Raw genomic sequence first — 72,089 nt, 5'->3', positions numbered from 1 at the left:
CAGTGCTTCTTAGCTTTCCGGCACAAATCATCTTCACTCACAGGATGAAACGTCCATTAAAAATTCTCCACCCTCCTTACGAGACCAACGCCGTTCTGGGTCTTTTGGATACAGTGGGATACAGTGATTAAACTACACTATGTGTTCTCTATGTGCCTCATTCAAAGTTCACCATAGTATATCTGACATCCAGAAATTTGACATAATCCTCATACTTTCCGGGATTAACTCTGTGCCTTCTATGCAATAGAGCAAACCGTCACAAAGAGACTGGATCTTACCGCAGTGTGACAGTTTGTGTACCTCCGTGATCCGTTGGACTACGTTGGGTGGAGTGAGTGTGACACTCAGAGAGCCTTCCATTACCAGGTTGGTCAATGTTTAGAAGTCTGCCCTACAAAGTCTCCTGGCCCTCCCGGTTGGTGCTAGGAACATATGTAGCGACTTGTTCTATAAAAATTGAAATGCACTTGCATTTTGGTGCCAAAATCACTGCCTTGCGGTTTTGAGCCACAGGCTTTTGCAGCTGACCATAATTGTTCTCCTGTCTAGGTCAGGGTGCCCTGGTAGTACCTAGGCTTACGTATAACCATGACGCATACAACTAGCAATTCTCTCATGCCACATCAGTTGTTGCGTTGTATCACCAGCCCGGTGGCCTTTCTTGTTGCGTACAGTATGGTGGGCAAGCGAAAACATGCTATTGCTGACACCTCCCTTCTTATATTTCACGTCTTCCCTCTTTTACTCTACTTCATCCAAATTTGAATGCTCTCTCCGTAGATCCCAACATTAGGACTCACCACCCTGTTCGCTCTGCATCACGATCAGCCACAGCATCATTAAAAACCCTGAAGACTTCGAAGTCTGATTTCAAACCCTGAGAGCTGGTCTATTTATCTGACTTTAATGTTCACACACTGCACGCTGTCTGTCAAAAAACAAGGATACAGGACGAAGGTAGTGCATTAAAACTGACCTCTCTCTGTTCCAGGTTCCGGCTGCGCACCGCTGGTAATGTAGAGGCCACAGCAGCTGGATATGCTGAGGTGGGTATTGTATTCAGCGAGGTAGTGGACGCATCTCTACTTTGTTGGATACCCGAGTGTATATCTCCACTCAGGCGCCATTGTGCTACTGACCCTGACGACCTTCCCCCTATTCTGTTCCATGATGGCAGTGAATTCCTCAGTCAGCGCCTCTCTAGCCCGTACATGTCAATCTGAGGGAAATGGAACGTTTCAGACTACTCATGTGTTGCCCATTTTTAAAAAGGTGCACACAGTGAGCGTATCAACCACAGAGGCGTCAGTTTGACTCCTGTTGTAACAAGACTTCTGACATCACCGATTGTTCGTCGTCTTCAGGCAGCACGCGATTCTTTGACCTTTGAGCATCAAGTGGGGTTCGGACCGGGTAAGGGATGCGTCAACCACATCTTCACACCCCAAAGCCATAGGTACAGATGACCCACAATATTGGTAATCCTTGACTTCAAGGGTGCATTCGATTCTGTCATTCAGTCAGCGCTGTTAACCACAAGTGCTCAACAAGTCATGCGCCTGAAGTTTGTGAACATAATCCGGTCTCTATACTCACTAACTTCTGGGCGTTTGAGGGTGTATGATGAGCTCTCCTGAAGCTTCTCCACAAAAGGGCTGTCCGATAAGGACGTCCACTCCCTCCGTTCTTCATCAACTTAGTCAGTGATAAAGTAATAGGGTAAACACTGGGAATTCTTCAGACCTCCAGTATTCGGATCGTTGCTGGTAAGAATCTGGTCTATCTGGAGTAAGCGGACGAACACGAAAGTGAAGCGCATTCCCTGCTGAATAAACTGACCACCACCCTATCATCTTTCGGCATTCGCCGTGTACACTCAAAGTGCAAAATAATGCTTCAGAACATACAGTCTCTGAACATACCCCCTACATTCTAAGGAGAACCACTGTACGTTGTTGAGAATTTTACGTACATCGGTAGTTGTATAAGCTATAACAGAAGTGTGTCTGATGAAGTGCACGAATCTCATAGGCCATATATATATATATATCATCATATTATATCTGCTATTTTTGCGTCACTTGTGGCGTCAAAAAGGCAAATCACTGGGTCTCAAGGGTTCCGTTTGCAAGGACCATACTGTTGGATCATTGCGAAACAATCTCTACGGACATATAATGTGAGGCGTCTACAGGTTTCTGACCACCGATGGCTCAGAAGCGTTGCTGGTGTCGAACGGCGTCAACGAGTTCGTGACGAGGTAATTAGGATCGGGTACCTGGTTGTGCAGTAGGTAATTCAGTCACGGCAAATATCCAACACTAGCAACTTCAGTGGCTTGGCCGTGCGTTACGAATGCCGAAACATTGTCTACGGAGACGAGTGTTCTTCTCCTTGCCTCCTTCAGGATGCCGCAAACTACGAGGCGAACAAAGTATGATTTGGCAGAAGGATGTGAAGGAGGTGAGGAAGAGTGAATGTTGTTGGTGCTGCTCGCCTTCCAGAATGAGGTCCCCGTGATCAGCGCTTGCTGTGAAAATTCAAGAAATGGTGGCTGGTCTATGTCGTTAGCTTTCGTGTTGTCAGTTTATTTCCAGATTGTCTGACTGAATGCTTGGAGATGTAGGCACCTGAGGATGCTTGCGATATGCCAGAACCAGGTCCCTCCTTTCTGTTCTCTTCTTTCCATTTTAAGGTTCTAAAAATAACTAGATAGAATTTGAGGTGTTAAGGCACTGAAACATCAGCGCAAATACCGATGTTGTTGTTGCTGAGAGTGACTTAAGGATCACCAAGGAAAGGTTCGAATATAGTCCAGGGCTCATTGTGTATTCTGGGCATCACCTGGGTCGAGTTTTCACAATATTGAAGGATGGCTAACGGGACGACCGTGAAACCATTGACACAATGTTTTGTTATCCATTCCTGCCAAATGATGCAGAGGCTGGTGTCCAGAGTAAAGAAAGTGTGTTTCGCTCTTGTATTCTGAATGAGTGAGTTGGATGGATCAAACGGCTCACTGAAATGTTAGCCTTGCGGATTTTCTTGTAATAGTGACATCTCCAAACTGACTGGTAGCTCCGCTGCTCGTATTCCTGTTTTCCGTTGGCATTATACTGGGAACAGACGAATGGAATACGGCTCAGAGGCGGTTCTACAACTGCAACCTGGACATAACGAAGTGATACTGTCTCAAGTTGAGCGGGCCTCTACAAAAAAAGGCCGACGAGATGGCAGTGGTTATTTTTTAACTGCACGGTCACAGTGCAAAAGCAACAAACTGTTTAAGATCTAAAACTGGTAAGCAAGTTGAGTTACAGCTCGCCTAGAAGAGTATTGTGTTTCTTGCCTAATTTGGAGCGGCAGAAACCCAGAGATGGACAGAGTATGAAATGGCATAAGGCAGTGAACAGTGTTACGAAAATTTCGGCCGTTATTGATTGTGACTGCCCTCCTGGGTGGGGTCTGCTTGACCCAGATTGGACTTGGCTCGCGACACTGACAGATAACCGATGTCAATGGATTCCATGAAGTCATTTTCTGTGTAGACTGTTTGACTGAATGTTGCTGGTGTAGGCACCTCGGATGCTTGCTGTAGGTTAGCTTTAATTCCATATCTATGTCCCCATTTTTCCTTTTCCACATTATGTGGATCTGTTCAAACAGATTGATATGGTCGCACGTCAATGAAGCACCCGTTTTATCCTCTGATGTTGCTGTAATTGATGATTGGTATGATGAGAAATAAGATGTTATTTTATTGGACAATAAAACTGCGGATAAAATCAGACTTCTTAGGTGGACTTGAACGTATCGCACGCTATGAATACACAGCCGTCTTCGGACGGGTTGAAGTATATCACTCAGCCAGCAGGTAGTTTTATGCGATAGGGTGTGCTGCTCGTGTCGGGGACATGGCGTTGGGGGCAGCCCTGCTTGTAAGTCATTAAAATCCCTTAAATTCGTTGGACAGTAACGTCTGTTGGTAATCGGTCTTTGTGCTTAGATTTTGTGATATGACTTTTGTTCCTCGGTCAATTTAAAATTCTACCATCTGTCTTCACCTCTTCTGTACCATCCAGCTCCTGTGTTCCCGTAAACTTAGTGTTGTTGGAGAGCGCTGTGGTTCTTGAGGTGGGCGTCACCCAATCCTCTGTCCAGTTTGGTCAAAACCGATTCAATATACAACGTAGGTTTATCAAGTCCGGCGTTTCTTCTCCGTACTATACGGCCCTTATGGGCTGGGGTCCGTAAGACTAAAAGCTTCCGTTGTCCAAGTCGGTTTCGAAGTGATTTACCTCATCACTTTGTGTGGTACTCTGAGGAGAGACTTCAAAGTTTTCAAATGGGGATTTCTTTCTAGAATTAAAACCAGTCTGTGCTGAAGAGCCGAGAATCAGCTGTTTCGCCTTTATTGGGGGTAATCAGCTGTTTCATCTTTATTGGGGGTAATCAGCTGTTCATATCTTACAAACCCACAGGGAGCATAGAAGCCACGAATTCCAAGCCAGCGCTTTAAATACCAGACCATTTGGTCACAAGTCTTAGAGTGGCTTCGTTTACAAAATGGCATTTCCGTTGAAAATCCCCATACTTATTCCACACTGACGATTTGCCCAAACTTCACGGGACGTAGATCATGTATCATTTCTCTGAGTAATAGGCCTGTTTTCACCGCACTGGCTGTAATGGATAAAGAGTGGTTTATTTATGTAAGTGGAATTTTTGGCTTACAAAATTGGGTGAATTTATGTAAGTACCTATTGTGGAAATTTTCGCTCACAATAATTGGGTGAGTATTGATAAGAACGAAACAATTCAATGGGATATGGTGTCGTGACGATCCTAATAATGCCAAGGCCATACCGATTCAATCTCACCAAAGTCCATTCTAATAAAAGTTTCTGTCGCAATCAACAACAATATCGGGGATGCAGAATGAACACGTACACTTTTATAGGCTTCCAAAAACAAATGATTGTAAAAATTCGGCAAACGGTATGATATCTCTGGACACGTCCAGTTGTTTTTCATACATACATGCAGTGCATTAGAATCGGAGTAAATCCGGCCATGCGGATGTCAGTTTAAATTTTCAACAGAAACCTCCCAAAGAATCAACGACAACTTGGTTTGAACATCATCGGTAATCACAACGCACACATCGTGAAGGGGACGATGGTTATTCCGTGTAATTTGAATAGCGTTAAATGATTGAAAGCAAGATTTTCTAAAGATGCGCTTCATCAAAATTTCGCTCTAGTGCATCAAAAATTCAGAATCCCCATCTTAGTTTCAGCATTGTTGTAGGTGGTTCGGGGATTTAGTTTTATCCTATGAACACAATACGACAGGATTGAGTTCGATTGCATGCATAATGGACAAAGTCGGTTTTTCCTGGTTTCAGTCAGACCACTCTGTCCATTAGTTTTTTTTGCTTAGGTGAATGATGGGCTTGCATAAGGTTGCTTACTGTGTGAAAACAGAAATCGCAATATAAAACCGTTTCCACTTAATTACAAAGACCGTTTTGTTCGTGATATGATGGCCTGCCTGCTCAGGTCGTTTCGCTACACAGGGCACTCGGTCAAAATTGGGACGTTCATACAAATTGTTTCAATGAATTACTTACCATTACGTATCAGAACTCAAGGAAAACCATCTCACGCAGTGTCCCTTTGCCCCCTACAGAGAGTTGGAACGATGACTCGAATTTGTTTTTTTTTGATAAGATTGCTTGCGAACGATGATTTGGTCATGTATCCTGTCCGGACTTTTGTGCCGCACTTTATGCTGGGTGCAAGATTATGCTTAACGCCCTTTTGAGCAAACTGATATCCTGGACATTCCAGGTGGCGCAGCGATCAAACGCTGCGGCGGGGCGTAAACCAGTTGACTTTCTAGTGTTGGAGAAATTTTAAAACTGACTGAGAATTCACTTGTTTCAGGAAGGTATGGAGAACGGTCATTGAATTCACTCTGTGGTAGTTAATTTTCAGGGCTGGTGGACTTAGATTCTTGGATATGTCTAGGATTCTTCTGAGAGCAGAGCGCATGAGCTTCTTATGCGTTGTGTTGGCACTTTATACGCAAAACTGAATGACGCTATTCTGAGAGGGGTTCTGGAATTTCTCATACACTATGCACGCTTAAGGTGATTGACCAGGTTAACAGTGAGAAGTTTGCTCCTACATATCAAACTATCTACCTCGCCATATCTCTGATGTGGCACCAGTCGGGGTGGATCACACTGCCCCACGTGTTTCAAGATAGAACACCTAATTCAGCAACCAGCGAGACTCTGCAAGGCAGTTGGTCAGTAAACCGGGGATTGTCATCCTTGTTACTTATTTACCTTTTCGCATGTCAGCCCAGCTAACGAATCAAAACCGTCTACCAACTTCTATTGTTAAGTTATCACTGCAGCTCCAAAGCCCACTCTAATGCGCATATCTAGCCTATCAAGTTCTGTGCTATCTTTAGTTGATTTTTTGTTGGTTCTTCCAAATACTCTGTGTGATGAACATGATTGACACTCCACTCCTTCCTCTATTCATTATTCTCTCGTTTTAATATTCCATATGCTGTACATATACGCCAATTCGAATACATACGTGCTACTTGTTACGCTCACCTGAATTCTGGATTTCTAATTCGTCTGGTTATACTGATATACGTGCGGAACTTAATTCTCACACTCTGTTAAGATATTTCGCATTCAGTCAACTTCGTCAGCAATGAAGCATTTTGGATTCGTCGGCTTCATCACTGTTGGATGTGCTTATGTGGCTATCTTATTGGCTTCCGTTTGGCTGCAACCTCCGTCGCCTCTTTGAACAATCGTCTACTCACAAAAGGAAACACATTCTTTTTGCCAACAGAAAGCCCACGTTCACGATGAAACCTCTTTGAAACCTGGGTAAAATCTCGAATGAGGGCTGGGTTTTGAATGACTTGAATCAAATCCAAGAGTAACTATGTAGAATCCTTTTAAGCACAGTGTGATTGTCACTATCGTGTGGATTTGTAACGGTCATTCACTAGAACACGTATCACAAGCACTCAGTTGCAACCCTAGCCGACAACATATACGCTACAATTTCCCATCCATCACTAACAGTTGGTGAGTCCGACGTGAACACTTGTTAGTGATCTGGTTGTAACGTAATTAGGTTGATTATCAGAAAGTGAGAAGCAGCAACAAATGTCTGTTTTATCAGAATGATTATGATTACAAAAGATATGTGCACTTGATAAAAATAAATACAATGCAAGAAGGGAATAAGCCAAAAATTGACCTATTGTTTGAGTACAACCGTTGAGAATTCCTATGTGAAGTAACGGACGCGGGACGTGACTCCTTTGCATTATAGCTGCTACACGTGTTCCGCAATTGCCGTGGAGACTTGTGGGGCTCGACTGACTTCCAGTCCTTTGCGCGCGAGTGTGTGCGTGCTCGCTGATTGTGTGCAGTGTGAAGATGGGTATCCATTCGTGTTTGGTAGTTGCAAGAACATGAATAAAACTTTGTAATGCACTACTCATAAGGTTGCTGAATAAGGTTGTTGAATAAAACTTGACCTGAGGTGGTTGAAGTTCGTAAGTCTGGTGCATGAAGCAGGTGGCAGCCGCGTAAACAAAAATGGATGAGAAGTTGTAGTGTACGTGTCGGCTAGGGCTGCGAGTGTGACAGGAAGTGTTATGTGATTCGAGCGTTTGTGATGCGTGTAAAGTGAGTGACCGCTACAGATCCATTTCAACTTCTACGTGAACTTGCTAGCATCTAGCTTCCTCTCTGGAGTAAAACTGAATGGGTCAGTACACCTTGATCGTAACTGTGAACTGGTTAATTACCTTGGACTCTTTTCTGATTAAGGCATGACGTTTGCTCTCTGGCCACTGATGAAGCGTATAAAGGACGTCTATTGATTGAGGAGGTGGGACTATCAACTGTCATTAAAATGGCACCTCGCCTTTCGTAATTCCTGCCTTCATTTTAGTAAACATAAAGACAATGTTGCTCGCATTCTGTGAACGACTTTTCGATATCACATCGAATTCGGATAATCTACCACATTTTAGCAGTGCTACTACGTTTTGACAATTACGGAAATATTTTGACGTGAATAGTGAGTCAAGGTAATATAACACTAATCTGGAAAAACACAGATACGGCAACCATATGTAATTGAAAATAATCAAAAATTATCATGCAAGCAAGACAAAAGTGGTCCAGCCTGTCATAGAAAATAATCGTTTGGATTTAAAAGTGGCCTTCATGGGTTTTTGGCCAACAGAAGCCACAGAAACATGTCACAGTTTAGGGTTCATCACTATGGACGAAACCATCCAGCAACCGCAATAATAAAACTTCATGAGAAACAGGCGAATGCTGATTTCAGGCCCCATTCAAACACACAGGCTAGACTGGTGGGATTAACACGACTGATAGTATACTATCCTGTGGTCGATCAGATGGCTACTGAGCTGTTTGCGGAGTCTGGCAATTAGCCTGCAGACTTTTCGTCACTTATCCAAGTGACATCACCAGTGCGCTGTTTGGAGAGTAGTTACTCCCACCCTGTCTGAATTTATGCAGTCATCAGAGACTCCGATATCTATTTCCTTAGTTGGCTAACTGGAACACATCGTGCTTGGAATCTCATCGGTCCGCTTTCAATTACGTTGCCTTATGTTCTGTATTCCTTGCATACAATTAGTGCGCTGAGCAACTCCTGTCGGAAGACTTCTTGTCACTGCGCTGATTATTAGGTTCCCAACTTCTGTTGCGTCATGGTGTGCCTTCCATTAGTCTGGTTGTTTCTTGCTGCGGTTCCTATTTTTTTTAGTTCATTTATTTCTATGTGATTTGTGTTGGAGATGAATTTTCTTGGGTTTGTTCGGCTGTTTGACTTATCAGAACAGTGACAGATACTAGTACTTGATATCGTCCTAAAAAGTGAAAAATAAGTTTACGGAAATCCTTTCGTTTTCAGTTGCAATTTGACTCCGATTTCAGAAAGTTACCGAACATAGTCATTTCTCTCGAATGCATCACGCTGAGCTTTGTAAGCTGGAAGGTGAACAGTACCGGTTTAAAATATTCAGTCATTTTGAATTCTCAGAGTTTTTATCGGTTATTCCACTAAATTCTTCGTAGTATCCCGTATGTTGTTCTGATGTTTATATATCAGAATATGCTATATAAAATATTTATGAAATATGGTATATATATATGATGGATCAAAGCATAATAAGCAATCATAACTTATCTGGGTGAGCACTCCCATCAAATGAAGATTTATTCTCCTGTTCACTTCACCTAATTAATCCGTTGTGGTGTTCAGTTGGTCACAATTTTTCGATTGTTTGTATGGGATTTGCTGGATCAAAAGCTATGCTGTGTTCTGTGCGCAGCTTCCGGTTAGTGGGAACGCAATCGCCATAAGACTCGTCAAATGTGATTTGAGTTCAGGAACTGAGGACAGTCCTGCTAGTAAACGTAGAACACAAGTCTGAAAACGTATTGGTAATATTCGACAAATATGCTCACTTTCCCACCGATTTGGCTTCCACAGAAGGCTCATCTGAATCCCAGGGAAATTGCTCTTTTATAATGTTACGATATTTTGAATATCGTACCAATAGTAAAATGAAGCGGTTTGGTGCAACACATTCAGTTAGAGAAGATCATCATAAACGAGCGATTCAGTTGGGTCTCTCGTGAAAATCAACTTGGTACACAGATGAACATATTTGCTGGATTTTGTGTAATTCGGGCTCAAACAGAACATAAAGTTAACGGAAACTCCGGGAGTGCACATACCAAATGAGTCCCGAAAAAGAATAAGACGTCGTGGGTTGTCGAGGCGTTTCCGTACAACTTATGATTTATAAGTCACATTAATGCAGTATATATATATATTCCTCCTTTCCGCTGGGATTTATACAATGCTGGAATAGAGTTGATATTCCTTCTGGATTTACATGAATGCATTCACAAAATTGATGGCGTTTTTCGTAATAATACTTTATCCACGCCCCGGAGGCGTAATCCATTTACGAGTAATTCGATTGTACGCACCCATTAAAGATCATTTTACCGAGGAAAATTCATTCCGGAACAGATCTGTTTCAGTTCATCATGCGAATATTGTAACATCATTCGCTCTAGCGCCATGCTCAAGCCGTACCAGTCATTTATGGCTCACTTAGAAGTCCTATCTAAAAACATTAATCATTTGTTTATTTATTCCGATAACGCGTAAATTTTGATTCGGTTTGGCCAAAGTGATCATTTTTACTGTCGTTTTATGAGGCTTTTCCTGTAGATCTGATGTAACGAAGAGAATGAGGTGCTCTTTTTGTGAATTGATTGGGAAATACCATGCTAGAACTGTTTCCCTTCGACAGGATATTGCTTGAAGTTTTCATACTGAAAGCCAAGTGAATACAAGTGCAACAGCCGAATGAGCAAATTCATTCTGATGAACTTTTATACGAGACACAGTTTGCCTCCCAAGTGTGCGAGGATAGAATCATTTATTTTCATTACTTTTTCGGCATCTTTAGGTTTTTACTTTATATTGTTTTAATTAACACCTATAGCATACAGCCTAATGACTGCCCTGTAAACAGAGATTGCCCAGTGAATAACTGCCGTTAGGAACGTAACCTAGTATGATGTTACCACCTTATTAAGAGGTTAAGAGGATACCCCTTGTAGCAACAATTGTTCTAAGTTGGGTATGTGACCATCGCAGTGATTTTAAAATGAGACCAAGAAGCTTCATGCACTGGTCATTATTTTATACTCAAACGGACATTATGATAAGACAAGCGTTGTCTAATTTGACGTATTTTTGTGTCTTATCTGCGTAACTAACGAACATCAGGTCCTACGTGCTTGCTCACCATTTATCGTTTTGCCACACATCCAGACATATAAGACGAGAGGACAATAACGGTATTCTGAAGTACCCTAAACCCAATACTACTTCCAGTGCCTATTGGTAGCCGTAAGGCATCCGTGTGATGTCATTCGAATGCTTTGTAGCCTGACATACTGCCATACTATAAAACTGCCCGACCGAAATCATGATGATCAGCTGCTTGGTTGTAAATCACTAGAATGCAACTGTTCATTTTGGGCGTGTCCACCGATCCTAGAAAACAAATAATTTAGCCACTGTTTTTGTTTTTTCTAGGAAAACCCCTTGGTAGAGGCAAAGCATCGATGTGTTCCCATCCTCATTAGCGATTTGAATCTATGCGCACCTTAGTTAACTAAGTGTCTACAATAATAACTTGTCGTGACAGTTGTGTTATTTCTTCGAGCCATTTGAGGACCCCCCCTGTTGAAGTTATTAACATTAGGTAGAACTTAATAGAAACAAGCAAATATATTGCACAATTGTGAGAATATGATTAGGTTTATCACGTTTTGGAATTTGAATGACGTCTGCTAAAGTATCAAGTCCCTTTTCGGATAAACGCGTTGTCTTATGAAAATCAGCCCACCTACTCAGCGGACACCCCACAAGAAGCTACTACGAATTGTTTTGAGCAAACCGTCAATGTACAAGACATTCAAACCTCGCTTAGAGGAACTCTACATAAACGGTGTAAAGCAGGCGAACTGATAAAGTATGTATGCGTCGATGACCATAAAACTACTGATGTATGTTTTGCAGTCCTGCAAAATAACGCAGTAGTTGGCATCCAATGTGAGAACGTGATAATTTCTTCGATGATGAAAAAACTAGCTAGCTTGACGAAACATTGTCAAGGCTGGTGTTTTTGCCATACCATCACTTCCAGTCAGCAATTATCCACTACCCCGGTTATCTCTTATCTGCAATGGTGTCAGCTGTAAAAATTTGACAATATACTCAGTTCATACAAACAGATCTTGGTTTTGCAAGCGGACCGGGGCTTCTAGTGGTCAACGCTTTAAATCGATATTTTGGCAGCACAACCGCGAACTGGATGGCGGGGTGGGCTAGTTTTCGACGTCATAGCAATAACAGCCTGTGCGTGACAATCAGTGAGCTTATTACGCATGCATGATTCTGGAATGAAAAAGCGCTAAAATAACGGATGCTTTTTGTACACTATTCACTCTCAAGCACTTTTCGGGGAAGGACGTCTGCTTGACTGTTCGTACCCTATCGATAGACTTGTGATGCTTCATAACTGCTTACATGGACGTAACTAATGAAAAGCGTTTTCGTCACTTGCGTTTGCATGTGGTTGTCAAGTCTTCTTAATAGTTAAGTGCGATTTATTAAACTCTGAAGTTTGACAGAAATCTGAATGGATGTCGCGCCATGCGATCTTGTAGAATTATAATGAGTTTGGTGCCATCCCATTAACTCCGATTACACTACAAGGTTCGAAGGGTATATGATTTGTGAATGAATAAAGCCAACAAACCATGGGTCAGTACCAATGCGTATGTTAGAACGCTCGTCACATGTATCTGTTGATACGGGCTGAGATTCTGTATAATCCCGTTAGACGGGCACAACCATCTCTCTACTTTTGGTTATCTTGTGGCAGTTAAGCACCACCATATATTACCCATATATTGCTGTCAACAGTGGTGATTTTTTCATTTTAAGATTTTCGCCTTAGATAGTCATGCAATACTATGCTATTGTTGGTGCCAACTTCACGTTGTCTGTTGGGCGCTGGATTTAGGCACTGCTGCTTAGCTGACAAATAACCGAGTTTCCTTAAGACCAAGCTTTATGTATGACAATATAAGATGAGTTCTGGCAACTTTGTTTCTTATGTCATGCCTCGCACGCGGGATTGGGTGGTGTCGTTTTCTCTATATCTATTATCACTCATTAGTTCGGACCATGTCTAAGGCTTGTTTCAAAACTGGGAACAAGAACTTACTCTGTTCAGCATTTGACTGCAACCAATCGACAGATAGTTATTGAAAGCATTAGGGAATAAAATTTAAAATGGAGCATATTCCGTTTTTCAGATACTTTTTATGTGAAATAGAAAAATCCTGCAATTCAACCACACAGAAAAATAAAATTAGTGGACCCCAACAGGCAAAGTGCAAACGTCACACAGCTCCCAACTTAATAGAAGTCACATTGATTTCTTTTTCTTTGGAGGAAAATGTTGGTAGCTCAGGTAGCGTACATGGTCGTTGGCTTGTTCGCTGAGCTGAACAGTTTGATTGCAAGTTGTTTTGATTTGATTGTAATTTGATTGCACAACCACTAACCCACCGCTACGAACCACTATGCTCCCCAAGAACGCACTGATGATGTCACCTAGATTTGTGTTGAAATGTTTGCAATCAAATTGCCCAGTTCAGCGAACAACCCAACAACCACATTCATTTCCTGTTGTCGCATCATTCGCTGTCCTCCGTGAACTTCTTATCAAAGAGGATTTCCAATGGAGAACACGGCTTTCTTTGGTAGATGCTGGTCGGGAATACTTCGTGCGTGTCGCAGCCACTCCAGTCCGATAAGTCTTGTGTGCTGCTCGAGCCAATCTAATTCAATGCTTAGTACTCACCTACAAACCGTTCCATTGTATACCTGCTGCAGTCAACTGAACCTCAATTTATTATGGATACAGCGGTGACAGTCTATCTTGAAACTTTTGAGGCGTTCGGGTGGGAATGTCCAAGTATCATTGGCATAGATCGGAACTGCTTAGCCGTTTTGTGTATATAGCTCTCCGGCTTCGGTGTTAGGCCTTTCTAATGGCAAAGTTGACGTAATTTGGTAAATATTGCTTGTGCCTTGATGCTACCGGTACCGATTTTGTTTGTCATAATACGGACACGGCTTATGCAGCTGTCAAGACGGGTAAACCTATCAAAAAATTAACAAACTCATTTTTAAGAGACATAAACATGTGTGTATATTTATGACCGTCAAACAACGGAAAAATGGCATCCAAATAATATAAGTCCACGAATTATTCCCTAGATATGATTTTGATATATGGATTTTGCGGATTCACAGATCCTTGCACAGTATATTCTGTAGTGGTGTCACTGACAAAATTGGAAAAAATTTGGAGGGAGGATATTCCTGGTGATACATGTTGGTGTGGAGTAAATCTTTGGGATAGATCATAATCCTTACCGCAATCAGTAGCACAAGAATAAATGTTAGGAAGAATATTCACAAAGTTCCAGGGCATTCTTCGGCAGTAAGCAGGTGTAGAACAGTCAACCTGTCCACAGAGTCAGATGCACGTCTGAAGTCAAGTATAACCGCTACACCTTCTCGGCAGTGTGTAGCACTTGGCGTAGTATGAAAATGTGGCCAGTGCCACCTTTGACGATCCCACATACAGCCGTTTTTTAGATCTTGTTTTGTGCATAAGGTAAAAAAGTTTCAGGACATTCCCAGCCGCATTAGCTTCCTCCAATTCTACACCTCCATGGTTCCATGAGGTTTTTTCACAAGCACGCAGACTGTATTTTGGCTGGCTTCTAGCAGCACAGTAGACACTCGGACGTTTCAGTAAATATAGTAACGTATAAAACAGACAGATTTGGACCTCCAGCTACGTCTAGATACAACCACCCTTCTAGTCACATGTGCAGACTGTTTGGGTGTAGCCTCGAATGTTGTTGACCATATATGTATGTATATATATACGTGTATATATACATATAGTGTTCAAATAAACCTATTTGGACACGATCGTTAGGAAGAAAGAGCAAAGCGAAATGAGCTCCGAGTGCTTATGCATATCTATACAGTGGTGACACTGTCAAAACTGCTGTGAGCTACAACTCTTAACTCAGTCGAAGTACGTAATGCCATGAGAAGACTCGGCTGATCTTTGGTGAACATCTCACGTGGGAAATGATTTAAACAAGAGATTCAGGTGAATTTCAGCCGAGTCTCCTGCCAATTCCAATTTGAGTTTCTAGTGAGTTTTCTTGCAACATACGTACACATAAGCATTCACGCTGAAAGTAAGCTCGATGACAGTTCGGAGGTGCAAGAATGGCGAAGCTAAAAGTATTACTGGATTCATCAGGAGAGCCTTTCATCATGTGTGTGCATATGGAATAAACGCCAACTAACGAGATATATTTGATACATGCAGTCGCGTTGGTTAAAACAGTACTGCGAAGTTTATTTTTCGCCCTTTTTATTAACATTGTTCAGTGCCCGCATGCTTCTGCGCAGGGTGCTATACTTGAGTCAAACTCTTTCTGAAACGAGGCGCTTTCCTAGCGGAAGCTTGTTTCGATTAATGTATTGCGATCTTTGGTTTTCGGTCACTCTCCAGACTTGATGCTGGAATCCCGTAATCCTTCATCAAGGGTTTATTTGGATCATATTAAATAAATTTACTTACAGTGGACATGAAGTTACTCAGAAACTAGTTGCTTCACCCACGACACACAAGATGAGTTACTCATTACTGATTTAATCAGGATTGTTGGTAGTGTGAGGACATTTGGAGATTTCGTCCCGTGAGTGAAGCCAATCTATCCTGAAAATTCGATAAGCACTGTGCAGTTGTTTTTTAGCTTTGCCAAGGTTGTGCGTTGCTTTACAATGCGTCTTGTTATCCATACCGTTTGTTTTGATGAATCCGGCTTGCATCAAGAGGATAGTTTTTTGGAATTCTAGACAACTGATCCTCCAGAGTGAAAATTCGTTCATCGCGAAGCCGGAATATATTGGGTTAGTAAGAAAGGATTTAATTCACACTGTGTATTGGAAATCAACTGTCACCGTCCCCCATATACGAAGATTGGGATCCGGGAGTATGTATGGATTCGATACCCGATTTCTGAGGAGTCCTTGTACATGATCGTTTTGTGCCTGTTAGTCAGCAAACAAACGTAGTATGTGATTTTGGGCGTCCAACGTGCGCTGGTGGAATAGTGGCAACACGTTCGCCTCGCATGTCAGGTGTCCGGAGTTTAAACCCCGGCACTGCCATTGGATATGCACTGCCGATGAGCTCTAACGAGAGCAAAACTCCTGTCCAAGGCTCCCCCCTTTGATGTGGATATAAATGAATAATTGCGCCAGGACAGGAGGACGACTGTTCAAAACGAGAGTGATGTGAAACTGAACAAAAATACAGAGTTCCTTAACACTTTTTTGGGGCTGGGATCATCGGTATTGAACGGACGATCGTATCGTATTTTGTTAGTTTCTGTGCCAAGGGTAATCGATCTTGACGAATTTTGTGTATGCCGTCTGGATAATTATTAGATCAAACGTCACACCAAACATGGATATTGAAGCTCCCTTTGACGATGAGGCTGAAGACAGTGATGTAATGCCAATCTCCTATACTCATGGCCACATCCAGATATGATTCAGGAGCTTACTGCACTCTTCAATACCAGCATTTTGTGTCTTTCAACTTCATAAAACATTGCCCGGCTCTTATTACATCTACTTAATGGCCGTTCAACTGAAGTGAAATCTAATAGTGGATTTATGATTATGATTTGTGTTTCATCACTCATCTTTCCACTGAAGGCCATTAGATTGCACAGAATTGTTATTAACTCAGGATGGTAGAACGGAACGGTCAGGCGTCGCAACTCTTGTGAATTAATCATAAATTCAACTATGGAAGCCCGTTAATTCGTGATTTCAACCAATCACACGTATGAATGCTTGGACACGTTACGAACGCAGCGGCCATCTAATACCTTGCTGATCAGAACTGGACTTTGTCAAAAAAGTTCCGTTTTCCATGAAAGATGGTTCACCAACTCAATTGTATTTAACCACGAACTGTGAGGCTTGCCATAGGCCTCTCAACTGCGTCCTTAAATAGCTTCTAACATCCCAGTCTCTCATCGACTGTCTACTTCCAACAGTCAAACTCACACTACTACCATCCACGGTTATGTTTGCTAACTTCATTTGAACATTTCAATCGGATCGATATTTCTTCTTTTTTACCAATCTACTCCCGCGACTTGTGTCGTAAATTCAGGGAAATTGATCAACATAGGACCGAAAACATTTAGCCCATAAAGCTGCACTAATAAGGCAGCAAAGTCCTTCGGAAGTATGGGGAGATTGGTGGTTTTAAATAGGTCCTAAGTGAAACCAATCTACAATGAAAAGCCAAGTAGCGCTGTACAGCTTTTTTGTTTTTTAACGAGGAGAACCAGCCTCCCATGAAACTCGAATCCGCGACCACCCGGCCAGTAGTACAAACACCTAACCGTTTGGAGGATAATTCGCTAGGTGACAGTTAACTTACTAAAACAATGTAAGGGAATCTGCCAAGTGTCATTAAGATTTCAACACTAAAAGGTTGCGCGACACGAGGACATTATCAACGAATTTCCCACAAGCATCTACATTTCGCCACGTAGCCTTAATTTTCATTGGTAAATCCGACGAGTTCTTCTACACTCTATATTCTGAAGGAGGCACACACAAATCGAGAAACACTCACATTTTTGTTGTTGGTGGCATTTGATGCGAGGCTTATCCTTAAGTCCTAGCTCCAGGCGTTGCCCACCTAAACGCAGTTGCCAATAATGAGTGTGGATTAGACAAAGGCCAACTGTTGTCGACATTGCGAGGCTAAAAACCAAGTTTTATTGCTCATACAACAAACCTTTACTGACCAATCAGTGAAGCCTATAACTGGTTGGCTATTTAAGCGGAAAACGTTCATTTTTTTCATGCAAATTGGGCGACCAAAAGCTGTGATCATGATCTACTTGTCATCGAATGCAACCCTGAGCATTCGAATCCTCCTAGCTATATTTGGGGCTGTGGGAACCATTCTCAATTGCGTAGTCCTCTACTCCCTGTGCTTTGTCAGAATAAATTCGAAACTCACAACGTTTATGCTACGATGTCAGTGTGTTGCTGATTGTTATTCTTGTCTTACAATGCTACTGTATCAAATAGTCGGCGTCCAGATCAAGACAGGATCTAACGTTTTCGATGAAATTCTATGCTATATTTGGGCTGATTATAATATATTCTGGATCGGCTACGTTTTGAGTGTGCAAAACAGCGTGTGCATATCATTCGATCGTCTCATCGCAGTGATTTACCCGGTACGATATATGCTTCACAAGCGTGCCCTAAAGATCGGAGTTTGCCTTTATTTAAGCATCTCAGGACTATTCCTCATCATTCCAAACTTTTTCCTCCGTAAATTTTCGGATGGAGAGTGTCAGTTTGGGCTTCCTAAAGAAAGCGGTTCGTTGCTAGACTTCAACCGAGCCAGTTCATTCATATGGTTCATAGGGGGTTACGTTTTGCCCATCTTCTTTATACTTGTTTCCAATGCTCTGGTTATCTATGTTATGTGCAAGAAAATCTATCCTGTCCCAAATGATGCCCAGGTTGGTGATGCAAAACATATGCGTCATAGTCTACGTAAGCTCACCTGCACTACAGTGGTTATGGCCATCACACTACTTTGCTCTCATGCTGTTGATGAAATCGTCTATCTGCTTGCATCCCTTGACGTCCTCGACTACACCCCAGGAACTCTATTGCACGAAACAGGTCTGTTACTCATTATGACTGGTACTTGTACTCTACCGATTATCCTGACAGTTAATATACAAGGCGTTCGAGACCACCTATGGAAATCCGCAAAGCTACTAGCGCAGCAGTGTTCTGGCAAAAGAAAGGCAGATGTTGAACCATCTTCGAGGGGAACAGAAGTGCTAACGACTGTCATAGGTACTTAAACAACACTGTTCTCCGAAATAGCATGTGAAGATTCTTCCTGCGGATACATTTTCGAAGTTGTCAACTCCGTGCGAGTTCCCGAAACCTGAACCCTTTGATTCCAGTTTCGACTAGTACGAACCTAACGGTTAGTTCTGGAAACACTACCCTAATATCTGGGTACATATTCCCTCTGCGACTGTCATATCTGTCACACTTTCGCCATTCTTTTTTAAATTTAACATATTTTCCAGTGGTACCAATCACTCCACTTCCTCGAGAAAGCGGAACAAACACGAAATCTCCTGTTCCAAGTTACGAGTTGCCACAAGCATCGTTGTATTAATGAATTGATTGTGTACCTGCTTCAGACACCACACACAACCTTGCTTGTTCGCCTTTCGCACAAACCAGAAACAGTTACTTCACAGTCTGTGACATCATTAGGCACACATCAGAGGCACAAATAATGCCTCCACCTAATCTTTCTGTGGATGATCGTGAAACTGGTGCCAGGTGGTGCAAAAATCAAACACTGTGAAATCGAAAATGACACGTATGAAGCTGAACAATAGAGATCTTTCGTTTATCCAACTTAACCGCCTAATTTTAAAAACATGCTTTTCTTGAAGTAATCTTTTTCTTGGCATACTAGCAACGGGAGAAGAGGCTATTTTGGCATTTCCCACAGGGCTTGCCCTATGTTTGTAGTATTATGTGGGATGCACTATCATGTTATCCGTCGCGAAATTGCGTGCCTTCTGGAAAAATGTTTATACTTGATTTTCAAAAACATTCGACCGTTTTTCCACTTGTCGTAAATCAAGCGCTAACTCTACTGTATATCCGTAACGTTTGCTTGTTGCTTAAAGCAAACTGTTGGGATGCTTGGTCGGCCAACTAACACTGTGGAGGTCATTTATGCTTCCTTGTTCCCTTTGACCTCTGTTTCTGAAGCACCCTCAGCAAAGTCGTAGTTCCTACCTAACTTTATTTAAACAAAAGCGATATAGTAGCCTAAGGCCTCCATATATCAGAAAAGCAACGAGCATTATCTTTCAGAGTCGTTCAAAAGTCACCATCAAATAAATTTTTACCTGAAAACTGGACACCTTCTTTCGTGAAGGTAGTTCATAGATTTTGTCGCTAACATACCGGATAAGGCACTCCCCTCGACTCTCCCAAAGACTGTATCCAAAATGGATTTTGGTCGTACAATGACAGAAAGAAGTTACATTTGATGCTTACAAAATTACTAGCTTGTACTGTCTCTGGGACTTTACTTAGCCTCGGCAGAATGAGGAGGGTCCGCAAACGAATGATGTGTAGGCTGTTATTTGGAAACCAGTGCGGATCGCTGTGGCGCTGCAACACGAGTGCCCTTGTACTGTCTACTAAAGAACGTCTTCCATCCTGAAACCCTACTCCAGAAAACTTGTTGGGCGCAAATTCATCAGATAGCAGTGTGAAACATAAATATTGCAGTTAAAGTGAGGGCTGTAAGATCGTCTTACCTTTTTGCCACTGGACCAAGGAACTACTGAGGTATGTTATGTTACCAACTCCAGTTGTGAGCATACTGTCGATTGCTAGCCAAACTGTTATTGTTGCGTTGATCTGCTGATACACACTGGATTTCTTTTGGTTCGGTTGACTGTAGTGTGTTATTTTAATCCCATTGACGATGTAATGCCCACTTTCGTTTTGTGGTGTAGACACAACACTTTGCCGTTTTCAGAATGGATAGATTGTTTTCGCGCGTCAAACCTCATGTCTCTTCCCAGACTGTGAGTTCCTGCATATCTTTTGATGGTCATTACCTTGTTTCTAGAATTGATATACTGCTGTCAATAATGCCTCTCCATAACTGCCAGAGTTGACATCTGTTTAATGTAGGTGTAAATCAGCTTTCTACGACTACTAATTACAGAACTACTTAAAACCTCCGAACCGAGCAGCAAAAAGAGCACCATTTGAAAACACGAATATTTGCCTCTGAAATGAAGGGAAAGGTTTACCAATAAAGTAGAAACGAAAAGATTCTTGATTAGGACTCAAAAATATTCGGTTTTCTTGTAGTTTGAAAATCATTGGCGAGTTCAGATTTTTATTTAAAATTGTCATGCGTTTTCCTGTAGATCACCGTATTTATAACCTCGTTTTGGAGATAACGCAGCTCTCGAAAGCTTAATCTTAGGCCTTCTGGCAGAGATGAATTGCATTTTTGAATGGTGGGACTTCAGGGGATGAGTGGTTATTCTTCCTTCTTCTCCTCGTCATCATCATCACGACCTTGGACATCATAACATTGTCCAAAGTATCGCTTCGCTTTGTTTGCATCCACTATTTTGTGACAGTGCATTCCAGTGAAAATGGGGCAGTACAATCCGACGTACACAGTAACGTCTTTTGTATACTGTCAAAGTATGCTTGATATGGTATTGGTCCCTACTATGTCTTTCCTTTTACCAACACAGTTCTCATGCTCGCGCTGAGAACGCACAGGATCGATACTCACCTCTAAGTTGATAAAAATGCTCTTGTGCTACATCTGGTGATAACGGATCTTCATGAAGCACCTGTGGAGTACAAACCTACAGTGGGCTTTCATTCAATTGAAGAATGTTTGAGACCGATTGGGTAGTCATCGTTTCAGAGATGCTTGGTAAACAACCGGTGGATTTGTTGCTGGGTAACGTTTCGCTTTTAACAACAGGTGGTGTGCAGTTATCAGCAAAATGCTCTGGGTTTAAAAGTACAAAATCCAAGTAGAGTAAGATCCAGTTAACTACCTCACCTTGCGAGCAGTCTCCCTTACGAAAATATCCTGCGATATCTCGAACGTCGTTCCAACTAAAGCATGGAGCGGCCTGTGTGCAACACACTCAATAAAAGAACAGCACAACTACTCTTCAACAGCCAAAGACCGGTTTCGCCCTTCTTGGGGCTCATCAGGAAGGCACAGTCCCCGAGGTTCCGTCAACCTTATGTTCTAATTGAACCTAAATTGGACTGTTTTCGAGATTCATTTGAGTCTCTCGTGAAAACCAAATTAATCTGCAAATAAGTGTATTTCTCGCAAACAGTCCAATTTGGGTTCAAGGTTGACGGAAACTCGGGGAGTGTGCCTACCTGATGAGCCATAAAAGAAGGGCAAAACCGGTCTTTGGCTGTCGAAGAGTTTTCAACAACCTTGTGAGTAGTTTCCTTCATAAAAAAGGCTTCTTTATGTAAACTGACCCTAATTCTCTTGCTAGACACAGCAAAATGAACTGAGTTTAGTCGGTGTAAACAATTCAAGAAACGACAGATGATTCTCGGTTTGTTTGAATACATCGTAATTAAGTTACGATAGTTGCTGATGGGTTTTGTGTCCATCACCAAAAGGGTTAATTTGGTGAGACCAGAGAAACAATAATCAGAGGAATATACACTCATCTGCAAACTAATTTGGTTCTTTCGAGAGTCTCACCTGGAACCCAGCTGAATCTCTCGTTTATGATGTTCACAGGCCTAACTGATGAGCCCCAAGAAGGGCGAAACCGGTCGTGGGTTGTCGATGGATTTTCAGCAACCCTATGAGTAGTACATTACACATATACATGTATCGCGATATTTCAAATATCTAGCGACTGAAACATGAGGCGGCCTGGTGCAGCACATTCAGTTGCCTGAGAACATCATTAACGAGAGATTCAGCTGGGTTCCAGGTGAGACTCTCGAAAGAACCAAATTAGTTTGCAGATGAGTGTATATTCGCTAATTTCGTGCAATTTGGTTTCAAGTAGAACATAAGGTTGACGGAAGCCCGGGGACTGCGCCTACCTGATGAGCCCCAAGAAGGGCGAAACCGGTCGTGGGGTGTCGATGGATTTTCAGCAACCCTATGAGTAGTACATTACAAATAATCAGAGGATTTCAGACACACGTCTCATTGGTAATAGAAGGATGTAAAACAAATTTACGAATGTAGGTGTAATGACAAGCCAAAATAAATGATGTAGTGCCCTGGAAGAGGTGGTTCCTGCAGGCGATAACTGGAACACTTGGAGCAGATCTCTTACCACTTGATCCAACTTGGAGATTAGCATGAGCAAGTTCACATTAGATGATATTTTGCAAACAACTCCATTTGGTGGCTTTTTCGCCTCAAAATGGTTTATAACTTTATGGTGGATAAAATGAAAAGTGCTTACAACACTGTTTGATTCTGACCTCGTTTAAGAACCCAGCCGACGTTAGGGAGTACGTTAAAATAAAAACCATTTCTGATTGTTCTTGTACATTGTTTCTTACGAAACTGGGGTACCATGACTTAATAAAAACATATGACAGTGCGGTGATTAAGAAGAACAATAATACACCATTGTGAGTGGATATTGCATCAGAAAAAATGAGTGAATCTTTTCTAATTGCTCAAACGCAACGTTATTTTCATCTGAGCTATTTCTGACATCCAATTTAAAGGCCGAATTCAGCCACGATGAAAAAACCTTATCTTACACAAAAACTTAAAGAACACTAGGGACCATTATTTGAGAGCGTTAATACCGCTGCAGTGTAAATACAGACCTGCATACATTTTTGTTTGCTCCACTGTTTGATATTTCTCCCATAGGCCACAAAATAGCCGTTTCTGGTACCAAGTGTTTCCTACTTGCATACCAAATTTTGGCCAAACTGCTGAGCGCAACAAAAATTCGAATATTTTGAGGCTTATACCACCCACAGACTAAGATACTCATTTCCTACGTGGGTACGGATTTGGGCTAGTTACAATAATCTCATGTTTGTCATATGTACCTATGCACCTGTGTTAAGTGATCTACAGAATGAAATCAACCATACGTTTGGCATGTTACCCATCAAACGATAAATGCGTTGACGGCTATCTGACCTCAATAGATGGTCGCGCGTGACCATGCACAGAACAGTTGAAACTTGGTAGGTGCGAAAACAGCCTTTCAAGAAGTAGTCGGCAAGAGAATTTTATTGTTAGCAATAGGGCTTAGAGTACGAAATGGAACCATCACGGTGAATTCAACTCCCGGAAGTAGTATGCCCGGGCTGTGCGGCTTAACTTGGATTTCTAACCGGTGTGTGGACGATAACAGAGGAGGCGGTAGTGGTGCACGACAAGAGCTAAACTTTACCGACATCTGAAGTGTTGAAGGCATTGTTGGAAGACTTATATAAGAGTTTGTTGACTCGTCCGCACAACTGAGGAGTATTTATCAGTCATTAAACAAAGGGAGGTATTGAATAGTGCCACCATTAGTTACGCTTTACCGAAGCATGATTTCAGCTGGTTAATAATCATGATTTATTAGGTGCAGGAGTCTCACTCGCTTGAATTTTCTTTGACGTCTCCGTTTGATCAGAATGGCAGAATTTCGAAGCATGAACTCGCCGTAAAAACTGTCCAATAGATTTTGAAGTTTGCAAACTGGGGGCTTACCCCTTCACTTTCTGGATGTGTATATCAGCGAGTTTCGGATGCTGCAAACATAGACTGCACTGGTTTAAAATATTTAATTGTTTTCACTTTTGAAGGTGATTTATTTTTCATTGGCAAATTTCATAAAGTTACCTGAGAGGTCCACTCAGGTTTTATTGTGTTTATATGGTGAGACACAATGTTCTTGAGGGTTCGTTAAATATTCGTGAAACATTTGGGTAAACGTTCCTGTCCTGACTCAAAATCATTTAGTGATGTACAAATTCAAAATACCTTCTAATTGAAAAATATCGCTGGTTTCGTCTTATCTGACAGGATTGTTTCTGTTTTTTCTCATCCACCTGTTTTGTATCTGTATCATGTATAACTTTAAGGAAAACGAGCGTCCCGTTAGGATGATGACTATGGCCGCTCATCGCGAGATTTCCTCCAGCCTGTTGTTCAAAAGAGGATATTTTGATGCTATAGTGAGGCACTGTGGAAGAGAAAGTCTTATCCATGAAACATTTATGCCCTGAAAGCAACAATCGGTCTGGGCTGAAAGTTTAATATTTTCAATCAGTTCGAACTGAATGCCAGCAACTTCTAACAGACCCTTATATTCGATCAGGTACTGCGTAGGACAAACGTTTTTTTCCATGTTGACTTGTTTTAACCTGAATCAAACGCCCCACGCTTCCTTCCTGTTCATTCTCCCGGTACACGTTTCACTGACCAAGACGAGAGACAAACATTTACGATTCACCGACAAGACGCTCGAACAGACTACTGTGTGTACCCTCCAAGCCAGAAATTAAGTTTATTGGTAACATAAGGATGCTTAGGCAACCGAACGGTGGCTTAAATCGAACATACCATGAAAACTCTTATGAGGTGTGAAAACGTCCAATCGTGGCACATTTCCAAGCAGTCATTACATTGAGAGTGCAAATGGTCTAAGCACTGATTTTTTCCAACTTTCTTCCGGCAATTTAAGCAGAATATGAGCACGTTCGAGGCCTGAATCTGTCTGAAAGTATTGTGAAACTCTCTGTTCACAATATATAAGTGAACATTTATAAAAATAGCGTGATAAAACCTAGTGCAGTGACATGTTGCCTAAACAGCAATCATTTATTCAAACCAAGATAGGCTCAAGTACACAATTCTGCTATGGAACTATTTATGGTTTATAATGAACGCATACGTTTTTACAGGCAGACAAAAATAAACCACTAGGGTGCCTCGTGGTAGCTGTCATAATTTTGTGAATGGTATAACTTTTGACGTCATATAACCCTTCCAGTCGTTCTGGATATACATGTTACATCAGAATAACAGTGAAAACTGTCACATGAGTACCACCTTAGACATTTATTCGGATCCACCCGAGAAGTCAGAGATGAATTGGTTCAACTACTTCCGCTAAAGTTGGGCGGGGAAAGTTCTATAATGTCTGACTGACACGCGTCGGGAGCGCTGTGTGAAGTTTGCCTTTGATCAGACGCTCATCTTAACATTTGGAATTTCTATATAGGCTTAAGCAGCTTAGCAGATAGTCCGAAGATATGTTTCCACCTGTTGAGCCCCGTGCGATGGGATTCATATCATAGTAAGTGTCATCCACAGTAGCATTTTCCCTTTTTCTTTCAAATATTCCAGCTGACCGTTCTGATTGTCAACTGATTTGCCTACTTGAATGACACGTTTGCAAGGGTGATGCGCAATGTGAGTTACCTATTGAGTGACATCTATGAGTCCTGATGTTTGCCTATTGTTTGAGTAGCCCGGGTTCAGTTTTGTCAGACGCCTCCCATAAGGAAAAATTGCATTGTCAGCAGTAAAAAGACTATTGAATGGTAATTACAATAGACAGAATGAGGAGACATTTGCCCCACCCTTCGATTTATAGCAAATTGTGAAATTTGGTTTTCCATTTTGGGCATGTCATCCGTTCCGCAGTCCAAATGAGCGTGAAAACTCTGCCATTTTTGAACTTAGGGGATTGGGAAACGTTACTGACGAGAAAACAAAAAAGAGGCCTAAAATGTCAACAAAGTTTTTTTGGGAGGAATGACTACAAACAGCGCTGAAGATGAAATGAAAACACAACGATTGCAGAGTGGAATCCTATTGCGAAAGAGGCTCCGGCTACTATTCGTTCACGGAACGAAGCAGAGTACAAAAAATAAGTGTCTTAGATGAATAACATCCCAACTACGTAAATTGCGTATTATCCTGAACATACGGTTAGTTGGCTGTTGATCAGCTGAAAGTTGCTCACCCAAACTATTAATATTTCAACACATTGTTTATCACAATCTATCTGCTCCACGAGGGTTTTGATCTCTGATCAGTACCTTCGGATGTGGTCAGAGTCTGAGCATTGTCAGCCTGATTTTCGGACAGGTTGTGATACACTGCATCTTGCATAAAAGCATGACCTTCAAATCTGTTACGCACTCAGCGGTTTTACGCCTCAAATTCAGTGGACATGGAAGTCAAGAAATCAAAAGGGTTTGTTAAATGTGACCCAGATCACTTTATCAAAATAGTACCCAGACCTACTAATGCGCCTCCAGGAAGGATATTGATTCAGGTACTAAATCGGACAGCAAACCCTCCAGGTACGTTCTTTATGTGACATCTTTAGGCTATTTGGAGGTAGTGGTCAATTTATTTGATTATGCAGCTACATCATTCCCGTTTGTACTTTCCCTCTGCCACCCTGACACGTTTCTTAATACACCGTTGCTAAGTAAAGCATAACCAGTCATCAGTACTTTTGCAATTATAATACATTAACAATGTAGTATCACCATGCAGTACGCTACAATTTTGTGTATGAGGTGAATTCTAACTAGCGGAACATGGTGCGTACTGTTCAGTTAGTCAGAGCAGCAGCGACAACCTTGTTTTTGTCTATCAAATCGACATCATCCGAGGTTCACGCGCTTTTACGCAAGATGGAATATACCTTTTTGTGACTAAGCCGGCTAATTATTAAAACAGAATATTTTTATCCAAGATTCGTGTGAATTAATGTATTATGAGCTTCGATGGATAATTAGACTCCAGACGTAACTGGAGCAATTACAGGTCCTTCATCGTGGGATTTTCCCGTCCGGTGCTACCAAGTGTAGTCGCCTCTGGGGTGCGTGTGAATTTACTCACACGAAGCACGAGACGAATCACCCACTAAATGAGAGGCTTGAGACTGCCTTCCTTAGCTGTAAGCTTGGCTGTTGCTATAAACCGTTTTTAACGATTGCTCAAGGGATCGGGATTCTGCAGAAAGAACTATTTCTTGTACATACAGACCAGTCAAAAGGCTAGACTTCCTACAGCCGACAGCCTATATATCACTAGGCCTGAACCTATTGACCCATAAGAAGTGATCTGTGGCACGGAAGGTCTAGTCCCAGACTTCGAATTTTCAAAATGAGGATTCGAACGCGAACAGAGTGGATCATACAATTTGTTACATATCACACTCTGGAAAGCTAAGCAGCTTGTTGACCAAACAACCTTATCTGTTTCTATCATCCATGCTAACTTCAAAAAGTGCTAGTTTGCCAGTAAAGTCGGTAAAAGTTCATGTGTTGATCAGTCTATCGCTTCGATTCGAAAAGACACTAAAAACACTGGTTTTTTAACATGACTTCTTCCGCCGTCCGGCTACTGCCAAACTGAAGATTGGGTGAGCAGTGCGAAGTGCACAAGGATAAAAGGTAAAATGCATCTTGAGAGACAGACCTACAGAAACTCGCATTAAATCCTGGCAGTTTTACGCCCTTCGAATGTCCAGAGAGAGTCACTACTACGATCATAGTAACCTGAGAAGCTTCAACATAGCTAAAAATGAACGAACCTCAATCGATCGATGAAGTTGTCTCAGTTTGTGAAGACTGCACAGCAAAGCGACTGATAGACGGCGAGCAGATTAGAGCTCTCGTCGACGATTGAGGACTCTTTTGGATAAGGCGCAATTCTGTACTCAAAAACCAAGTTCCAACCCAAAAATTGATTAGTCTAACCCAAGCAGCCTGATGCACCCAAGCACTGATGCAACCACCCTTCGTAGCACTTATTGTGGCTGTCATTCCAGCTTTCCATTTTAAAATTTTGCCTGAGGCAGGCAAGTTAAGGACAGAGGAAGAAAATCGACGGAAGTAGCAATACCGCACTGAATTCCTCTGTGTAGGTTTGAGACATGGGGTCCTGTAATGTAAATCGAATAATTAAGGCGACTGATTGTGGTAGCTAGCAATCAGTAAATTGCGTATATATTTAAAAGTACTTGTGTTATGCAAAAGCATTGGCTGTTGCTTGGGTGTAGCTGTTTAGTATACGGCAGCTGAATGAATGGCTACCAGGCATAGATATGAGATGCACCTGGTCGTGCACAGAGTGGTTGAAGCCTCGTGGGAGGACGAAACTTACGGATGCAGAAATAAATGGCACAGATGTAACCCAGCGGGAATGAACTACCTAGGTGCGGGACCGATATATGCTTGAACGGTGCGGTTTAGTTTGAGTTTCTGTCAGCTGTGGACACAACACTGTCGGCAAAAATGCAGAGGGATAAATTATATGGTATCTAACCCATATTTGATGTGTCGGAAGCATCCACAGTTTTTCAGGGGAAAATCGCCTTAGTCCCGCATTCTCCTAATTTAAATTACTGCCGAAAGATGCCAAACATAGTTTAATGATAAGTTTAGTGAAAATATCCGAAAGACTTCTGATCCATTTGCATTCTCGTCTGTTTTTCTATGAGCAAACCGGGCAAAATCCGAGTGAGCACAGTTGACATTCGATTCCTCCTTAGTGGAATGGGAGTGGTCCTTTTATGCAAACATGTATTTTTGAACTCTCTGTACAAAAACGCTGGATTGCTATGTACAAAAATGCAAGGGAGTGGTAAATTTGATATTTCTAATCACCCATCTAAACTAAGAGTTGGCCAGAAGAAGACCTTCTGCGTCCGAGGATTCCGTTCTACCTGATGAACTTAGTATGAGATTGTTTACTTCGTACCACGCTTTAATCAGCAGCAATTTTCTGTGCCTATTTCTGACAAAATTCCACCGTCAGACAAATAAGCAATACCCATACAGTCAAATTAAGCCCATGGAATTTGGGCATCGTTGTTTAACAAATCCTGTAAGTGTGTGTACTGAGATGAACATTAAAGGCTGCTCTGATTTTACTCTGTTCTTCTGACGCAAATACATGAAGTTTGCTTCAGAAACACATTCTGTCCTGAAGAGTTCAGTTGTAATTCTTTGAACCAAATTCGGGTATTGAGCCATACGCGGAGCGTTTTTATTCACGCTCACTGAAGTGATATGGGCAACCAGTTTCAATACATACGTTTTTCAGGATGAGCGGTTGATTAAGTACTGCCTATCAGAAAGTTTGTATCCATATGTTAATGAGACACCCACAACTGATAATCATGAATTGGGATCAAACAGTTGTACTGTACTTTTCAGCCTTGGATCACAGTCCCAACAATAGAAAACCGATAATTTAAAGTTACTGATCTACTCAATACTTGAAAATTCTAGATTCTGCGACATACCGAGTATCATGTAGCCACAGTTTCGATACGTGTCTGATCAGAATCCCCCTGATAAGTCGTGACTATCTGTGGATGGTACATCCAGATTGTAACCTGAGGTTTAATTTGCTTTCTGAACAGAAGCTGCAATGACGTATTGCAGTCTTATTGAATGGCTGCACTGGTAGACATCTGGCTAATAAAAAATGTCCGCAGTATACACTCTGACGTATTAGCACAACAGTCGGCACTTAGTATGAGGACGTCTTCACGCCTGTACATATGAGCGAGGCTAGAAGCTTAGTGACTTGTGCAAAGGCCAACAGCTAACTCCCAACTAGTCCACGTCCATCCATCCTATTTCCTCCGGCCTACACCAGATTAGGTCTCTCACTCGATTCGTGAAACAGCTTACGATGAATGACAGGATCCCGGTTGTTCAAATACCTTAGTCATTTCCTATACTGTCTTTCTGGAACGCAGTGCAGCACTGCAAAACTCAGAGTATTGATCCATATTACTATAAGGTGATGTACCAAGGTATAATGAGCTTGCTTTCCGTCATCTTGGTGATTGGCATTTTACCATTAGTACCAAATTCAAGCTCGCCAAATGTTTTGTAGTCTCATCAAATCAGCTAACTGAGTTTGTAATTGCAACCGCATGGATTCCTGAAGCGTCTTTTTCATTTATCAAGAAGTCAATATAGTACCCATAACTTTTTATTTACTATGGTCAATTGGAATTTCACCAATGTTTGTTCATTATAACGGTCAACGATCAAGATGATCTGAAAAGGTCACCGAAGGTGGTAGACTTTGGTCTGCACTTGAACCAGAAGCATTTGCCTTCACAACAATCGGAAGAACTCCAACATGCTTTTCCCATTGCAAGGCATTGGACACATTCATGCTTTCCCAAATCACAGGTTGAGTTATCGCAGCATTTGTCAAACACCGTCTTGTAGCACTTGCCTCCAAGGGGGGTGCAGCTGTCTGAAACAAGATATGTTTTGGATGGGCGAATAAGACGCAGTAGATGCTTGGAGGAGACGGAAGGTAAGTGCTTATGAAAAAAAAAACTATCGCATCCAGTCGCAGCATACTAGGTGTGAATTAATCGGCAAAGGGTGTCACTCAATCAAGCAGAAACTGTTGTGCAAAAATTGTACACTCCTCATTGGTAGCCATCCATGAGATAATAATGAGCAGGAAGCAAACGGATGTAAGCCAATGATGAATCATGCAAACTGTTCGACAGTGTTCCTTGTTGGAATTCATGTTCTCGAACTCATATTGCCTTTGTAATGTACTACTCATAAGGTTGCTGAAAATCCATCGACAGCCCACGACCGGTTTCGCCCTTCTTGGGGCTCATCAGGTAGGCGCAGTCCCCGGGTTTCCGTCAACCTTATGTTCTACTTGAAACCAAATTGCACGAAATTAGCGAATATACACTCATCTGCAAACTAATTTGGTTCTTTCGAGAGACTCACCTGGAACCCAGCTGAATCTCTCGTTAATGATGTTCTCAGGCAACTGAATGTGCTGTTTGTTATCAAACGAGTCTCAGCTGAGTCTTTTAGCTCTTCTAAGTTTAACAGGGAATCGGAATGAATTGTGCCTGACAATCTCTATACCGATTGGCATTTTTGGGTTGCTAAGGAAAGAAAGAGATCCCCAAGAAAGGTGGTAAGGTCTTCTGACCAGCATTTGCAGCTGGTTTGCTATTACATTTCTTCCGTTAACGATATCATGCCTTCCGCTGTTTCAGTTCAAATCCTGTCACATGATTCTCACAGGTCTTCTGGGTCAGTCGAAAATTACGCAGTGTCTCTAGTGACCTTGTGAGTCAAGATCACTCCGAAGATTTGAAGCACTTTTTTATTTTATCGTCAGGAATTTTCAGCCGGATGTGTTTCTGTGTTATCCATCTGGTTAGCAGAGGTCTGCCGCAGAATTAGATGGTCCCTCCTGAAGGACGATAATGTTCACCGGTTCTCACTCAGTTGACCGACCTGTACTCCATTTCAAGATGTTGTACACAGACTCGATGATAGCAGTATATTAATTTGCTGTTTGCAATTTACAGACCTTACGGGTCCCTATGTTGGTGATTTAGTCATTCTTTCGCAATGCACTACCCTCTAGATCAGATGCCTGTAATAAATTTTGAGTGTCAAACAACTACTGCGGCTTAGTGCCCGTTGGAAATAGTGTGGCTTGTACACCTCACGTCAACCACACAGTCCATTTTGATTTATGAATCACGGTTTAACTTCGGTTAAAAAAACGCCATTAGTTTGTCGAACTATTCGTAGTTCGAATGCGGTTTTCGGTTGCTGACTAGATGGCTGGTGAGCGACTTGCCGAGCTTGGCAACTGACTTTCAAACGTCTTGTCAGCAATCTAGGAGGCATTATCAGTGTGCAGTTTGGTGCAGGTAATTAAACCTGAGATTGGCGCTCCTACATTAAAGAAACTGAGTGCTGTCCAAGAGTCCGATGGACATTCGACTTGAGACCCGACGAACAAAAAACTCCAACTGTGATTCCACCTCAGTTTTCAAACACGCTCGTCCATAAGCTGACAATAATGATGTGCATCTGGCAGAGTAAGACTTAAAATTTATAGTTTTGAGCATCTTAATGGAAAAACGCCTCAAATACCAAGTAATGGGCCGAATTCCGGTGGAATGCGTATTATTTTGATAAGAATAAACACATAACAGCGGATTGTTACGTAACTGACTCTTTAATACTCTTCAATAAGTCATAATACCAAACCTTGCACTCCCTACAGTTAGGTACACTGTTCAAATGTACGAACCCCGCAAATGTCGGATGCTACAGCCCTCCAGAGTTTAAACTCCACATCTGTAAACATTTGTATCTTCCGCAGGTGTTAGGCTTTTATGCAAGGCTGAATTTCATTTTCAAATCGAGTAATTAAACTACCTCGGAAACTATACAAAATGTATTATCTCCATAACTCTCTGTATTACTGTATTTGTATCAGACCTGGCATAAATCGCGACTTTCGTTTCAAGCACTTTTCACCCTCTAAGAACAGTAGAATAGTTGACGTTTCAGAGCTTTCAGTTTGCAGTTATGAACCTCAACAACAGCCTCATGTAACCAAAATGGAATGCAATAATGAAAAAAGCCTTTCCGACATCGTCGGAACGGTTCAGTTTCGCTGGGCATCAGAATTGAAAAACGTAAACAAGTACTGTGTCTCATAGAACAGGTAAGTGGGTTGTCAGGATTTAAAAACATCACCAAAGTCCCGTAGGTGGTGCAGCCGATTGAAAGACCTGATGATAGATGAATTTTTGTTTACTGGATAGTCATAATTGCCCCACTCGCCATTTCATGTGGTAATTCCCCAACTCCACTTAGGAACCTCGGCTTCCCATGTTCAGCTGACAATCACAGGGTTGTCAGTTCACACTGTAGGACAGCCTCATAACTGAAGTTATTGCCAGATGGTTCAGGTAACAAATTCTAAAAAAGTTCAGTGGGTCCATGAGCAGCAGACACTGGAGACATAATTGGAGCAGACTAGCCTTACTCTGGAGGAGGCAGTAGTAGAGTAAATCGGGAAAATACTGCGGTCAACAATCCTCACTTATAGTAATTGCTCTAACTAACACAGCGCAAATTACCATCGTGTTAGAGTCTGCGAATATAGCTGTATGCTGCCGTATCCGACCCCAGTGGTTACTGGTGTTTGATGTTTCAACTGGTCTATCGGCTGATTGAAAATGCACGTGAACAGTGAAAAATTGTATACTGTTATTATTATATAAATTATATACATATATAAGTATAATATAGAGATAACGCTGAGCAGAAAATCAGCCTCTGATGGTGACCATCCACTTACAGACTTATCTGTATGGTAGTTGCTTGATTGAGTTAACTTATGACGTATTCAGTAAATATGTACATTTCGTAAACCACTTTAATGATGAGACGAGGCACGAAATTTGAAACCGATGAAAATTGATTCAAATGAATTGAAAGGTTTTTTTACGAAAGGAGTTGAGAGTTTCCAGATGAGGTTTCACCCTATAAGCAATCTGTGCTGAAGAGCAAAGAAACACTGTACAGCTGTTCCCCCCATAATGGAATCATCATCATTACGCATTTCATTTAAAGGACCACATTTCTAATGAAAAATTTCCCGTTTTTCTCACACTACCAATAATCCGTTAGTAGCTTAGAGGAAGAATACGCAAGAGGAATAACTGAAGTCCTGATCAGAGGATGGTTTGGGCTTAATGGTTTGAATTTCCACCAATGCTCATCACACACAGTGCCTGAATCAACGTTTGTTCTAGCAGAACGCTTTGGTTTAATTTGTGAGCCTACTACTAATTAGGCTGAGATTTTATTCCTGTAATCTGTGTTTAAACGTAATTCACCAAAAGGCAGCAGTCAAGAAGTCCACTTAATTGGATAACGCACTAAATCCACGAAACTAACCTGATGCCGCAGCATATGCAGTCATCACCAACAGAAAGCATATTCGGTTGAGCATTGTCGTATGAGTGTTTGTTTGACGTTAGTTTGTATTTATACCAGTTGAAGTGAGGCAGTGTCTATGGTAACGATGCCGTTCAGCGCTGACAGCTTCCGGTCAAGTGTGATAGCCTGTAGGTTCGAACCTTCGGCGCACGCCAAGATGTTTGAAATAAACATTTACGCTTTCAAATGCTTGTGTGGTTGTTAGTATATACACTGGGGCTATCACGTGACGAACATCACTGTATGTACCCAAACCGAATTCGAAAGTCATCACCAAAATGACGAGTTGTACGCAAGCCTATGGTGCTCCCTGAAATTAGTTCCGGATGCAAATTGTTCGGGACGAATTCGAGAAATACCCGCCGCTATGTTGGCTCACTACAGCGAAAGGTTTAGATATCCTACCTTCTGTGTCATTTCCGTGAACGTGATAGCTATAACAGGCGTCTTGCAAACATTAAGATGTCCAAGCTCTTAGATAGGGCTAGAAATACTTGTTCTGAAAAACAAACTAAATAATCCTCAGTCCCTCAACGGAGACGGCCACTGAAACCCTGGCAAAGTGCGTTGTTCTGTAGGGAAGCTCTCATCAGAGATAAGCGAAGATTTCGTTGGCTTAAGGCGACAAACTTAAGTTCGTTGTTTAGGTTTGCTTCACAAAATTGTGCACTCTTGTTTACACTTAGGTCACTTCTTTGGATGTTCAGGCGTCCAGTACACTAATTTGCCGTGGTAGAGAATCAACACTCAAGTAAGCGATGCTACATGATTCAAAAGCCTGCTCATTCGGGCATCGTTCGCAGCCACCTGATCCTCATTTTCTCAATTAGTTTGATACTAGGCCCCAAACTATGAGTGTGTGCTCCCAGCTGACTCACTGAGCTATCTGGGCGATCCCGTGTCACGTTCACATGTTTAACATCTCCAACTAAAGCGATCACCGAATTTGTACTTGGGAAGTCAAATTATATGGGACGAATTGAAGTTTAAAGCTTGGACTACCAGGATGGTCTTTGTCAATCCCTGATATCTCTCGGTTAGACTTTTGAGAAAAATCTGGTTTGGGAGCCAAAGCGTATTCCCTCCCAGTAATAGTCACCAGCCAACAGCCATAGCATTACCAAGTAAAATTACAGGTGTTTTTGTAGTCACATTTGTTGTTTTGTTTACAGTAGATAGGTCACTGACTTGCTTTATGAAGCGAAGCGATAGAGTTTTTTGTCTTCAACTATCTCTTTTTATTACTGTATCTTAGCTGGTCCCTTTTGCCAATCTAAATGGTACGAAAGTCAGTCAAATTGCCAACCAAACGACCACTGATTGGCAACCGTTTACGCATACTGCTTCTTGCCCAGACTTCAGATTTCATTTAGCCGTTTTCGTCGCAGCCTCTGCCACACAAACCAAAGTGTCTCAACCATAGCGCATACTCAAGGTATCTATTATCTATTATCTATCTATTATCGGAATATAAATACAAGGTTAAAGCACAAAGACCGATTAAGGTCCTTCGAACTAAAAAGTGTAAACCGCAATGCTGTTGGCAATGCAGAGTCAGGAGGCATTAGGCTTGCTCTCAACTCACAGCTGAGTTGTTCTTACCTGATTAGATGCTGGCATGCTCCGGTTCACTTACCGCATATCCATACTCTTTCATTCAGACTTGCAAAAGCCAAAATAAGAGCTGTTTCTATAGTTTATTGGTAGCTCCAACAAACTACAGTCATAATTTGGGAGTAGATGGATTTCTCAGGACATTGTTTTCTGCCAAGACGAGTTGGTGAATCTTCCAAGTCTTATGAATGCGGTTGTGATCCACAAATTAAACAACTTCATCAAACCAGTCTGTGCAAAGCCTTCAAGGCCTCATTATCAAGGTACAACAGTTGTAATTTACAGGGGATGGACACTGCCGTGTATGACACAGTAAATTCGGTATGTGGGGTTTCTAGGTACGCACCTAGAACGAAGTTGCCATTCCAAAACAGCGACACGGTTCATCCATTCAGGTACTAGCTAGATTTGTCCTAGCGCGGTCTGCTTACTGATTGCAGAGAGAGGATAGTTCAGTCAAAAGGTCATTGCAATCACTAGTGTACGGAAGCTGTCCCACTTCATATTCAAGAATGAACACAGGGACAAGTTTGTTGGCGAATTGCTGGGTGATAATATTGACAGTCTAACGTATAGCCTCACGATCACTCGAAGAAATAGTTTGAGCAAAATTTCGGTTGACTATCTCATTTACTTGATCCGTCTTAATTAACTCGCGCTACGTTATTATCTTGCTGGGTCAGATGGCCCTCACCCGCACCAACTTAAAGACAACTGTGATCACACGTATTCCTAATTGCTAAGGTTGTTTGAACTGACCTAAAAAAAAGCACTCTGTCAATGACTGACCTTAGTCAGCCGTTGTACAAATGCCTTGTTTGTAAGCTTGAAACTTTCTCTCATACGACTGTGAGTAGCAAAATCAGGCTTGGGACACAAGCTCGATAGCTTCGACTGGGATGTTGGCCATATATACAGTGTTTTGATCACGTCTGCACATTAATTCTGTGCTGGGATGGTGCGGTGTTTTTCATCGACTAAAAGTCGCGTTTTGAGTCAACCATTGAACTTTTGATTAGAGTAACAGTTCCACGAAAAGTTGACATTTTAAGGCTGCAAAAATCATCCCTGCTGCTTCCCGTAAATCCGGCCGATTCGATATTTGTTCAAGGGCATCAATCAGGGTCACCTTCTTCCTGTTTTTTCGTTAGAGCTTCTCATCGGTGTCACCATGGACTGCACGACCCAAAGGACTACGAGCGATGCCCTGAGTCCTGATAGAGTATAAGGATGTGGTGTAAAAATGCCTGGCAGAAGTCCCCCTCTTATGGTCATGGGTCATGGTTTCACGGGGAGCGATAACACGTTTAGAAATCAGTGACGTCAGGAGCTCTGTTTAAATGGGAGTCAAACTGACGCCTCCGTGGTTATTACGTTTAGTGTGCGTACCATTTTTGTAAACACTATTATTGAATGACTACAGCCAGCTGGGGTGGCTTTTTTCTCTCAAGTAAACGCAAACAAGTTAGATAGGCACTTGAAAAGAGATTCGCTGCCGTTTTTGACCATAGGTGGTGGTGGTTCGTTGATACCAGGAGCACCGTGATGCTGCCGGACTAGAAATGTATGCTCAAACTCTTCTGAAACTGAAAAGTATTCTATGCTCATATTTCATGTTTCCGTCAAAAACTGAGAACCCCAAGTGAAATTGTCAGGTGGCCAACTGAATTGTTCCTGTTAACTCATTCAAATACACTTGTTTGCTAGATATCCACAGATTTATTACTAATTCAAAAGCAACGTAGTCTATTACTATTTGCGTCTTACTTGATTCACTCAGTAAGCGTTTTTTTGACAGAACCTTCGGGTAGATTGGAGAACTAACAGACTTGGAAATGATGCCGGGGATTTTAAGTACGTGCTGAAGCATGCAAGCAAATCATCCTTCTCATACCTGCATTATGTGGTTCGCCGATTCTATTTTCCGTTTCAGGTTGTCGGCCTGTCATCCACAGAAACGCGAGTGCTTGACTTGTGATAAAGTATTACCAGGTGATATCCGTTTCAGTAGCATTTTTGTCCTACAGTATTGTGATCGATTTGGTATGTATTCAAACTCGTACGTTTCCATAAACACTAGTTTCGCTTGTAACATAAAGCTGCAAGACCGTGAGCTTTCCGTTTTTTTTCCTTTGTTTCCCTTTGGCGCTACGCCTTTGCTATTGGTCGTCACTTTTCACACGAATAACACATCGTTTCAAGTCTTTCTGTGGGGTGCTCATCATGTCATATTAATTGTTTTTAGTTCAGCTTATCCACAATGTGGCTTTCAGCTCCGCTGACCTCTCGTACGCGGCTAAATATGTCAGGCCAGCTCAGCGAAAGGTACAGGTAACTAAGTCTGATATGGAGTCTTGGATGGAGTGTTAGTTAAGACTACAGAGCAAAGACCCCAGCTTGCTCTGATAGCCGAAATGAGTAACCTTGCCCCAGTCTATTTTTTTGATGTTTATCTATCTATCTATCTATCTATCTATCAATTGATCGATCCATCTGTCCGTTTATCAATCTGCCTGGCTGTATGACTGTCTGTCTGTCCATCCACCTGCCTGCTTGTCTACTCTATATGTATGTATGTTTGTATGTATGTATGTATGTATGTATGTTTGTATGTATGTATGTATGTATGTATGTTTGTATGTATGTATGTATGTATGTATGTTTGTATGTATGTATGTATGTATGTATGTTTGTATGTATGTATGTATGTATGTATGTTTGTATGTATGTATGTATGTATGTATGTTTGTATGTATGTATGTATGTATGTATGTTTGTATGTATGTATGTATGTATGTATGTTTGTATGTATGTATGTATGTATGTATGTATATTTATGTCTGTTTGTCTATCTGCTTCCAGTATCCTATGGGGCTGCGGCAGACAAACAGTAATTTATTGATGCAACACTGCTTATAAGTTTGTTAGAAGCCCTTCGACGGTTTACCACTGATTCGGTCCATCTTGCGGCACATCAGGTGGGTGCATATCTCAATTTTCTACCAGTTTATTTTTCTTTTCTAAACACGTACGTGTATGTGAAGAGTTTGTACTCTTATTTGCAAACTATTCGGTAGTAACGTGAATCCTAACCAACTATCAGCTAAATTCTCGTTTTTAGAAGTTTCAGGCGTTTCATCAAAACAGGGAATCGGTTGTAAGTCTTGTGACGATTCAGTTCAGGTGCTCATGCTCATGTATTGTTAGCCCCACCGGATTTCGTGCGCACAACGTATGTTGAGTAATCTGCCGTCTAGACTAGGTGAGGTCAACTGATGGTCAAAACAACCAGACGTGAGGGTAATCGACCGACCCAACTGTCTACAGCGCCATAACCCCAGAATGTGGATTGCAAGTAAACTTTAAGCACCAGAATGATACGGTTAGACCGTACCCTCTTGGAACCACCGATGAGAGACCAGAAAAGGAAACATCTGTTCCGAGAATATGGTCTTACGGGCTCATTTTGAAGACCCTTATGGGCGTGCACATCTCTTGGATTTCACTACCGATAATCCTCCGGTTACTTAGACAGTGTTGATTCCCTCATGATATCAACAACAGTCTTGTCAGATACTCAGCTGAAATTCCCTCCTGCAAGTGAAGTCAGGCTGCGCTAAAACACCGTACAGCCGTTACACTCTTGCTGGGAATGAACATCAGCACTCATCTCCCCATCTTCCACTGGATCTGTACTGTCAACACCCTGCCAAATGTGACTGATCAGGGTTATAATCAACCTGCACTTAAGGAGGATTATTGGTTAGTCTTACATTTTTGAAGACTTTATTGGACTGAACCATGATCGGGTGCGTACCGTATATTCAATAGACCTCCTGACCGAATGAAACGGAGCGCACTAGATCAGGTAGAAACTCCAAGTTAGGGGCAGATCTTAGAAAATTTAACCGTGAAGCTTGTCCACACTGATCAAAAAGAGTTTCTCATCCATTCTGGGTGAAGTGGTATTGGCATTTGATTTCCCGCTTCGATATTCAGGGTTGAATCATTGTGCGTCGATAGATAAACTCCATATTTGGCATTTAGAAGGACAAGATTACCGGATGTATATCCAAACGATTCGTCCCACAGGGTTTTCAAACCCAAATCACGATGAAGGTTTCATACAGTCTGCGAGCTTCCACCTTTTGGCAGTAGCTTATAAGCTTATGCTAAATTTCTATCCCGATTTTGAGTGACCTTCAAAAGAAAGCATTCTGAAATGACTCAACGTTCATTTCTTGTCCCATCGAAGAATGCCCCATGTACAGACCAGGTTGTAAAGATCCAAAGCCGGGTGAAACAACGAAATAATCTAATCTCCCAAAATAAGGTTTATTAGATTGTTGGATCCTAAACCAGTCCGCATAGCCTTGGAAGATATCGCTGCCCAACCCAGGTTAGCCTAGGGTCGGACAGGGCCAAAATCGTGCTGAATGTCTCATTTATCTAACCCCCTAAGTTTGCTCTTTTGGCGGTTACTTTCGACTTCCTTTAATGATCTTAGTGACGTTGTATCTGCCTTATGCACTGTGCCATCAACTCACGCAGTGTTGCGTTGACAACCGCTGTGTTGTAACATCAAGTCGTCCCGGATAATGACCAGAAGTCGGTCATGCTGTGGACGCATGTTTAACGTGTGTGGTTGCTAGCGCCGATGCCATTGTAAACGGACAGACTTAAATACGGTGCATTTTGTAGGTTCGATGAGATGCGGATGGACAGAAATCATAATTGTGGTATCCAAGGCTTCTAAGTGGGTGCGAAATTAGTAGAAAGTGTTGAAGGTATCGTGCGCTGAACAACTATGCTGATCCCGTTGTAAACTGATTTGCGGCTCGGAAGGTGATGAGTTTCGACCCATCCATAATATTTTTCGAATTACCCCTACCTAGCTTTTTGTTTGAATCTACTAAACCCGCTACTCGCAAATAGTTATAAAATTTTAGGTGCTTTGGAAGCAGAAATCTATTCTGGATTCAGTTGTACTGTCAAAATTTGCTTCTTTTGAGTGAACCCTATGTGATGTTACAAATTCCGGTACTAAAACCACCTCCCTTGTGACATGTGACCGAAACAAGGCCCACAATCTGCTTTTTTTCCTTGTCAGCATCGCCTTGCTACTCTGAAGCTACTAATGGTACGTTGTGCCGTCGGTAAAAACGTCAAAGACGGTAGAACTCAACGGTAAAAACGTCAAAGACGGTAGAACTCAACGCCGTTAAGATCCAACCTGATCAGTCGATAAAAACTGGATGTTTTCGCACCATATGTAGTTCTCCGTTGCAAACCACAGACTTTGGAAGGCGACATACCACTGACAGAATGAAAGTAGATATCCAGACTCCCAGGGAGGAGTTTAGGGATCACTATGGAGAAAATGTGACACAAGCAATGAGTCTCAAACGACACTACCCTTTTTGAATTATTGTCACTGTGTTCCTCTGAAATATATTTGTACTACTAGACGTGGTTTTTTTCGTGCAAACATTACGAATGACATTGAAGGGTGCCTCTTGACCATGGACAAAATTTTCACACTTCGAAAGCTGTCTTCTCTCTGGCCCATGAGATCCCTCGGTGACTTCATTGGCTGCCACGTAAATGCCTAAAACGTCGTGTAACTTTAGGACTCCAGCCAACACAGCAGAACAGAGACAGATAGTCTTCAGTGGGAAATTGCCAAGCAAACTTCTCTTTTGAGTTTTTCATGCGTTCACACCTAGTTAACTCAGCTCCAACATTCGATTGCATTGTGGGGGGTTTATCAGACTGATTGACGAAGGTGGACAAGTGCGATTAATTTCAAAGTCATTTCTATGCATTATCGCGCACTATCTTGTCCCAAAAATTTGATTGTGCCTATGAGCCCAAAATTAAACTGTCTCTAAAATGATTGCTCAATTTAGGGATTGGTTTTCCGGAAACTATGCCTACCGGATAAGCCTCCAGCACGTTGAAAACGGAAATAGACCATTTGTAGGTTTTGCAGCCCGTGTTTCACAATACCTATAACAGACAGCACTTTTCTTGAACATCATCTCAACGGAATCTCAAAACATCCTGTGTGCTGTGCATTAGGCGAAAGAATAGTGATTTGCCTCTGACCGGGAAGAACTCCATTGATGCTGGCAAGTTCATCATGCATTTGAGTTAGCAATTAATTTGCCAGTGGTAGATGACTAGAATTCGGATTAGTGTGTTTAAGGATTTTTCATGATGGCCTGTAAATATTCTGAAGTGGGAAAAGCATATACAGTTATTCGGTGTTTGCAAACGCCTCTGAAACAGTTCAGGAAGAAATTCTGAACTTTGCACAACACAACCATGTTGTAGCTATTCAGCAACCTGTATCAAGAAGCCAGTTTCATTGTGATTGAGACTTCATGAAGTCCGCATTCCGGGAATAATTCTATTGGCTGTTCAAAATGGCCTCTTGCGTTAGTTCAAGGATGCATATCCATGAAAGTAAATTTACACTCAATTTTCTTCCACAAACGAAATCTGGAAAACATAAAACGATTATGAAACAGACGGATTACATAATCGTATCGGTTCGAAAACACGAATTAGACGCTTTCAACGGCTTTTAGGCTCGATATTTCTATACCCAAGTTCAGGCTACGGAATGACAGGTTGTAAAATACTTAGCCAGCCACTCACTTTCCCCCATTTATACAGTGAAATCTTGGTATAATTTAGTCCTAAAACAGAGAAAAATCAGCTCTAAGGTTAATAGGTTATTTTTTTATTGGATTCACTGAAAATATCGAAGGCTCACATAAACTCAGGCAGAGCAATAGGGGAAGAAATCAATTTCTTCGGCCAGCCATACAAAAGTGGGCTGGCAAAAAATTACCTCACTGAAAGTTAACTCTGTTTTCTTCTACTTCTGGCCGCTATATTAGAGTTCAATTCCGACAATAAAGGCCGAAGTGAACTCCGTTTTCAGCGTAGTACAGCGTCATTTCTTAGAATAGATGTTTCTCTCCCTTGATCGCTACAGAAATATCATATTGTTCGAGCCACCTATTAGTCTTTCAATGTTTGCTACCAGTCATTCTTATGAGCGGAATATGTTCGCAAAAGACTGTTGGTTGTTGGCCTGGATTAGACTGCTAACGTCATCTATGAACCTTCTGTGGAACAGCTAATTCACAGTGGTATTTTACGGGGCAAGGCCCTCTAACCAAGAAAACCGATCAAACGAAACAAACGACGAATTTGTCCACCACAACTTATGGCGTTTTCGATATTTTGACCGAGAGCTGCTAAAGGCTTTGCAAGACAGGATTTTCGTTTTGTGCCGACGAACAAGCTATGACATTCTTGTTCAGTCGGCACCACGATAGTGGCTAGTAGCTCTCCAAAAAAGATAATGTCTACTGCAGCCTTCAACGAATTCTTCTGTTCTAAGAGAGCCATCGTATTTGATTTCTGTCAAGGAGGTTTCATCTATTGTTTGGTGACGTGGGTGAGCTACGTGGTGAAGGCAAATAACAATTCAACTATTTGGGCCAACTACCCACCAATGCTCCTCACTGACTTGCCACGAAAAGCTAACGCTATATGTTTGTATTATCATAAAAAAACTGTGTGGGCGGTGTCAGTTTGGATACAATGTGTGGTCGGATGTCAGTTTGGATGCAATGTGAATTCATCTGTCTCATAAAGCCGAATGTGCAGTGACATAGCCAAATTCCCACGATGACATAGTTACTGCAGCAAGAAAGTTGGACAATAAATTATTACCGTGACAAATCTTTCTATTCTCAGTTTCTCTACACACCCTCATTTTCTGACTCGCTCTGCTCCAAAAAGGCGCTTTTTTACGCATCATCAGACCTGTGCCAGTTTTAACGCGGAAGCAGGAATGTTTGGTAGACCTGTTATAGTTGAGCCATTCGAGTAATATATATGGATTAGTGTGGAATCGTCATACCACAGAGCGAAATCACTATCACCAGTCGAATTCCTCTACCAAAGACGTCCTCTGTATTCCATGGTACTCGAGTAACCAAGGTGATATAACATTAAAGATGGGAAACTTGAAGGATGCTTACACAGAGCAACAACCATCGACAAAACAAAGGTTATGCGGCTGTAATGACTGCTGTCATTAGAAACAATTCGCCTCCCTAGAGCTACCCACTGAGGAGTCATGCGTACAAAATGAAAATGAAAATAGCAGTGATTCAGACAAATAAATTGCAGCCAGATGGGGAATGTGTTGGAATTTTCAATGTTGATAAACTTTCTGTGTGGAAAATCGGATGAGGTAAGCGCATGGGTGAATTCGTGGTTGCTACAAACAAGATGAAGGTATTATATACAAATAAGTTGACACCAACAAAAACACGAGTTGAACGTCACGTACCTGTTGGATAAATTTAAATTGTACAGTTTTAGCGGGTGCAACGACACCCAGGGCACAGACAAGTACATATGGATGGAAGGAAATTAAGGGGTTACCAGTGCGTAGTGTGAAACACAGTCAACAACATGATGAAATAAAGGGTTATGGATATCCGTTACCGTGTTCATTTGCATTCACCTTAACTGCAAAACCAAAGAATCATAGGTTCATTTATTGTATTGAGCAAGTGGCAAGCCGGTAGCATAAAGGTGGAGTTGATTGGGACGATCCCGGCGCTTCACGGAGTTATTCGTTACCAATGTAACTTGTGTGAGTGCGCCTTCTGTTTAGAGGTGTCCGACGTAAGGAGAGTGAAATCACTTCACATTTGGGAACGGGGAGAATCAAGGTCTCTGGAGAGTTTCTCTGTTGTTCTCTCCTTTGGAAGTAAGAACGCACTTAAAATCTACTCGTGGGTCTGGCGAGCAACTGGGCGTTGGCTGTTTTGGATCGTATGTGCTGTTCGCATTACCTGTTACATGCAGGTAAAACATAGAAGAGGATTAGAATTACTTTGGGGTACAGTATTTTATAATCCAGCGTGGACGTGAATCTTTTTATCAAAGCCCGAACTCAGTGAAACTGTTTTACTCAATAATATCTTCGTGTACTGATAAGACCACAAATGACTGTTTCGTCATGAAACAATGATGACAGTGCAGAAAAACCATAAGGGCAAATCAATCTTGACTCATTCAGGTTACCGGAACACCCAAATCGAGCGACTCGATGCATTTGTCAAAATGAACGAGGTAGTCAATACTGCATAGCATTTAGGGAATGCCTTTAATAATATATCCTATTTTTGTGGAGATTTCGTCTTGTAAGTGAAGCCAATCTATGCTAAAAAGCCGAGAAGCAGTGTACAGCTGTTTCATCCTTATTGGGAATCATCAGCAGTGCGCATCTCACGAAACTCCGAAGAGTCTCGAACCCGCGACCGCCCGGCTAGTAGTTTGAACACTTAACCGTTCGGCCACGAGTGGCTGATCAGCAGTGTGATTAACTCGCACTTAGACAGGATATAGCGCCGCCCTGTCTAAGTCTAGGACGTTTTGAGTCCATGGGCTTTCGCGATTGCGAGAGTTGATCGGAACATAAGTTGCAATTATGACCCGGTGGTACTTACGCTCAACGTGGCACCTGTTAGCACGAAGTTTGCATGTGTCAGGTACGCTGTCATCGTAAAATCTTGAACAGTTGCAATATTGTAGAAACGATTTCCTTCTAACACAACAGTTATGTCGCAATTTCATGTTTGAGTGCTCCAGTATTACCCCATGCTGATATGTCGCAATAAATTTCTGCAAGTTTCCGCAATCCACCAAGAATTTGAAGTAGGTCATTGTGGCCATGAGGTGGTGGCTGAGGATACCTATATGTTACGCAGTTCTCCATCATGAGGAGGATTCAAAGACGAAATACTTCTACCAGTGAAACATCTTTTTTGGCAGAATTATTTTAATTGCGGCTTTTTCTACGACAAAGATACTTCAAGAGATAAAACAACACTAAATAAAATAGCAATGAGTGTATTTCACATTGTTAGCAAGCACATTTGCAAATTTATTCCACCCAGCTTGTAAGCTTTTTTGAGTGACGTCTTTCAACAGCTATAACAAACATTATTAGTTTTATTTTGCTGCAAAGAGTACATACATGCCTGATAAAATTGTACACTGATACATTTTTTAAGAGGTCTCACTTGGACTACATTGGATACGTATCGGTTGCCATGTTTTCCACTGCCGCAGTTCGCCGCTTTGTGCGTGATCATCTTCTTCACTTCCACCATGTCCAGAATCAGAAGTCTGCTCTTCTAATTTTGAGACAGAAAGTTGCAACTGTTGTTGTAATTCAGTCTCATATGTGGAAAAAACCGCTCCGGGTGTTTTTCGGTATTCATACTTAGCCCTCAACTGTGATGTATCAAATGTTCGTCCGTCGTTCATTGAGTTGGATGTCTGTCGGGAGCCCTCTGCGCTCGTTGGATAAAAGTGGCTCTTTTGTGCCTCGGGCGCAACGGGTCCCATTTTCTGGATGATCAAAAATACACTTTTAGAAAGAGAACATATCACACTGAATGTTGAACAGCCTATATAGGAGCAATTCACAACCCAGTATTGTGATTTAACCAAAGAGCTGCGATAAACAGGATACAGAACTTTATATATATATATATATATATATGTGAAACCAATACCCCCAAAATTATACCAGTGAACCGAAAATCCATATGATCATTTCACTGTCATCTATGGGAGCTATAGCAAGATACATTTTTGTTTTTTGGGCAACAAAGAAGTCATGCAGATTCAAAGTTACTTAGGGAAGAGTCATAAGTAGCTAGCAAGCACCGTGTGAGTGTGGTTTGCGCGAAGTTACTGAGGCCATCCTTTGATTTCTGATATTTACAGCTCCTGTCAGGGTAATTAATGGTCGGTTTTGACCTGACGCACACGGAAACCTTGAAATCCCCTGTCGCTCCATAGAAGGGCGTACAACAGTGTGAATACCATTTGAAGGTAAGTGTAAAAAGCAGAATGTTGTAGGACGTGCGGAATCCTGTATTCTTCGTTCCCACAAGATGCCATTTCATATGGCTTTTACCGAGTTCTGCAGAAAATTCGATTTCGATCATTCTGCGCATAGAGAACGTCGATGCTGAGAACAGCTGTGACTGTAGTTGCAACTGTACCTTGTCTGCCATTGGAGAAATGGATGATAGGAAGTCAGGGTCCATCGTCCACAAAGACGGAAGTGATTGCATTGTGGCCGTGTATGAGAGCTGGATGCAGGCTGAATGATATTTTTCCTGGGGGCGCTGACATACAGTAAACCTTGCAGCCCACAGTCAAATCATCAGAAACACTTAGGTCGCATCGGGAGCGTCTGGCTTAATCGCCTATGCATTCCGATAGTTTAGACATGATTGTGGAGGTGAAGATGGCTGGCAATACGTTGGCGTTAACGACGAGTTAGATGAAGCCCAAACCCTTATGACAGACATGGAAAAGAGCCTTAAGCTATCCTGAAATAGCAAGTGGATTTCGGCGTGTAAGGTGTGTCTGTTGTGTTGAGGATTCTCGTAGACATAACCAAATGCTGAAAATTACAAGTAAAAGCATCAGAGATGATAAGCGATTTCCCAGAAATGAGCCGCTAGTCGATAAGAGTGCTAGTCTGGTTGACTATGGGGGGTTGAGAAAGGGGAAGTTATTTTGAGGACGATCGGTCTGTTGTTTCTATTAAGCTACAGGCAAAGAGAAGTTGAGTGAAGTTAGGATTTGGTGCTGTACAGGAGCAGATTTGACACCATGTGCCCACCCACCCACTAGACTGTCGCCAATGCTACATCCATAGGTTCACGTTTGAAGACGTATGAGGTCCCTGACTTCTACGGACCAAGTCTATACCACTTTAGCTCATGACTGCCTGGTATACTTCTCTCTTTAACTTTAAATTAGCTGCGTCCAATAATGCGTATGGTCACTGAAACTTGACATCACAACATCGGTACACACGGCTCCTTCGTTATTGGCACTGGAACTAATTGAGTAAGTATTAAGTTTTTCTTCATGTCATTACAACACCTGAACAATTTTACGTAAGATAAGTCACTGACTATGCAATTTTCCTTTCAGGATACTTGTCGAATAACGGAAAACGATAGATTGAGTGACTACCCAGTACGTTTGCACCGAGGCGAACAATAAATAAAAAACATAATTCACCATAGGTTGTTTGTGTATTTTGAGGCGTCGGAAAGGCAGAAGGACAACATGTATGAGTGTGAAGGACGTTGAACGAAACGATCATGCATAGTTGAGGCCTCATAAGCAGCTTCGTGCATGGGTACAGGTCTGGCAGTTCCGACAAGTAGCCAGGGTAAACGACAACGCCTACAGTTATAATGACAAAGTGGCTGGTCTTGTTTTTCGATAACGTCGTTATATTTGATGAAGTATTCCAGCCTATTGGAGTCATTATTTTCAATGAGCATTATGTCGTTGTGTTGGTAATTCACATGAAGATACCTGAAAACGCTACGTTGTCTGCTGAATATCTGTGCACATCTGGGAATGAGGATCATTCATAGAGGGACATACTCACATCACTATTACACAATACGTCAAGTTGTCTTCCATTATTACACTGAACGCAAGGCGAGCTTCCCAGTATCAGTGTTGTTCCGAAGTTCGCTAAACAAACTCATCCAATCTGCTATGTCTGACGAGTAAAGCACGTACAGACACTATTTAAGTAACCACATGTGTGGAAATTGCACTAGAGATTCTATAGATGTCATCTCCTATTGAAATAGCATCGCGGAACGTTAAAATTTTCTTAGACTGGACCTCGTGCTTAATACGTAAAGTGGTAACCACTCACGAGTGAGCGATCGTTCGTGCAGTTATAAGCAATATTTCACTGAAGCGCGCAATCGGAACTCCTTGTAAAATTTGCAACTCCGAAAACCCCACAGTTACGGCGAAGTTCAGTTCGGTCCGTTTCTAGTGAGCGATCCGTCCGATTGCGTCGAGGGAAGCCATAGAGTGGTCTTTTTGGCCCACCCAGTATTTCACATAATCGTGTTGAAATTCGGTGGGTGCCAAGATCAATATGAACAACAATCCGATGATCGGCTACTCAAGATCATAGGTGTTACAACTGCGGTTGGATGAGGTTGAACAGGGGCTTCCACACAGTAAAGATGCATAACATTTTACAGACTAAAGATGTATAAATTTTCATAAAGGAAACTACTCACAAGGTTGCTGAAAACCCTTCGACCTTGTCAGTAGTTTCTTTTATGAAAATATACTGCGATATCCCGAATATCGTGCCAACTGAATCATGAGGCAGCCTGTGTGCAGTATATTCAGTTGTAGAATATCATAAACGAGAGATTCCGTTGAGTCTCTGGTGAAAACCAAATTGATTCGCAAATGAGTGTATTTCTCGAAAAAAAAGTGTGTAAAGCTATAAATTGCACTCGACCCTGTGCGGATAGGGCGAAAAAGTACGTTATTATATCATCCTGTCCATACAATTAAACTATACAGCGCAAAGCCAAGTGAAATATCCGAATGAATTGGCACAGGGAAAAATACGTTCAATCAAAACGTTAGTCACTTACACCGCCAGTTTCGCCTTTCTTGCGACTCAACAGATAAGCGCGCCCCCCATTTTTTTATCTGCTTCACGTCCTCTTTAAGCACTGAATTGTACGTATAAGAGATTTATTTGAGTATGTCCTTGGAAGAAAAATTATTTGCAGACATGTCTGTTTCGCCAGCTTTCTGCTACTTGTTTTTTTCTCATTCACAGCAAGGTTTACGGTAACGAAAACCTAGAAACTAGGAGCTAGGGAATTATAGGTTGACAGTCACTGTGTTATAAGTAAAAAGTGAGCGAAATTTTGAAGCATTCCTACGACTCTTACCATAGTCGGATTTTCCGTAATACAAAATGACAATGGTGTGACAGCCGTGGGTTTGGCCACACAAAACGTGTGAACACCACTTAAGCTCAGTGGCTGGGGTGACTGGGGAAAAGTTTCGTGACCAGTGTCATTCTGGCCCAATGGAAAACTTCGAGGTTTGCTGATCAGGCTTCCATAAACACCGGCGTTGGGGATCAGAGTATGCGTATTTCCAGGGACGCTGTCACGTGTACGCTCATCATCACCGGTGGATACCTCACTCCAGTGAAGCAGATGCCCAAGATTTTCGTAGTTCTTGGCGACTGTGTCTGACTGATCAATTCGCAGGATTTGCTGTGGGAAAAGTTGACAATTACTGTTCAGCAGATAAGATCCCAAGTGAACTGAGTCACCAGCAGAATGTAAACCTTTTGAGAGGAACGGCTGAAAGGGAAAAAGTCGATTTAACTGTGCACACAACTCAAACTTCGAGTATAGTTGATACAAGATGAGTAATTCTTTCCAGTGAAGTGTGGTTCCGTTATTGCTTCAACTTGTTTATTATCAACCACAGTGATTGAAGTCCATTAAATTTCACCAGAAGACCAGACAGTTGTCACAGCGTCTTATTGATTTTTGCGTCAAAATCCTAGTTTCAGCCTTAATTTAATGACAATACAAATGACATAAGGTCTGTTTGAATGAACAGAGCTCAGTCCATTGTATTTGCCGGCGAATCTGGGCGATTCCTACATCCATTCGCTTGAGACTGTCTAACTGTGCTCTACTGGACCATACATTAAAGACTGTAAAACCTAATGTCCCCATATGAGATTGGGATTCCAGAAGTTTCCAAGTCAGGGCTCAATTATATTTCAGCAAAGCTATGGATCGGACTAGTTAGATTTGAATTTAGTCGAACCTAAGGGGCCATCATTCTATCAGTAAGTCTTGTGAGACAGGACAAAGAAAAACTTTTAGAGGTGTGATTTCCTGACGAGATATAAATGAATGTGGACGAACTGTGTGGTATTCCTGACAGTATCTTGAGCTCCAAGGACAGCTCTTTGGGGTCTATCCCAGAAGTCCCCTTTACTCTTTGTCTGGTCATTTTGAAACTACATGTTAGCTGAATGACTGCAAACTGAACAGTTACGTGGTCTGCCACTCATGCCATCATTCGCAACTTATTCGGTATTTAGCTAACCAGGAATCCTTGTGCAGACTCCGGTCTCTTGTCGTTAAGCAATGTACTGGGTACTCTGCGATTGACTATTAGATACAAACCTGTGAGACCAGAAAATGTACGTTTGACAAACTTCGTGCCAACCACGCTCGTCAGTGTATAATCTACTACCTGTAGATTTTGTTATGCGAAATGCCATTGTTGATATTGTGCGAAGAGACATATTACCAGAAAGAGGCTACTCTGTTGGGATCCCATCGTGCAGTTTTTGCTGTCAGTCGTGACTAAGAGTGCAAATCTGTTCAAGAGTTCGTCTTCCCGTGTAGGCCGTCAGACCCCCTTCTCATGGACTCCCATATACGAGAGGGTAATTTTGATTTTTGATAAGGTCTACTGTGTTGCATTTGTAGCAATCCGAGGCACTATACTCTCACGTGTCATAAGTACTCTACTGACCGGGAATTCCCCCTTGAAAGGAACTTCATCATTCCGAAAATAGGATGGACTTCACATGATTGGTGTCACATTATTCCACATTAATAACTGTAAGCTAATTGTGGAGTATATTTGGCTCTACGTCCCGTTTTTCCACTTGACAGGTTATGTTAACTTCCGTGCACAGGGAAGTCGCGTGATTCACTGTCCAGTTCAACTCAGTTCACCACTGGTTAAATCGGAATCCCAAAAAGGGAATTCAATACTTTCTGTATTCGAGAGCACATAGAATGCTAATGATTGCATGTCAAAAATTTAGAATCAAGTGATATATTGGGGTTCCTAAATGTCAACTTACGGGATTTATACCAGGATCGTCAGCAGCACTTAGCAGGCGCTGCGCGGAGGCAGGGCTCGCACTGCTGACCATGGAATGAGCTTGTCTGTGAGGGAAGTTCATAAGGTTACCGTTACCATAACCATGACAGCTATCTCTCCCACAGGATAACTGCCACTCTTCTTGCAACAGTGAACCAGGATTGACCCCTCTCGGCGGCAGGTCGCTGAACGTTTCTTCGTGAAAACTGGGCAAACCATAATGACCCAAACCTCCACCATTCCCATTCTGCCCTGGGCTTCCTAGAATAAAGCCGTTTCCGGTCTCTGAACATCCAGGTGAGGTGACAGGTCTTTGGCCCGGTCTCTGTCTTCTCCGCCTGCTACAAAAGCCCGAGCGATTTTTTGAGCATGGGCCTGAGACGCACACGATCGCGGTCACAAGAACAGATGCCAGCAGCCCTGAGACGCTGGCGAGTACTGTGATGATAAATAGATTGCTTTTGCCCTCAAATCCCCACAGCTCAAGTTCAAATCGCGTGCGGTTGTTCGAATAATAGCTGGAGGACAAGGAGTTGGTGGGCTCACTCCCACAGCAGNGCTGGAGGACAAGGAGTTGGTGGGCTCACTACCCACAGCAGGAATGTCTTTGACGAGCACTGCTAAGATCTATAATAATGAAAGGAAACGTTAGCCAAAAACGAGTAGTGGACACACTTTAAACAAGCAATTTATCCAGAGATGTTCAAACTACTTTTACTCAGAATGAAACTTGATAATCCACATTTTGTTTCAGAGGACATTATTAACTAGTTTGTTTGCTCGCGGAACCATCTTCAGCGACAGTTCCAGACAGCAGATTCTCTGTTTACCCACTGAGTAATTTAATCGGTTAAGTTCCTTAGATAAAAGTTTGAAAGTATTGGAGAGCTGAAGCACGACTTGAAAGAATAGCGCAATGGTGGACGTAGATTTTTAGTTCTTAACATATGATTAGCCGGCGGTTCTCCTTCTACATAAAAAACCGCGTAGTTCCGATAGGCGGACAGTGTGTTGATGTTAGTACACCAAGGCGTAGTTCTAAATACGTAACTTGAAAGCATTTCCAGCTTGTTCCTTCACAAGCTCGTTTGACTACTTTCAAACGAGTTCCTCTATGCAAACCCGGATAACTAGCTAACGTCTATCTGTATTCGCTGTTTTACCTTCCACATTCAAACAAATTTATTCAGAACACAAATGGATTTAGAGCTGTCTCCTCAATATTTCTTCACCAGAATGAAACAGAAGCGAATTTTACGTAATCATTTTTTCATTTATTTTGAATATATTTGAGTAAAATTTATGGAAATGTTGCGGTACATCAAGCAGAATATAAATCCACTGGCTGCCAAATAATGCAAAGTTGATTATAAATGAATAAGAAGAAAGGGATTGATAATATTCGCCAAGGAGCAGTCACAGAATATAGGACAATTCTGGCGAAACCATTTTAATAGGTATCAAGTTGAGATGACAGTGTAGTGAAATAAAATAAAATTTCAAATGCCTGTATAGTTTGCTAATTCTGGTGGTGAGAGAGTTTTCCATCGTTTCAAGTATCTAAAACCACAGAGCGTGGTAGACAATTCTACTCAGTGTCCCAAACTAATTCTCTCATATGTCGAAAAAACAGCCTCTACCAAATTATACTTCATTGCGTCATTAATATTGTTAAAACGTGACAATAGTACCGATATAGGTAACCAGATGGGCGATGACCGATGAGCATAGCAAGAGAGAGAGACCTCTTGGATGAAAAATGCTTCTATTTGTGCATTCCAAAAAAAATTTTGTGACTCGGCAGCTTTGCTAGGTATTATCAGCTAAAATGAACAACCTTTTCGAATATGAAGGCTGCTCATCGTACTACTATTATTTATTTGATAAACATGAAATCACATTGTAATTCGGAAATATCCTGCAGGAAATACAAGCAGATAGACTGCAACTTCATCAATCCGTTTCATTAATCCTTCAATGGATTTACGACACGTTCTTCGGCTGCTGGTGGCCGGTCATCCAACACAAGTTACTGGAATGACGAAATACACAGGGCTCGTACTAGTTGGATGGTAGTAGATCCCCGGACCACAGTCCACGCCATCTAAAGCCAAAGTCAATTGGTGTCCTTTTCAAAGCACTCCATGTGATTTAAACCGCAAAATCAAAACCAAGAATTTTTAAACCAAATGGCCGACACTTGCTCGACTGACATACGGTTTCGGCTTTAGAACGCTTTGTATCACAAAAACTTGTAACCACTTCTCTGTAAATGTGTGAGATGAATTGGTACAAGTTTTTTCGGGACTACTTAAAATTTTTAGATCACAACTTAGAGGGGCCATTTTAAGCTAAACATATAAGTTTCAGGCTCAGTGGAATATTTATGGAGATGGAAATATCTACTAAAATGTCAGAGGTACCAGTGTACCCCCTTCTACTTTATGGAGCATAACTGTCCAAAAACACGCTAGTTAAGCCAAATGCACTAGCGAAAATGTGGCTAGTTGATTGATCTTTCTGGGATAAATTGCAGGACCAGTTGTGAAACTGGTGGATGGTCACAAAAATGAGTGGTTACTAAGAGTTGAGGACTGTGACAACAGCAAGAAAACGGATTAGAAAACATATTTCAAAGCAACCGTTATCCGGCATGGCATGTAATACAATGAAGTCGTTCTTCCTCCACGCATCTTTTATCAGTCTCGAAAACATGTAACACCTTAATTAGCTCACACGGTGATGCAAGTACTGTTCAATAGTTCCATACAACAAATGAAAGATCTAAGCGCTCACCTTGGTGTCTTTCAAAGGAGTGGGATATCCGTCATCGATGGCAGCAACCTTGAAATAGTGCATCCCCAAATCGCTGACTGTCAGGTGCCGTTGCAGTACCACGTTGCCCGAATCATGCGTCACTCGGCAGATTGAGTTTGCCTTGGAACCAGAACCAAAATCCGTTGACGAATCTGCAAATTCCGCCAGCGTGTACCTTATATATCCGTTCGGCCCCGTATCTGGGTCCTTCGCATAAAGCTTTGTGATCAGGTGACCTGGTTTCTCGCGTACGGACAACAGTACAGTCGGTTTTGGGTTACTGCTAGTCAGAGGATCCGGGGATGATACCTCATTCTGAAGCTGTGGTTGATCGTAAAGTATGTTTGAACCGCTATCATCTTCAACTACCGGTCGATCGAAACCTAAAAGAAGTGGTCATAATTGTTCAGTTAACTTGCAAAACACTTGCTCAAATCTAAGCATTGTCTCAACTCGGATGCGACACATCTTTATAGTTAAATAGCCGTAATCACTTAATCTAGTCAAAACTGAACTAGTCAGTGGAACAGAGCACAAAACACATTCCATATATGATGTACGGTGCACGTCGTTTCCCCATGTTTGTCGGCCACTTCGTTCGATTGGCTGGGTAAGTCTTTTGAAATTCTCGGTTTTACCAACTGCTGAGAGTAGTGGCGCCCCAACCAATTGCCTTTAGGACCCAGACTAACAGACTATAAGAGAGAATTTCAGTGAGGACTTCCAAAGGGGGCCTATATGTTCACCTGTTTGATGCGCACCTAAATTACCCCTTTTTCAGGCTTCATGTAGGTTTGACAGTCTAACACATCCTGATTCACGAACAATCTCCGGATAATTTGAGGTATTATTATTATTATTATTATTACACGCACCCCTCGTGCAAACACTTTGTGTCTGTATTCAACTTTGTTGTCATCTGCCTCCTATCACAAACCAGCCACAGCAGAAGGCTTTGTCCTACGTGCCTTATTGGGCGTCATGCCGTTTTGCTCACGCGGTTCTTGTCGTGTCAAACTTTTTCACTTGATAGTGCAAGCAACTAACTTGCTGGTCAGTTTTGATTCTCATCCCCTCTCGTCCTCTCTAGTGAATGGTAGCTTGGGGATCCAGAAGCATCCAAGCAATTCAGCATCACAGTAACACCGTATCTGATAGCACATCTGCCTATAATGTCAGCATTGAGGCAGATCAACATAAACGCATTTCTATACTGAAAAAAAGAGGTTTACAGTGGAGGGAAAGCCCCTTAGTCTCTGCCCCACATGTCATGTGTCAGCTTACCAGTGTAACGGCGATGCTACTGATGGGCGAGGCATGCGAGTAGTATGTTTTCTCGTAAATCCGCTTTGCGCCTCTTGATGCTTTGATGCTTTACACTCTGAGGGAGGAAAGCAACAATATGCTTCCATTTTGTAATTCCTGGATGAATGGCCGCGAAAAGTTAACAACACCCATGAACTTACACTGAATTCAAATCGTCAACCTATTGTGTGAAAACTTACCAACTCTGAGAAGTCCGCTGGGTTGCACAAAGTTTGGAGCATTGTCGTTCACGTCCAGCACAATGATACTTATCGTGCCGGTGGAACTAAGCGGATCGGTGGGTGACAGGTCGGTCACACGGACGGCTAAGCGGTAGTATTCCTATGGTGATTAGATAATGAAAAATATGTATGCAGTCAATCGTTTCTCAATCGTGTGCAAAGCAATACAACTCTTGATTCTGGACATAAGAGTGTGCATACATTGAAAAAACATTTTTAAACCTTGCATCCATCTGAAATTGGAGTGGCGCAGGTTTTGTTGTTCAGCAGGGGACACCAAATCTATAGAATCAAACTTTTTTCAGTAGTGAATACGCTTGAACTATTCACTGAGCATATGTTTAGCTTCCAGTAGCTTTTGCAGCTTCTCCACCGCTTCGAGTGCCTCCAACAATTTGGTAATAAGTGGGTAGTTATTGACCAACTGTTATCCTGTCAGTGTTCCCTAACAAACGGAACATGTTTTGGAACGGAGCAGAAGAGATTGGTTTCCTTAGATGACCCAAGTCTCGAATAACTGCTTTGCTGCTCAGCATATTCAGCATCCAGGCAGATGAAACTTACCTTGTTTCTTCTACAAATTTGCTCCCGTAAACCTTCGTTAGTAATGTGCCTACTACTACGAGAAGGCTTCATATCTAAGCAGTGATATTTCTGGCATGAACATAAAACAGCATTAAGTAGTCTCATCAAGCGGAAAGAGCAGGATGATCCTCACGGGCGGTGTGGGTCAGTCAATAGACGTCAACAGAAGCCCATAGTTACAGACACAGTCGACGACTGGGAGTATTCGACTAATACGGGATTTTGCCGCATAATTGTTGGAACTTTCGAAGGAACAATCTTTGATGCTCCTTGTTCGTAGCCTGAACACTAAGTCACATTTGCGCATATTCATTCGTCTGTTTTAATCGGAAGGTTTGATGTTTGGCTATTCACACAGTTTAGCCTGCCCTGACTTCACCGCTTCGTAAAAATCCTAGCATCTCGCACAGTTTTCCGCTCATCCAATCTACAAGTCGGAAGTTTGCACGAATGTGCCTACGTACGCACCTGCTTCCAGCGCACGCAACATTGCGTGGGAAACGACACACGTCGATCTCGCCGCCTGTCTGTGTATGCGCGACGAGCAAATGCAGACCATGAGACACAGTTCTCCTGTTTCGCGAGCACGACAGCACACTGCTACAGCTGAGTCAGCCAATCAGAGGATCACGGTCCATTCGAGTCTGTTAAGGCGGACAAACCAAGGGAGTTTCGACAAGCGCAAGGCTGATTCAACGACGAACGCGCGCAGACAAGCGAATGTAGCGAAACGCACCAAAGCCCATCAACTAATGGCTTTAGGTGGCCTTGTTCAGTTAGAATCGGATCTTCAGTTAGAAACGGGTCTTCTTTGAAACTGCCCATTGACAGCATGGGGCAAACGTTTTCCGTTGCAGTTGACCGGATGTTGGATAGTCGCCGAGGTTGTCAATCATACCAGTAAACCTTACTTAGCATCGTGAAACATCCCCCATTGACTTGCTTACTCCACCCCGTATACCTTTGATCTCCACATCCTTTGCTCGTTCGTACCCGTCCCGCCGCAAGGCCGCCCCGTCCGTCACTGGTACACTAGCATTTGTGTGGCACTGACTTATCTACCCGCATGTATTCGTACCCATCTGCTGGGCCAGTGACTCGCTCTGTCAGGATTTCGGTCTGATTGCACCACCAGTCGCACTGTGCCGGTCGGTGACATGCTTGTGCACTTGTTCACTCTAGGACCGTGGACATTTGAGGTTCGTTGTGTAGCTTAACTCCCCTCCGTGTAAACAGTGCCGTAGACTTTCGAATCCACTTCTTCCTTTTGATATTCGGGATCGTCAAATCTATGCGTGACGCAAAGTTCCGTATCGGGAACCTCAACAAGAACCTCAGTAAGAAGTTTCCAGGCCGTTGCCATTGCATCACCTTCTCTGTGGATCGATAGATGACAGAAAAACAGTACCCAGTACTTCGAACATATGGGGCCATCCAGTGTGTCCACCCGTTGGCTGACGGCAAATTCGTCACATGTGCCACCAAATGTTTCAATGCTAAGTAGGTGGTGTACGGTCCACCAGTGGGAGAAACGTAGTAATCGATCAACAGGTTCAATCTAAGCGGGAACCTGTGCGATGCAAGGAGCCTCGGGTAACCACGATCCCCTACACATCACTTATCTGGTGTTATCATCATCCGTGAAGTTGAAGAAACTTTACCCTTCAGCCCAAACAGTACAGCTCAGCTGGTAAAATACTTCAAGGTATGCAGTAAAAAGTGAAGCTGCACAGCTTCGGATACCTGCAGTCCTAAGAGCTAGATTGTGGTGATCCAGAGAGGCGATACACACTGCTCTTGGTTTTTCAAACACGAATTTCTTTTGGGTGTTGTCCACGAAGGAAATGAATACTGTGGTTCACCAGTCGCAGTCAGTCTCAAATACTGGACCAGCAGTGGTTCTTGTAGAATTGGTCGGGCAGGACGTCACGGCATTGATCAGACACTAAACAATAACTCTGGCAATAATTGTGTCAATTTCACCGGAAATATGCACAACGTCGTTCATGACGAGAAGAGCGTTCAGGCTCGGCGAAGGTATGGATATGTACTGAAAGATTACCGCCACCGAAGGCCGACGACTGAGGGAATCGCATGAGGCATCCAATAAGGATCGCACCGATTTCTTTATCCCAATATGTGTACGCTTCGATAGTAGCATTAGTACTCATTTACAGCTGAAACTGATGTAAACAGAATACTCAAATAAGCTTCACGAGAGTAGTCTCCGGTTTCAGTTGGATGGATATTCAAAACAAGAAAACTCTCGCACTCAGTTTGTTAAAATTCCATGTTTAATTTCTTGCCCGTTAGTATAAGATACATTCTTCTAGCTAATAAGCTTAGTTGATCGTCAGACGTACAGACCGCCTTTACGCAAGTCCAGCAACCTTCTTTCTGTGCTGTCAGATCCAGAATCGATTCGTTCCCTTAAAGCTTAGCTACACATTTGTAATTACGTATGCTGTTCCCCATTAGGTTTACCGTTTCACCATCTCAAGTCCCGTTCTTTCGTATGTTGATTACTCTATCATAGTTAAGTCATCGAAACAGGTCTATAAGTGAAGTGAAATTTCTGAAAATGTCTTCATCTGCTTTGTACTCGTCAGCTGCTTTGACGTCTGTAATAGCTCCACCAACAACATTCTTCCTATCCAATACGACCTGCAACCACATCAACTTCCTGCATGCATGAGGGAATTTGCTGAATGCCCCTATTCTTGGTCGCAAAGATCGTAACAGCGGGGACTACTGTAACTTCGTACCTTGTTTATAATCAAGTAACTGAGTGACCGAAAGAAGTCTAACAATCTACTGTCCTGGTATTAAGCTTCACGTAAGAGGGAGGTTGACGAGTGGCGGTGAGGTAATTCCCCATTTGTATTCTGTATAAATTTAAGCTAGGGTGCGTGATACTATAATTCAGGAAGTGGAGAACAGTATGGTAAACAGTTCAAATTTGTGCCTACCGCTGATCTATCCTAATTTTGCGAGCAAGGATCTGTGTCAGAAAAAACATTGTTCGCCTATCGCCTTGGCTTCAAACAGAATAGCTAAAGTCTTCTGATGGTTGTCTGAATGAGAGGGACAAAAATGCTAACATGGCTCATGTTCATTCGATCACCATCCGGCTTAGTTTCCCCTATCAAGTGAAAACAAGCACAGGCAGCGTAAGCTGTCATTGCACGTGGCGGACACGTTTCTTTTTTCATTCTACCTGTGGTCAGCAGTCACCAGGACTCATTTGACGACAACAAACAAAAGTGTTGATGTTCTAAAAGTGAAAATACTCGCAGTTAGGTCTCATGAGAATCGATGCAATCTTCCAAAGTTCCATGGTCGGGGTCTGATGGTGCTACAAAAGCGTGTACAGAGAGTGAAGGTAGATTTTTCACATTTTCCTCGCTCATCAAATTACACCACGGTATTCCTCTTATAATTTGGTGAGGCAGACTAATAACTGATCTGATTTTGATCACTGGTTAGTTGGCTGTTTCCACTAACCACCACGATTTATTCGTCAAAATTAGCGAAATGCATTGGGATTTTTCTGAAGAAGATTAAAACAGGGCCCCTAAGTGTACTAAATGATGCTAGGGCCAACCAATAAGCCCCTATGGAACCACGATCCATTGGGGTTTTGACTCATCTTGCTTACTAGCGCTTGCAGTTTGCTGTTGTATCTTGACTGTATATGAAGGCTACCTAAAGCTATCGACCTCTCAGTGATCGAGCTTGGATATCCATGCGAGTTCAGCGCTAAACCAGCATTCCGCTTGCCGAAACTCGACCAGTCTGTCCATCCTACATTCCTAACATCATCTGCACTTGCGCCCACAGACCGTAAGCAAGAGCTACCAGTGTCGCTTCCATGCGGTGGTGAGATGTGGTGAGTACATCTGTGCAAACATGTGACGTACTGATCGGATAGCTGGAAAATGTTTATACTTAGATTTTAAAGATGAAGTGGATCCACCGCAGGTTAATCGACAGTTCAGTAACACGGGGATTGGACATGGTCGGCCACTATGGTATTTTGCTTAGCGATAACTTTGGAAGTACAAACGTCCTCTAAAGACCTTTATCTATAGGAGCAAACCTGAATCATTTTTGTGCACTTTCATTTCTCTCCCGCAGCAGTAAATCCAGTCGGGAAATTCGACAGTTTTCTCGAACTAGGTTCCTTCGTATATATTTGTAATGTACTACTCATAAGGTTGCTGAAAATCCGTCGACAGCCCACGACCGGTTTCGTCCTTCTTGGGGCTCATCAGGTAGGTGCAGTCCCCGGGGTTTCCACCAACCTTATGTTCTACTTGAAACCAAATTGCACGAAATTAGCGAATATACACTCATCTGCAAACTAATTTGGTTCTTTCGAGAGACTCACCTGGAACCCAGCTGAATCTCTCGTTTATGATTCAGCCGGGTTCCAGGTGAGTCTTTCGAAAGAACCAAATTAGTTTGCAGATGAGTGTATATTCGCTAGGTTCCTTCGTCTTTCGTGCATGGTTTCAGCTATTGGTTGATCAGTTTTTAGTTACACGTGTAAAAGGAAGGCAGTAAAAGTATCCCGTTCAGAAATTCTTTATTTAGAGTATCTGTTGGAAGAATGACCATTTCACTGTGATTGAAAAAGAACCTTACCTAAACAATGTAACAGAGCCAGGATGCTCTGTATCCTTTTCGTTAAAGGCCTCCGTCTTTTGGTTTGATTGATTTTCAAAACATACTCTCCCAGTAATCAGATACACTACTCCGACTGTTTTAATAATGCTGTTACTATCGCCAGTGAGCAGTGCAAGACTGAGTCATCATTACTTTCAAGAAATTTTGGGTCGTGAATAGTTCTCAAGGTTTCGGAAGTAGACTTCCTCTAACCAGTCACGCCATCCAGGATGAAAACTCTAAAAGCAACCCGCAGCCAAACTATCCTTGGTGCAAGTCATTGGCTTTGAGTAGTGAATGAATATCGATGGCAGCTTGAGCGTTCCGCATCCAATACAGAAGTTTGAGCGGTTCGCATCGTGTGCGCTTTGTTAGGATACGGGGCAACCGTAATGCAGCGCTGACTGGTCTCTCACATATATAAACAAATGGATAAATTAATAAATAAGCAATTAATTGATTAATTAATGGTGAAAGCCCACCCGATGGGTGGGATTTTTTTACCTTCTGAACAGATTAATTATATTTTGTAAACCGCAAATATAATCATGGAAAATATATCATTATGGATATTTGTCATATTGTCACCTGATACCCACAGGTTCGGTAGATAAACCCAATCTACTGTATCCCGTTCGGTGAAGCTTTGCGGTCAAATATGAATTCAATCACTGACTTAAGCTGTCGGCGAAAAATGTGAGTGAACCCGAATGGGTCTTCCCATTGCAAGTTGTAGTGTCTGTAATCCATTGTCACACATTTACCACTTTTCCTGAACTTAAACTACACTTTGTAACTGTCGTACATATTTTATCATGACGTTTGTTTTAATGTTACGAATATAGAATTTTCCGGCGCGACTTGCTGACTTCTTGCTGAACGAGTGTATCTACGCTCCGTTGGACTGTTTGCTGACCGCTGAATCAGTGGGACTAGATCTCTGTGTTTGGGTCAAATGTTGAACGTCACAGTAAATCCCCGTGATATTTTTCAGCCGTGAATAACATTCCTATCGTGGAATATATCACTCACACTTCAATCATCCGTGGAAAATTTCTACGAGTGAATATTTCTTTCACAGCTGGTTACTGCATTTGGATCGGTGTAGTGGACTATTGGATCTACGCATTCGTGAGTCCTCATTCGACTACTCATTCTTTTAATATTGTGATCTTGTGATTTTGTATTGGTCACTTTGGTTGTTAATTTGTCCTGACACGCTGATAAGGTCCTAGCCCGCTACAAAGTTTACTCAGCGATTTCTTCTCATGTTTCGCTTATAGAAGTCGAAACTTGGTAAATAACCCCTAGAATTCGTCAAATGGCCTCGTTTGTCGTTTTATCACTCATCGTTTTAATCGTAGCTGGAGAGGACGGCCACTCACTGTCCACATTTAAATTACAAGGTGTTTCTGCGTTATAAGGGAACTTACCCGAGTAGTGGGCGGAAACTGTAACAATGTTTGTGTAGTCAGATGTATTCAGTTCTCTTTCAGTGCTACCTATGACCTACTCCTGCTAAGGAAGTATTCAGCTCCCAACGCGCCTCGCCCAGTATCCGAAAAACAGGAATACGAGTCATGACTAAGAATTCAAACTCACTTTCTCCTCCCGGTCCAATTCTCTGTTCGTATACAACGAACCATTATGGAGCAGACGGAACTGCGTCAAGTATGGCAATGGGGTTTCTTTGGCCAGTTCAAAATGTAGTTGCGCATTCGGTCCGATATCGTCATCTTTGGCAAGTAGGTCACCAATATGAGTGTTTCCGGGAAGATTCTCTTGTATGGCAAATAAATTTCGGTCACCAATGCGGCCAGTCTGCAGGTGTGCGCGATCGATAATAGGCAGTTCTCCTTCGCAGGGTAGTAGATGAGGTCGATGATCATTCACGTCCAGGATGGTCAAGTTTAGTAGCACAGACGAAGACAGGCGTTCTTTCCCGTGATCATTTGCTACTACTGTAACCTATGATGTGTAAGTTTGTGAATGGAAACGAGGTTATGGTCTCCAGATTGTACCTCCAATATAAAATGTACACCATCAGCGCAGAGGTTGGATCAAACTTTTTTCAAATAGGATGCTCTTAGGACCATGCGTCTTGACGAGTAACTGCAATAAAGTCATGTACGTCAAGTCAGTACGAAAAAATGAGTACGGTCATGCCGTGGGGTGTCAGAGAGTGAGAAGTGCAGAATATTTCAGCGAGAGCATGGCCAAGTTTGTTAATTAAATGTTGATGATTCTGGATAGGCAATTTGGGATCTTGACTGTGAAGATTAAGCAGTTTTTGAGTACTGTACATAATGAAGCTGATATTTTTAGATAGAGTCCCCGTGTTTTCTCCTTGCTTGCTTTGTATCCTGTTCTGTAAAAAAGCAACCAGAGTGTGATCACTATTGGTATCTATCAACGACTTGGACAGAGCACACCCATTTCTACGTAAAAGAAACTGGAGTGGATCTTCTTGAAAAATTCCCGTCTTTTATTAGTGATGCTTAAACCTCAAATTCACGAAGATCCGGAGCAAGTAACCAACTGATGCAGTCACGTAGTTACTACTGGAGTTTAAAATGTCAACAACTTCTGTCAGCCTTGAGATTACTCATGTATTAGAACCTAACCAAATGTTGACAGTCATCGTAGATAGCACTCCTACCTGATAAGAATCGCGTGTCTCTCGATCAAAGATCACGTTCGCTGTGATCCAACCGGTCAAAGAATCCACCTTGAAATTGGCTCTGTCAAGTAAAGAGTAGCTGATTTTTGCGTTGTCTCCCTCGTCCGCGTCAGTGGCTTTCACCTGAAAAGCAACCCGATGTAGTTAATTGTTTTATATACAGTCTAAACTGCGGAAAACGATGAAAAAAGCAATGCCTGGTCGGGTTTGAAGACAATTCATTTTGTGTAAACCAAGTTCTGTTCGTCAGGTTCGTTGTTGCTCAGAAAGTGAATATCGGTCATCATGAAATATACTCACTCGCAGCTTACATTGATGTTAACGAGGAACAATTGAATTTATCGTTTTATAATAAACTGAATCTACTGCACAAAGGCCGTCTCATTTTTCAGCTGAAGGACTCATTTGAATCTCTTGTTAACACCAAATGGACCCGTTACTTAGACCTGGGTGACGACGCCAGCTTGATGAGCTTCAAGAGGGGCGAAAATGACAGTTGGCTGTCGAAGAGATTTCAGCAACCATGTGGGTATCATGTTCCGTCGAGCAAATAATAATCATTATTTAGTAAGTTGTCACTGTCACTTGCTGACAGGTTTATCACACTAAGTGTTTTCTATTCTATTTGTCTTCATAGGCTCCAGAAATTCTAATTTAGGTATTCCTGTGAAAAACAAAATTCCTACCCACATTGATGTCACAATGGTATCGTTTTCCTTTACCATGAATGGGTCTAGGTACAGCTGATCAAAACTGGTAAACAGTGAATAAAAGAACATCGGGTAGTTTTTCGAGGTTATTCATGGTTTACCTGTATTATTTTTTCTCCCAGTAGATTGTTCTCCCTGACAGCCACATGATAAACCGACTGGGAGAAGACAGGAGGATGGTCGTTTACGTCTCTCACCATCAATGTAGCCGTCATGGTTGCTGTGTGTTTCACCCCGGGCCTGTTCTCATTCGCCAGACCATTCCCATCCGAGCAAACCAGATAGACAAACAGCCGACCCAACTGGGGCCCACTGAATGCCTCTCGGTCGAGCACTACACGCGTCGTCAAATCGTACACGGAAGCACTGGGATTGCTCATAGGATCTGGTAAGAACGAGAGCACTTGGTGACGTCGCAGATCCTCAGGTTCCCAACATTCCACTTTACCATTCACAGCCTCACTGTCAGGATCTTGGATGCGCACCTGTGTTGTGAAATTGGCGATAAGTATCAGGAATTTAGACAGTAGAGGTCATGCAATGAATCATAATCGTTTTACCAAAGTTCAATAAATTAGATTGGAAAATGAGCCACAATAAACCATTGAGTACAACACTGCTTTAAATGTATTACTGTAAGTTCAACTTGGCTTCTGGTCTCGGTTTAAAAATCCATACTTCAATTGTAAGTTACTTCTGCTGCCAGCGATAGTCTGAACAGAATGTTTGCTTAATCTCTTGTTTATAGTAATCTTAGGAATTTGCCGCACAAATGCCCCCTCATGTTGCATTTGGAACAATAATCAAGATATCGAAGTAATCTTTTTGATATGACACTACTTGATGAGTAGTTTGGATCGGATTAAACATCATCACTGATGTGCATCGTAGCATTTATGCCTCAGATAATTGAAAAGATGACTGAGTAAACAGAGCGTGCTGCACAACTCTTTCAAACTTTCCGACAAAAAATATCGATCGAGATTGCATCATGTGAGTGAAGTCAGTTTATGATGAAAATTTGAGCGTCATTGCATGCCTATTTCATTCTTCTTAGAATTCATCAAGAGATGTACAATCCACCAACCTTCGGGTAGATTCGAACCCGTGACCTACCGACAGTTGAAGACTTAACTATTCGAACATGGGCAGCCGTTCAGCAGTATAGTCAACCAGCACTTAGACAAAAGCAGGTCAACACCGGCCACGTGATGTGAATCCGGTGATTGAATGCCACGTGGCACTATATGCTGTCTACGTGCGAGCTGATCATACTGCTGATCAGTTTAGTGTTCAACCACCAGCCGGAAAACCGCAGATTGGAATCTAGTTGAACATTCATTAGTTGTGCGATGTTGATGATTCCCGATCAGGAGGAAACAGGCGTGCGGGGCTTGCCGGCTTTACGGCATGAATTCATTTTAGTTGCAAGATAAAACCGTGATAGAAATTTCTGAACTTTCTTCTAACACCAACAAAAACAGCACCGCATTATAGGACATGTGGGAATACTCCAAGCCTAGTTGAGGGTCTAAAAATTTTCTGAAGTCAGGAGATTTTTTCGAGCAGATTGGCTGTTGAAGAGAATGGAGTTCAGTGACAGTGAACGAGGGTCAACCGCATAACAAGGTGGCGTCACAATTTCAGAGGGTTATTCGCAACATTCTCTGGGTTAAACTAAATTGAGCGTATTTCCGCGAAAAATACCGTAAGTGAAATCTATCCTAACGAAGTGTAAGATCACAGGAAAAGGAATATGGGAGGGACAACCTTGGACCACAAAACATCAAACATATGCCAGCATATTATATGAATATATAATGCTATTTCACAGTACAGAGTGTTTTACGGTTGTTGAGTTCGTACTTCAACCGGAAACTTAAGAGGTGACTCATAGGTTATACAGATATGTGACCGCATTCAGTTGATTATCTTTTCTTCTGGTGATTCTCAGTGGAGAAGCAACACGGTGATGTTTCAACCTGAAAGTAAGGATATGTTACATCCACTTTTATCAGATATGCTAGCTAATAATCTTCAGCAGAACCAGGTGATATATTTAGATTACAGTCATCTTCGATGAAGAAATTACATCCCTTGTTCGGTTCAGCAGCTAGAATTTGAAAACATTCACCAGAACATGAAACTATCACCATCCAGCCTTGCAGAATTTTCGCTCCATTTCGAGACATCATTCTGCACACACCAGGCCTAGAAGTACTCACAACAAATGTTCAAGGGTGCGGCTCTCAACATAGTTGTAGCTACGTCGTAGAGTCTGTAGTTCCCCTTGCAGTGTATGTCGTTCTGCACGCGGAAAAACACATCCATCGGTACCTAGCTCAAATGTTGCATGTAGTCCAAAGGTTCGGAACGATTTACCTTTTCTATTCAGTATAACAGCGTTTTTTTTTGAGCAAATACAAAAGAATCACTGTTTGAAATCATATAAAAATTATGAACTTTTGAGAGAAAGTCGGGAACAAAAATACCTCACTAGTTGGTTCGGAAGCTCTCTTTTCTTCATAATTATCTCGGACAATTAATGTAAGCATAGCACCAGATATTATTTCAAGATAACACTTACTCGACCAATGAGCTTGCCCACGGACGCATTCTCGTCAGCAACCAAACGCTTTGGATTTACCTCAAACTCCGGCGGTTCGTCATTGACATCCAGCACATGAACAAAGAGGCTGCTTTGTGCTGTGAACTCCCCATCGTTGACGCGAATCGGGACCTTATATGTGTGGCGAAGCTCAAAGTTGAGAAAACTCCGCAGCCGCACTACTCCACTCGACTCCACGTTAAAGGTGGCACTCATTACTGCTACTTCTGCAGAAGATCCCATCGAATAGACAAGTTGCGCTGTGCTGTCTGGATCATGCGCGACCAGCTGAGTGGAAAATTGTACATCGTTATAATCTAACTGTAGAAACACACTACTGACAAGAATATAGTAGGTAAATGTAAAAGTCGTTTGATCCCAACACAGATATGGCCTCGTGCTGATCCAGATGCAAATTATATGCTTGGAAATATTAACAAATAAATAGAAATAAATAAGTAAATCATGTCCGTCTGGGTAAAATGTTGTTGGATCTTAGTCGATCCCGATCTTTTGGACAGTGGAATACGTGTGAGATCTTTTTCTCGTTTCATTAGACTTTCGGTGAAACGGAAATACTCATCTTGTTGTCTGCTGGCTGCTAATAGCAGCTGTCCGCTGTGACGCCTGTAGGATACCTCTTAATGTTAGTTCTGGTGTTCGTAAACAAAGTGTTACGAGTTACGAGTGTTGTGAGTCATCATACCCAGCGTCAGCTTATCCGTGTGATCCCACATAGACAAAACCGGATTGGCCTCGTACATCCAATAATTTTGTGTGATTGACACATTACACACGAAATTAGGCGAAAAACAGATGTTCATGCAGCATCTGAGTGCAACGTGCCAGTCATTCAGTAAATACGGCTGCCACTAACGATCCGGCTGAAGCTTACAATATCTTATTACACGATGTTCTGAAGAGCGAATTACCTATTGCAGCTGCCGGTTTAATGACTCCACGACTTAATGACCTGAGGCTTATAGGCTAGAGAGACTGTCACGTCAGAGATTGCGTGACTTGCTAATCCATTGCACAATCCATGCATATGGCTGAAGTTTAATTCAGTTTAATTTTTAGCTTGTAGTATTAAGTGTGTGGGACTTGGTTCGAAAAAGTCCTATATTATGGGCAGGAACAACGAATCGGAATTTTTCACAGGAACGGGGATCGAATCGGATTGGAGCTGAGAAGCACCTAGCCCTGGCTCAGATTTGATTCATTACTGTACAACAGATGTGGCCGGTTCTCTGGAAACCCGACCACAATATCACTTTTGTCTTCACTGAATTATCTTTCAGATTTAATCGAAAATGGTTAACTGTGTGAAATGATAGGCAAGTGCGTACTCAGGATAATTAAAGCCTGATCCTTCTACCCACACTTGATGAATGCTAAAAGGGCTGACGTAGCCGAGTCATTCGGGATACAACCGCATTGATGGGCAGTAGCCATGTTGTGCGACGAAGTTAACATGCAGGTCACATTTAATCTAGCACAATCTGTATAACCGTACAATTAGTATTGTCCTACTTCGCAAAATAACCGAGGATCGACTGATTTTCAGTCAAAAACACTGTTTGCCACAGTGTTGCAAGCATTTTGCTATTAAGAGCATATATGACATTAGTAACTCTAATAAAGGTGTACCACCAAACACCTGAATTGAATACTCAATGAATCAGCCATTTTCAAGCCCAAAAATTCAACCAGCTACAATGAAACTGCTGTGAAGGAATGGCAATAGCTGTGATGGATAAATATTGGATGCAATATCTGTTCAGTCGGTTGTTTGTGAGTATCTCTTGATCCAATAAACATTGTTGGTGCGAGCAACAGAAGTACATCTTAAGTGAACACGGAGACAAGGTGATAATCTCATGGCCAAACCGCAACTGAACTAGGCATGTTACCAAATGCTTTAACAGTCGACCAGACAAACCGTTATTTCCAAAGATATCTTCTATTAAGAGTTGAGTGATGCACAAAATCATCATCATCATCATCATCATCATCATCATCATCATCATCATCATCATCATCATCATCATCATCATCATCATCATCATCATCATCATTGTCAGCTGTAATAACCGCGTACTCGTCGTATAGTGGTTGTAGCTGCCGCAGTTTCGTTCACCGATGATCTGGGGGAGGGGGAGGTAGCTGAGCATTGCAGCCGGGAGCTGATAAATTGGTGCATAAATCCAGCACTGTAGATGGACTGTCAAGTGGAGGGTGGAAAAGGAGCTATGGATTGAAGGCAATAGCTTGGCTGCACGAGCGTCATTGAGGGCGCGACTAAGGTCATGTTTGACAATGTCTGCAGCCACTGATGTGGCCCGTCTCGGGGTCCCCATCCAGGAAGATGGCAGTGACCAGCGCAGCTGAGTTTGCTGGTGATGGCTTCCAGAGTTCACTGCCAAGTCATTAATTTGACCGCCTCTGGCTCTCTTCCACCCTTCATGTGGTTGTGCAAAAAGATCCCTTGGAGGGAGACGGTCGACTGTCATGCGTAACACGTGGCCAAGCCAGCGCAACCTATGCAGTGTGATCAGTTCATCTATCGAGGGTAAGTTGTTTCTCCCGATACCATTCGACATACTTCAGAATTACTGATCTGGTGTTCCCACCAGATTAGGGCACAAATTAGGGCTTAAGAGCAATATACGGATCGCCGGTGAAATCCCTCAGTTTCACACTTTAAGATTTAAAGTTCCTATGTACTCACCAAGGAAAATCTGATATCATCGAGAAAAACGGTTAGCGAAAAACAAAGCATCGAACAGCAACTGAGTTGCTAATTTGTGACAGAACAACCTGCAGAAAAGCCTGTGTATCGGTTTTCGTGAAATCTCAGACAAATAAGCTCCCCTTCATACATTTCAGGAGGAACACATATCACAGTTTAGCAACTAATCCTTTTCATGAAGCGCACCAATGAGGAAAAATTGTGAATTTCCTAAATACCACTTCTGTCAACTTGTGATCACCTACATAGCCGAAACTTCCATAAAATACTTGAGTAACACGTCGATTAGAATGGGGTGCCCTGTCAAATGCAAAAACAAGGGAGGACGTCTAGGAAAGTTAACAGCTGTATTGCGTCAGAATTGGCTTGGAGCAGTAACATCTTGAATAGGGATGTGAAATGGTTGTAAATCAGCCAACAGAACAGACAAATTTTAAGCACACTTTAGCGTGAGAACCATAGCAACAGCTAGGTTGGCCCAACAGTGATGATCTTGCAGCAAACTAACATTACTCCATTCCTGTTCTGCAACTTTGGCAAGTCACTGCTAGTGGTGATATAATGGCCAAGTTGAATTCGGGCTTCCGTTTAGCCGAAAGAATAGAGGAAAAAGTAAGTTTGGAGAACAATTGTCCTCTAATCGCGTTTCATGCTTCTGTCTCCGTGATGGTGGAGGGGATTTCGAAAGTAAAGGCATCCAGTTGGTTGTTCCTATCAACGTTCTTGGTATGATTCCCGCCTGTGGAGTTTTCCTGTATTCGAATACAATCTATTAAACTTGGTGCGATCGGGTCAAGGCAAGGAAGCTCAAGCATACTAAGCTTATGAGGATTTGATTCCCCATGGCATTCGTTCTTCTTATCCACATGACAGACTGTCCATATTCGTTTAGGCACTGAAGCCGCGGAAAATTCCTCTGCGCTCGCTGTCGTTCTTTACTTCTTCTTGGCAAGGAACCTTTTTTCCCGTTCCAGTTTGAGACAGCACTTTAATCACACAATGTGAAGTGAGTTGCCGAACCACACAGCATAAGCATTATTTTTGTCTCTCATTGGACGATTCGACTGTCTGTGCTCAATGGGTGCTCATGGGGAAGTAATTCATCCTCATAGAATTGTTCCTTTCAGGTGCTCCCAAGCACCTATATTATTCTGTTAGACTTGTAGGCCTGAGATCAAACAGAATTGAATGCAGATGTCCCTAAGGATAAAATAAGCGGTACGAATCCATCCTCAATTCCATAATGTCTAGGTTTGGGAGATATAAACTCATTTCATTTCTTGTGTATCCTGTAAGATTTCAGAACACATGCATCGAAAGGTTGTGTCAGATGAATGCCTAACAGTCATCGAATCAACGGTATGATCACAATGAGTGCACGTCCATGTGACGCAATGTAGCACTCTAAAGGCTGTTAGAAGGAACCAAACTTGGGCAGTCTGTTGACAGCTTAGAAATTTCTACCCAGACTGTAAGGTATTGCATCATGTCACTACAGACAGCTGGATCGGCGCTGAAGCGATTCAACACCGCAAACCCAACTTGTGTAAGTAACTGGGATTTGTGGCTAGTATTGACTTGCCTTGGTAAGGCCGACATTGGATTTAGTCAAACCTTATAAAGTTTGAAGTGGAGCAATGCAAGACCCCATTCGGTTGTTAGATTTCCACAATCAAAACTGTTCCCTAATTCTATCGAGCTTATACTGCTCCTGTTGTCTCTGCTGAAACAGAATTGTTCAGCAGATTTACCGGAATGTATACTGTGTTTACGGTAGTTGGGTTCCGTACTCATGCTCCAGTGGATGTTTCGCGAACATTGGTACCATTCATGCTTCCATCACCAAACCAGTTACAAGGCGAATGGACCAGTAAGAGTTTGAACATTCGTGATTAGAACAATTCTAAAGTGGGAAAATAACCGAAAGGGATGACAATTTTTGTCTTCTTCAGCCCTCGGCTCTTATCGCCTCACTCTTCTGTTGGGGACCACGGGGTCAACTAAGCGTGGTAATGGATCCGAGCAAAAACCCTATACGACATAATTAC

The 72,089-nt window shown here is 42.2% G+C and overlaps 1 protein-coding gene across 1 annotated transcript; it reads right to left on the bottom strand.

The window, feature by feature from the left end:
* Positions 1-43,937: 43,937 nt before the first annotated feature.
* Positions 43,938-67,712, bottom strand: T265_13331 (hypothetical protein; the record flags this gene model as incomplete). Its single annotated transcript, XM_009168405.1, is given in 11 exon segments — positions 43,938-44,722; positions 45,956-46,286; positions 49,697-50,119; positions 51,655-52,102; positions 52,114-52,301; positions 54,471-54,874; positions 55,997-56,138; positions 62,894-63,259; positions 63,951-64,094; positions 64,783-65,166; positions 67,269-67,712. Coding segments are annotated over 11 exon segments (3,402 nt in total), but the record flags the coding sequence as incomplete, so codon positions are not given.
* Positions 67,713-72,089: the final 4,377 nt, after the last annotated feature.

Source organism: Opisthorchis viverrini (genome assembly GCF_000715545.1).
Source record: "Opisthorchis viverrini unplaced genomic scaffold opera_v5_56, whole genome shotgun sequence".
Classification (NCBI taxonomy): Eukaryota; Metazoa; Platyhelminthes; class Trematoda; order Opisthorchiida; family Opisthorchiidae; genus Opisthorchis; species Opisthorchis viverrini.
The sequence above is the reverse complement of the archived record's forward strand: the minus strand, read 5'-3'. Positions and strand labels throughout refer to the sequence as shown.